The sequence below is a fragment of the Spermophilus citellus genome (genome assembly GCF_964194105.1).
Source record: "Spermophilus citellus genome assembly, chromosome: 1".
In the NCBI taxonomy this organism is placed as follows: domain Eukaryota; kingdom Metazoa; phylum Chordata; class Mammalia; order Rodentia; family Sciuridae; genus Spermophilus; species Spermophilus citellus.
In genome coordinates, this window is record NC_138182.1 from 222232453 (window position 1) to 222290521 (window position 58069).

At 35.8% G+C, this 58069-nt stretch overlaps 2 protein-coding genes across 3 annotated transcripts; one reads left to right on the forward strand and one right to left on the reverse strand.

Moving 5' to 3' along the window:
• Positions 1–6904: 6904 nt before the first annotated feature.
• Positions 6905–8449, forward strand: ANKRD34B (ankyrin repeat domain 34B; the record flags this gene model as incomplete). Its single annotated transcript, XM_081300914.1, has 1 exon — positions 6905–8449. The coding sequence occupies one exon, from the start codon at positions 6905–6907 to the stop codon at positions 8447–8449; it is 1545 nt and encodes a 514-aa protein (XP_081157040.1).
• A 6839-nt stretch (positions 8450–15288) lies between these two features.
• FAM151B (family with sequence similarity 151 member B) lies at positions 15289–48826 on the reverse strand. 2 transcript variants are annotated; one of them, XM_081304417.1, is made up of 7 exons: positions 48645–48826; positions 39242–39367; positions 37567–37732; positions 33123–33340; positions 30061–30196; positions 20400–20534; positions 17035–17147 (listed from the first exon to the last, which is right to left on the reverse strand). In XM_081304417.1, exons 1-6 carry the CDS (start codon positions 48667–48669, stop codon positions 20411–20413), a joined length of 795 nt encoding a protein of 264 aa, XP_081160543.1. In that variant the 5' UTR covers positions 48670–48826; the 3' UTR covers positions 17035–17147; positions 20400–20410. The 2 variants fall into 2 exon arrangements, with proteins under 2 accessions (XP_081160542.1, XP_081160543.1); XM_081304416.1 differs by lacking the exon at positions 20400–20534 and having other exon boundaries at positions 15289–17147; positions 48645–48823.
• Between the last annotated feature and the right edge of the window lie 9243 nt (positions 48827–58069).

The following is a 58069-nucleotide window of genomic DNA, read 5'->3' on the forward strand; positions in this document are numbered from 1 at the left end:
CTATTTTCGATGTTATGTTCCAAATCACTTCTCTAAATTTCTTTGCTGTATTAAATGCATTTATAAATGAAAAATACTAAAAGAAGTATCTTTTATGATGGCTCTCTCACTGTGGCTCTTTTCAAATGTTTTGCTTTAGAATAGATCTTTTGAGTTGGAACCCAAGCTACTAGTGGATTCTGAATTCCTATGTTCCTGAGTCGCAGGTATGTTCATCTCTGGAATAGTTCTTACAGAATGTGACAATGAGGACGTAAAATCAAAATGTTTACTTTTGTTGTGTTTACATATATATTTATTGAGTAGTTGTTCTTTGTTTGCATCACGAATGATACCAGAGTGGAGAGGAACAAGTTCATTCTTCAGAATGCTTCCTTTCAGGAGCTTAGTCATGGCAACTGCAATGCAAAGTTTGTGCAAAAATACTATTGATAACACCATGAATTATGTTGCAAAAAGAAGACCTCGTATGACTGTAAATTTTGCATGTATGCTATGCTTTTTTCTGTATGCATGTTTTATTTTACAATAAATAGATAAGAGTGGCATTATATGGAAGAGTATATGAAATAGGTACCGTTTAAATAATAATAATAAAATGACACCCCTATACATAGCACCAAGATTCAGAAATAGAACATGATCATTTTCTCTTAACTTTTATGTTTATCATTCCTTTTTGCTTTCATTTTTATTTCCTACTTATAAATGATCTATAAGTAAAATAATTGTATCTTTAAAAAAAACTGGGCAACAAGCACACAATTATACACATCAGGAAAGAGCAATACTTGCCAATATATGATGGCAGCTCTCAGAAGATAAATTGGACAGTCTCTGCATCTTGGTCTGGCTCAGCGACCATGTGTGCTTACAAGAGCTCCTGTAGGCAAGGTCAAGAGTGAGTGGGTCCTGGGAAGCGTGGGGCTCACCATTACAGAGCTGCTGGCAGTGCACAGTGAGACCAGTACTGGTATCTAAAGGGAATGAATGGGCTGTTCAGTCTTTCTCCTCTGAAGCCCACCAGAGATGAAATGAGCACCATGATTGCCACAGAAGACAAGTATAGAAGAGAGAGGAGCAACGTGGTTGGGACACAGCAAGCAAAGACAAGAACTGAGAGCAGGCTCCCCCTGGGATGTGGTCCTCTGCTAATAGATGGAGAAATGGCCAAGTGATCTTAGAGAGGGTATCTTTGGTACTCATTATCCCAACAGTTCCCTTCAGCATTTTCCTGGGGGGTGGGTGCCTTTCCTCCCTGAAGATGTCTAGCCCTTGGTGTCTCATGCTCTCCTTGTCTCATGCTCTCCTTTTTCCTTGTTTCACTATTTCATCTTTGTCAATTACATCCTCCAGTAAATTTTTGAGAGTTTGTCCTAGTTCTTGTCCAATGGCTTAGCTAAATATAGAATTTGAAACAGGTTCATTTTCCTTCAGAATTTTAAAGCTATTCCTCCAATGTTTTTCATCATTATTATTGGTAGATCTGAAACTATGGTAATTCTGGATCCTTAAGTATGAAACTTATCACCACATTCCCTGAACCCTACCTCTCAACCTGTGGAATCTTCTCTGTTTTAGAAATTTACAACCAGGTGTTATAAGTATGGTTGGCTTTCATTTATTGTGGGATGCTCTAATTGGGCCCTTTCAATTTGGTTATTCATGTTCCTTGGACCTAGAAATTCTTCTTGATCTCGTTGATTTCTCCCCTGTGCTCTTACCTCTGCCCTCCAGTATTTTTTCCTTTATGCAACTTCCATTATTTGAATGTTGAAGTTCCTGGTCTGGTCCTCTAATTGTCTTCCCCACTCTATTCATTTTGTTTGACTACTTTAAAGATTTTTTTTTCTTTGACTTTTTTTTATCTTAAATTTACACAGAGCTTTCATGCAATCAACTATCAATAATTTTAAAAACTTTCCAATTAAAAAAATTTTAATTAACATTAAAAATTTTTTTTCTAATCAGTTATATATGACAGCAGAATGCATTTCATTTCATTGTGCACAAATGGAGCACAACTTTTCATTTCTCTGGTTGTATATGATGTAGAGTTGCACCATTTGTGCAGTCATACATGTACCTAGGGTAATGATGTCCTTTTCATTCTACCATTTTTCCTACCCCCATGCCCCCTCCCTCCATTATGGATCAGAATCCACTTATCAGAGAGAAAATTTAGCCTTTGATTTTTGGTGATTGGCTTATTTAGCATGATGTTCTCCAGCTCCATCCATTTACCTGAAAATGCCATAATTTTATTCTCTTTTAATGCCAAGTAATATCCCATTGTGTATATATACCAGAGTTTCTTTATCCATTCATCTATTGAAGGGCATCTAAGTTGCTTCCACAGTTTAGCCATTGTGAATTGTGCTGCTATAAACACTGAAGTGGCCGTGTTACTATAGCACACTGTTTTTAAGTCTTTAGGGTGTAGACTGAGAGGGATAGCTGGGTCAAATGGTGGTTCCATTCCAAGTTTTCTAAGGAATCTCCGTACAGCTTTCCAGATTGGTTGCTACCAGCAATGAATGAATGTGCCTTTTCCCCCATATCCTCGTCAACACTTATTGTTGCTTATATTCTTGAAAACTGCCATTCTAACTGCCATGAAATTAAATCTTAGAGTAGTTTTGATTTGCATTTCTCTAATTGCTAGAGATGATGAACATTTTTTCATATATTTGTTGATTGATTGTATTTCTTCTTCGGAGAAGTGTCTGTTCAGCTTCTTAGTGCATTTATTGATTGGGTTGTCTGTATTTTTTGGTATTTTTTGAGTTCTTTATAAATCCTGGAGATCAGTGCTCTCTATCTGATGTATGTGTGGTAAAAATTTGCTCTCTCATTCTGTAAGCTCTCTCTTCACCTCATTGATTGTTTCTTTTGCTGAGAAGCTTTTTAGTTTGAATCCATCGCATTTATTGATTCTTGATTTAATTTCTTGCGCTTTAGGAATCTGACTAAGGAAGTCAGGACCTAATCTGACATGATAAAGATTTGAGCCTACTTTTTCCTCTGTTAGGTGCAGGATCTCTGGTCTAATTCCTAGGTCCTTGATCCACTTTGAGTTTTGTGCGTGGTGAGAGATAGGGGTTTAATTTCATTTTGCTGCGTTCGGACTTCCAGTTTTCCCAGCACCATTTATTGAATAAGCTATCTTTTCTCCAATGTATATTTTCGGTGCCTTTGTCTAGTAAGAGATACTTTAGAGATCTTATCAGCCTTCTCATCCAGCTTTTCTGTTGAATTTCCCAGATCTGTATCATGTTTTTGCCTTTTGAGAACTTTTTTTATGGAATCTCAATATTCTTTTTTTCATATGATTTTATTCTTATAATGCAGTTACAATATCTTGTTCATGTGAGGATAATGAGTTTTGAAATTTTCATTTTCCTAACATCTGTTTCCTCCAAGTTGCTTATTTCTTTTACTCTGATGTCTGTCTTCAATGTAGGAGGCACTTTTTGTTTTCGAGCACACAGGTGAGGCTTGTCACGTGTAAGCTTCACTGTGGGATTATCTGGTGGCATGTAGGGGAACCTGCCTAGATATTTTCTCTTAGCAGATCCAGCTCTTGAGAGGAGAGTATAGCAGGGGTAAGGGATGGCTTCCAGCCTTCTTGGAACTGAGCTGGGGAGTCTCCCAGGCAGTGGTCAAAAAGTGAAACACTTATTCCCGGTTTTCTGTTGTTGTTCTCAAATATGCCTAGTGTCTCCAACCCAGAAACCTGTTTCACCATTTCAGCACACCTCTGTGTAAGGAAAGAACCAAATGAAGGAAGAGAGGGGAGAGGTGTCCCAATAGTAACAGGTTTATTAGGGACAGGCCTGCGGAGGGGATCCAGTGGAGACTGAGACCTGTCTTCCAACTTCTGCTTATAGCCTGGGGTCATTATAGGGACTTGAGAGAGTGGGAGAAATTTTGCATTTAGGCTGTTGCTAGGGGGTTGTCAGGAAAGGATGCTTGTGGTCTCACCTCCATTGTTGAAGTGGTCTAGTAAGCTTTTTGCTGCTGGTCTCAGGTGAGATCACACTTCCAGCAGCAAGGACCCAAGACTTCTCTAACAGCTTTTCACCTGGCCCTCCTTACTTTCCATGAATTCTTCATCACTATTGTCACCCCAGTTCTAAAGCTTGTGGCTACTGCCTTCAGGATTCTGCGGTGTGTGTGGAGTTGGTTCTCAGCTTTATCTTTATCATTGCTGACTCAAGGCCCAGCTTTCTCAGGTTGATAGAGTCAGTTGCTACTGGCTTACCAGCTTACTAGCTTCCAAAATGTCACTGTCCCCTTCTTTCATTTTCCCTCTATCTTTTGGGGGTGGAGGGCTTAATTCTTTCATTTTGTGGTGCGGTGGGGGTTGGTCAGGAAGAAGCAAAATTGTGTGTGTTCTGCCATATTAACCCTAACTCTAACCATCTGCTAAAGTATTTCCCTCAATTTGGTTATATCTGTGTAAACAGAGTTTGTTTTGTAATTCATAACTACTGTGGTATGCCTCTGGGTCTTTGCATACAGTATTCTCTAATTCTCTCTTTCTCTTTTGTCTGCCTGCCAAATTCTTTGTTTTTTTAATTTTTATTTTCTTTGCAGTGTTGGGGATTGCTAGGCAAGCACTCTACTACCCGGCTGCACCCACAGCCCTATCTGACACAGTCTTCAAGACCAAGATCCAGGGCTGGCTTCTGTGAAGCCCCCTTTGTTTCAGAGTTGTTAAAGCTGTTGTGTTGTCATGATTCTTCCCGTAGCCAGCTGATTATACAATAATCCAGCTATGCAGTATTTTCCAAAGATTGTGAACTCCTCAGGGTAGGCTTGTGTCTTTGCATCTCAGTACCCAGTACATTTAAGAGCTTATGGATACCTAACAATTGAATTAACTTCTGTGCATGTCTATATTTTTCTTTTTTTAAATTTTCTGCTCTCTCTGTCTTTTCTTTCTATTAAGAGGTTATTATATCACATGTTCAAGGCCAACCTGGGCAACTGAGCAAGACTCCATCTCAAAACAAAATAAAAAGTTTGGGGATGTAGGTCAGTAATGAGGCACTTGCCAACATGTGCAAGGGTCTCAGTTCAATCCTTCAATCCCCAGTCCTGGGCGGGGAGAAAAGTCAATGATTAGTATAAATATAAGTTCTCAATTTCTAAAAACTACCCTATTAAATTAGATTTAAATATTACATAGACATCCATTTTACATCTAAATATCAATAAAAGACAAAATTTCCCTTAGCCTTAATGAAGGCATAATTATTACCCCTGACTAAAGTGATCTATTGAAGGAGTTTGAATTTAAAATATTTAAATAAATTAAATGTAAATCTTTTTCAGTTTCAGTGTTTTTTTTTTTTAAGTCTACCAAGCTTCCAGGGCTCCTTTCAAATTTCTTGCCTATAAGACCTTTTTAGAGCAAATGAACTACCGTTAAAATTTAACCCAAACTTTGGATTGTGCAGAGGGGAGTGAGGGGAGGGGCAGGGGAATGGGGATGGGAAAGATGGTGGAATGAGGTGGACATTATTACCCTATATACATGTAATGATTACACTTCTGGTCTGATTCTGCATCATGTTCAGCCACAGAAAGGAGAAGTTGTGCTCCATTTGTGTACAATGTGTCAAAATGCATTCTACTGTCATGAATAACTAACTAGAACAAAAAAAAATTAACCCAGAAATTGTTAATAACACCATAGTCTGTCTAGTCAGCATGTAAGTTAAATAATGGAATTAATAAAAATGTACAATCACGCTCACCATTGCTAGCTTAGTGTGAATTTCAGACATCATGTCAGCTCTCTTAAAGTTTTGTAGACCAAATAATTTTTCATCACCTAACAAAACATAAAAATGCCTTTCAAATTGAAAATCTAGTATCACTTGCATTATTTAAGAGCATGTTTAAGTAATTTAATATTAGAGCTTTTACATTAAGCTACTACAAACATGCTATATTTTAGTTGATTCAATTGCAATTATACAGAACGTTGGCATTTTTACTTAAATTTACTTTTTACTATTATTCATTTAAAAATATTTTTCACTGCCAGGCGCTGTGACACATGCTTGTAATTCTAGTCCCTCATGAGGCAAAGGCAGAAGGATTGCGAGTTCAAAGCCAGCCTTAGCAACAGTGAGGCGCTAAGCAACTCAGTGAGATCCTGTCTCTAAATAAAACACAGAATAAGGACTGGGGTTGTGGCTCAGTGGTAGAGTGCTTGCCTAGCATGCATGAGGCACTGGGTTCGATTCTCAGCACCACATAAATGTAAAATAAAGATATTGTGTCCACCTAAAACTTCAGAATAAATATTTTTAAAAATAAATAAAAAATAAAATAAAAATAGGGCTGGGATGTATGTGGCTCAGTGGTTGAGTGCCCCTGATATTAATCCTCAGTACAAAAAAAATTATATATATATTTTTTTTATTTCTTCCACAGGCCTGGGATGTAGCTTAGTGGTAGAGCGCTTGCCTAGCATGTGTGAGACTCTGGGTTCGATCCTCAGCACCACAGAAATAAAGCTATTGTGTCCATTTACAACTAAAAATAATTTTTAAAATATGTTTTAACAGGTAAAAAAATAAGTGGATTATTATTTAAAAATGAGCTTCAGGGAATAACATGTTGGCATTCCATCATAAATATTCAAGGATGATTTCAAAAATACATTTTAGTTTGTAATTCCCTAAAGGTCATTTCTTTTCTAAAATTTACTTTGCAATTCATGATTTTTCTCTGCATTTGTTAATAGCATAATCCAATGTATGTCCCCTTTCTACCTATTTCAGAAATTGTGAGTGACAAAATGAATGTAAATTGGGACGTTGATTCCCGCTAATCTTTTGGTCTTCATCTTCTTTGATAACCGGCTATTGATTTCTGACTTTTGAAGATGGATGAAGGTACAGAAATTTCAAGTGATGGAAATTCCTTGATCAAAGCAGTCCATCAGAGCCGACTTCGCCTCACAAGACTTTTGCTAGAAGGTGGTGCCTACATCAATGAGAGCAATGACCGCGGGGAAACGCCTTTAATGATTGCTTGTAAGACCAAACATGTGGATCACCAGAGTGTCAGTAAAGCCAAAATGGTGAAGTACCTGTTAGAAAACAGTGCTGATCCCAATATACAGGACAAATCTGGGAAAACTGCCTTGATGCACGCTTGCTTAGAAAAAGCTGGTCCAGAAGTTGTTTCTTTGCTCCTAAAGAGCGGAGCTGACCTCAGCTTGCAAGACCATTCTGGTTACTCAGCTCTTGTTTATGCAATAAATGCAGAAGACAGGGAGACCCTGAAAGTTCTCCTTAGTGCTTGCAAGGCAAAGGGGAAAGAGGTCATCATTATAACCACTGCAAAATCACCCTCTGGGAGGCACACTACCAAACAGTACCTAAACATGCCTCCTGCAGACATCGATGGGTGTCATTCCCCAGCCACCTGCACCACTCCTTCTGAGATAGACATCAAAACAGCCTCGTCACAACTTTCACATTTTTCTGAAACTGAACTGACGCTTTTTGGCTTTAAAGACCGGGAGGCCTGTGGAAGCAGTGATGATACCTGGGAACCAGGCTCCCCTGTGAGGAAGCCGGCAGTGTCCCCTAATGGGCCCAAGCTATCCCAGGGTCCAGCCTGGATCAAAAGTACCCCGTTATTAAAGCACCAGAACAGAGTGGCCTCCTTGCAAGAGGAGCTCCTGGATATTACACCAGAGGAAGAATTCTCCTCCAAAACCAATGGGCTGGCACTTTCTAAGCGATTCATCACAAGGCACCAAAGCATTGATGTAAAAGATACTGCGCATTTGCTCAGAACCTTTGATCAGGCTGGTTCGAGGAAGATGTCATATGATGAAATAAATTATCAATCTCTGTTTCCAGATGGAAATCAGCCATGCGCTGAAATTCCTGTTGACCAGGACCCAGACCCTAACCAGACGATATTTACCTCCACCTTGAGAAGCATAGTTCAAAAAAGAAACTCAGGGGCGAATCATTACAGCTCTGATTCCCAGCTCTCCGAAGGCCTTATTCCACCAACTTTAGAAGATGGCAAAGCATTTACAGGAAAAAAGAAGATCCTCTCGCCATCTCCTTCACTGTTGTCAGGCTCCAAAGAATTGTCAGAGACCATACCCCCAGGGCCCCTGAGCAGGAGAAATCATGCAGTTTTAGAAAGGCGGGGTTCTGGAGCTTTCCCTTTAGATCACAATATTATGCAGACCAGGCCTGGGTTTCTGCCACCCTTAAATGTAAATCCTCACCCTCCCATCTCAGATATCAATGTCAACAATAGGATTTGCAGCCTTCTTTCTTGTGGTCAAAAAGTGCTTATGCCAACAGTTCCTATTTTCCCTAAAGAATTAAAAAGTAAAAAAATGTTGTTAAGGAGACAGTCTTTGCAAACAGAACAAATTAAGCAATTGGTAAATTTTTAAGAGAAGGCTACAAAACACATTGTCTTCAGATGTCTGTGTCAGAGAAATACACACCTAGAAAAGAAAGCTTAAATGTCCATCCTTTTATGTCTTGTAATTGGTTAGCCCATTGTGGTTAGATAGACTAAAATATTATGTTTTGAATTAAGCACTGTGAACATATGCATATTGTACAGCTTCTGCTAAGGGAATTCTCTCAAACAAAATGAAAGCTATTTTTCTCAAAGCTTCCAATATTTATCAGCCTTCATGTGGTCCAGGTTTTCCATTTAAACAAAAATGAGCAAAGAAAGGTCACAATATTTTGAAGATTTAAAAAAAAATTCAGAAATGTTTTTATTAGGAAACAATGTTTTCAAGTCATAATTATTTACCATTTCATGTCAACAAATAAGGTGGTGATTTTCCACAATGCAAAAAGCATAAAAGAAAATGACAGCTCTAAAATGTTCTAACTTCAATCAACTCAAGCTACAAAGAAAGAAAGATCAAATTCTGAAAAAAAAAATGTTGACTATAGGTAGGTTAAGAGTTAATTTAAAAATTTAAAAGGTCAAAACACTATAGTTAAAATAGGCCACCCGTATTCCTGGTGTCAGCTAAATCAGTATCAATCTGGCAGGGTCAGGAATTTTACAAGCTACTAATAACCTATGCCAAGTTTTTTGTGTGCTTTTTATTTTGCTTTGGTTGTTTTTAAACAACCTTATATAAAATTGCTGTCTTATGGTATTATTCTTGTACCACATCTTTTAATTCCTGTTATTTTTGGAAGTAGCGTCTACAGGTTTCCAATAACAAGATAATACAGAATTCAAAAAGCATTCTTCCTAAATTACATCAAAATATACTTGTCTTCCAAAAAGAAAAAAAAAACAACCAACAAGAAAAAAAAAAAGGTTGACATTTATCGCAAACAGAAAATAATGCTTGCTTCATTTTAAAAAAGAAAGGCCAATTATTAGATTAGTTTAGGTAAACTTAAAATTAAGAAAGCCAGTAGAAACTTAATGACAAAATGTGTTAAATATTTGGTCAATATTAAGCAATATCTTTTAATTTCAATATGCAGTTATTAGACATGCATATAATAAAGATACATAAAGATAACCTCAGTGTGACATTCTAATCACGTAGTATTTTAGGACCTGTGCATAACTTCTAAAAAGATAAATGTTATTATTATAAAATATTTAAAAATGATTACATTATCTACATAACTTTAAAGTATGGTGTTTATACAAAGATTACTTACTTCTTTCTAGCAATTCTAAAACAGAATAAACCAAACTATACAAAACCTGAGTGTACTAACCAGAATATTGTCATATACAATATTATTTCTTTGCATTCTGTAATGGGGGAGATCTTAACAATAAGCATGATGCTCTTCTTGGTAATTTGACAAAAGCAAGTTGTAATGTATATAGTGATTATTTATGTCTCGTGGCTTTTATTTTAAAAAGTAATGGGAGGTTTTTCATTTGATGTTTTGAAAAAATTAATATTCATCACATTAGAAATATTTTTTTATTCAGAACTTAAAATTGCACCAGAGGTTCTTAAGTAGGTAAATGTTTTTTTGTGAGTTAATGTCAAGAAAAATGCTTGTGTTCAAGTTGTAAGGATACAGTTTAAATGAATATGTAAATAGATTAGTTCATAAACAAAATGGTATCAATAAAAATTTAAAATATCATTTTGATTATTGCTGATTTTTATTTATTTCTTAAATACTAATAATAAATATTTCTACAAATTTCAATGGAAACAGCCACATATGTTACTTTGAAGAAATACAAAATCAAGAAAAACCTAATATTCTCATTGCAACATGACAAATTTTTTATGGGATTAAAAATTTGGGGCCATATTTGGAAGAATTTTTCACCTGCTAGCCATCTTCAGAACATTGTAGGTGCTGAGATTTTTGGAGTCCAGTTGTAAAGTGATCCCATGGGACTTTTCACTCCATTAAGTGGAATATATACTGTGGGTACCAATGTGCAGATATTTGCAGTGTGTACGTGTGTGTGTGTGTGTGTATGTGTGTGTGTAAGATCTATTTTAAATTATATTTTTAACTTTATGTAAGTATGATTTCATGTGAAATTCTGATGGTACTTCATTAACTAGTTTTACAGGTACCATTTTCAGTCTCTTGGGACTGGTACTTCCAAGAATGTAGCTGACACTAATGGTAAGAATTGTTCAGTAGAGGATATCGGGCAGTCTCAGTTACTGAGACAAGTGTTGACAATGTGCATCCAATTTGATTCCTATATGGCTTACTTGAGAGAGAGAGAATGAACTAGTGAGGGTGATGAGAAGTATATTCCTCAGGTTTTTAAAATTTTTTAATTTCCTGATGCTTTGACATCCTAGGGTCTTGTTGATACTCTTACCTGAATAATAATAAAACTTATTTTTTTTAATGGGTCTTGCTGTGTGTTACCCAGGCTGACTTCAAACTCCTGGGCTCAAGCAATACTCCTACCTCAGCCTCCCAAATAGCTGGAACTATAGGCACATCACTGTGCCCAACTCAAAACCTACATTATTAAAACAAGAAGGGTCTAGCCCAATGAGAAGTCATAATTCTTAATAGATTAACATTTGAGTTTATATAGCCTTCTTTGGTGCCAGAACTCCTTATATTGTATACCTTCTTTGAATGTCTATAGTATCTTTCTTTCTTTTTTTTTTTTTTTTAGTTGTAGATGGATACAATACCTTTATTTATTTATTTCTATATGGTGCTAAGGATTGAACCCAGTGCCTCACATGTGCTGAGCAAGCACTCACTGGAGCTACAACCCCAGCCCATTTCTACAGTTTGTTTGTTTGTTTTGTTGTTTTTTGCAGTACTAGAAATAGAACCCAAAGGTGTTCTACAACTCAGCTATATTCTCAATCTTTTTTTTTTTTTCAAGTTTTGAGACAGGGTCTCACTAAATTGCCAAGGCTAGCTTATGATCTCCTGCCTCAGCCTCCCGAGTTGCTAGGATTACAAACATGTGCCTCGGATACAGAATGTCTTCAATTCTTAAAAGGTAGGAAACAAACAAACAAACAAACAAACTGGAAAGAATAGTTAATGTTGCAATTAACAACATTAACAAAAAAAAATTTTAAAGAACCTTAATTGGCTAGAACACTGGAACAAAACCAATAGCCTAAAAGCTTAACAGTCATGGATCTCATATGTTTAGATTTTGAAAATTAGTTGCATAAGATTAAGATGATCGACAATTAATGAGGGAAAAATATGACACTTATTTAACTCCTAGCTTAATATAATTCAAGTGTGTTGGGATTGCCAACAGGGATAAGACTATGTTATTAAAAGATTAATCAGTGCCTTCTACTGATTCTGCACTCATAGGTCATATCTGAAACAGTGGTTTTAATTCTAGATACCAAATCTTAAACCAAAGTATATACATAAGAAAATGAAAAAATGGTAAAGGCACTTTTTTGTTTTGTTTTGTTTTTGTTTTTTGTTTAGTACTAGAGATTTAATCCAGGGCACTTTACAACTGAGGTTACTACAGAGCCACCTCCCCAGCCATATATATATATATATATATATATATATATATATATATATATATATATATATATATAGAGAGAGAGAGAGAGAGAGAGAGAGAGAATGAATCACTAAGTTATTTAGGGACACCTTAAATTGCTGAGGCTGACCTTGAGCTTCTGATCCTCCTGTCTCAGCCTCTAACGTTGCTAGGATCATAGGTGTGCACCATCATCTACCCTGAAAATGTTTTAAATAGGTTGAATAATTAGTGTTGTTTAGCCTATAGATAAAAGGACTCAGTTGAAATGAGTGAGTTGGCCTACAATACTCTAAGGACTGATGATTGACTTAGTCCAGAATCCTCCAGATAAAAACAAACTAGGACCAGAAAATGAAGTTACAGAAACATTTCAGTTCCCTTATAGCTACTAAAAACTCTCCTTCTATGGAAAAGCCTGTTCTAGAAAGATGTGGACTGCCATTTCTGGAAATAAGCAGAGAGGATGTTGATCAGACATTTGACAAAAGAGATTCTATAAAGTCCTTTCAACCAGAAGGTTCTTTGAGATAGCCTTTTCTTATTAATAGCATTATGTAAAGTTGGGACAAGTTGAAAACTAATTGTCAAAATTAGATTTGGGGATTTCAATCACCACAAGACTTTTTAGCCATATTTTTGTGTTTATTAAGTGTTGATTATAGTGGCACAAATTTTGATTGCCAGGCAAAATATTTCCATTCAAAGGGGCTTCCTGTCAATTTGAAAAGAAATTTCCTTTGGTATCCAAGGGAAAAACACTTCCACCAAAGGACATAATGATACTTCTTCCACTACTCACTCTGGATTCCTTTCAAAAAGGGGTCATAGTGTGAGTTGGAGTGATTCTCAGAACTACAAAATCAGAGATAGAAGGAATGTGGATGGAGTCTGAGGCACACACAGGGGCACCCTTATGTTATCATGTCCTGTGGTAAACATGAACTATCACAACCCATTAAGACACCATCCTCAAGTCCTCAGAACCCGCAGGGTTGGGGCACACCACCACAAACTTTTTCAACTATCAGTCCCTGCACAAAACTGTCAACAGCAGAAGAAGTCCACCTCTGTCTGGGGAAGTCATGGAAGAATCCTTGAAGGAGCCCCAGCTTGGAAGCAGAGCTCAACAGGTTCTGTGAAGAGCACAAATCCTCTACTCTAACACAGAGGTTGGTTGGTTTGCTGTTTCTTTTTTATTTTTTACTGTATGGGGACTGTATGGGCGTCATGCATGCTAGGCAAGTCTACCACTGAGCTACACCTACACATTGAAAGCATTTGTTGTTGTTTTAATTGGCCCTTGAATTGACAAAAGTAGCAACAGACTTTCACAAACAAAATTTCAATTAAATTTCCAAAACTGTTATTCTTTCATTCCACAGAAGGGATTAAGAAGAAAGGGACAATGACTAGCCTTATTGAAGCTTTTGCAGCACCAGTCAGACGGATCCAGGACAGTTCAGTCACCAGGTGAGTCCGACTGGTACTTGTAGCAAGACAGGAACATAAGCAACCTCCTTAAGAGGACAGGAGGCTGGGAGCCCTTATAGCCTGCCTGCTTTCTTTCCCTCCAATCATGGGACCATGTGGGTAGATTTATTAAGATAACTGTGTCAATCAACTTTTCAGTGCTATGACCAAAAGACCTGACAAGAACAACTTAGAAGATGAAAAACTTATTTTGGTTCATGGTTTAGAGGTTCAGTCCATGGTCAGATGATTCCATTGCTCTGGGCCCAAGATGAGGCAGAACATTAAGATGAAAGGGCACGGTGCAGGAAAACTGCCCAGTTTATGACAGCCAGGAAGCAGAGACAGCTTTAAAGTACAAGAAGCCAGACATAATATAGTCCCCAAGTCCATGCCCCCATGACCTACTTCCTCAGCCATGCCCTATCAGCCTACAGTATCACCTATTAATCCATTCAAATAATTAATTCATCAAATGGATCAATCACTAAATTAATCTAATAATGTCACCTCTGAATGTCCCTGCATCTACTCATCCATGAGCTTTGGGGGATACCTCATGTCCAAACTGCAATAATTATGAAATAATTTAAATATGTAGTAAAGTAAAAATTACTTAGGTGGGGAGAAGTATATACACAGTGGGGAGAGCAGGGAAGATGGTATTTAAAAAACTGATGGGATTAATTTTTTTAGAAAAATCTTTCTTAAAATGGAAGATAAGTTCAGAATCAGGCAAATGGAGTTTTCATTCCCCCTCTCCCCAAAGTTGGTATGAAGTAGAAAAATCAGTGAGCTACTGAGAAATAAAGCCACACCCTGGCCTCTTTTCTATTTGGGTCAGTGGTATCACCTGATCTTCTGACATCCAACCTATAAACGCTAGACCCCTCCCTCTCCCCCATACTCATTTGACCAGTTTTAAACTTTTTAGAATTCTTCCTTTTTAGCCTTTCCTCTATCTGTTGAGCTTCTCCCTCCCCCTCTGCTTCCATCATAATTCTGTCCTTCATCTTCTCTCACTTTGAGAATCCTGAGTCTCTTAATTTGTCTCTCTCCTCCTCTGTCACTCTGATTACTTTTCTAACACTCAAAATTGATTATAACCTTTCTCTACTTAAAAGGTGCAGGGCCAGGCTTGGGGGGAACGGGGGGATGGGGTTGTGGCTCAGCAGAACGTTCACCTAGCATGTGTGAGGCCCTGGGTTCAATCCTCAGCACCACATAAAAATAAATAAAGGTATTGTGTCCAACTACAACTAAAAAATAAATATTTTAAAAAAGGTGCAATGCCTCCCACTGCCTAAGACAAAAGATACAAAGTTTAGTACAGAAAAGGAATGCAGGCCCTGCCTCAGAGTCTAGTATCCCACAGGTAATTTTTAAAAATGTCTATGTCAGATCAGTATCTTCCCCACTGGCTGGTGTGCCCCCTCCGACTGCAAGGCCCTTCCTATGAGTGAACCCAATTCATCTTTCAACACACAGCCCAAGTGTGCCCTCCCTGCTGTCTCCTTCAGGCTCTCACCACACCCAGATCTATCTGAGGAGTTTTAGCAAGTATGCAACTCATCATTCATATCTTTCTCTCTCTCTCTCTCTCTCTCTCTCTCTCTCTCTCTCTCCCTATTAGAACATAAGCTCCTTAGGGTAGGAACCTCAGCACATCAGACAGAGAGATTTGATGCCTGTTTCCTTCCTTCCTCGGAGTTCCTACTGAGCTGGGAGGATTCATGGGATTCTCATTAAAAAAATAAAACAGGTGACTGGTTCAATCTCTGGTACAAAAAAAAAAAATAGCCCTTCTTGTAGGTATATATTGGTATTCCATTGTGGTTTAAATTTGCCTTTACTGGATGAATAATGCAATTGTGAACCTTTTCATATTCTTTTGGCCATTTGACTATATTCTTTTGTGAAGCATCTTTTCAAGTCTTTTCTCATTTCTAATTAGTTTTTTTGGCTTTTTCTTATGAGTTTACAGGAATTTTTCATATATTTTAAATATAAGCCCTGTCAGGTATGTGTCAATGGTGGTTTTTTGATGAGAAGTTTTAAAATTTGATAAAGTTCATTTATCATTTTTTTCTTTTCTGGTTAGTGCTTTCTGGTTATTAAAAACAAAAGCAAAAAAAAATCTTTTGCCTACTCCAAAGTCACAAAAATATTCTTATTCTCTTTATAGTTTTAGCTTTCACATTTAGGCCTAAGATCTCAAATTACTCATGTATGGTGTGAAGTAGGGATTCAAGGTTATTTTTCCCATATGGATAGTCATTCAAAATTTACTTTAACAGAATACATTTTATAACTCCCTTGGGTGTTTTTGTTCCTAAGAACACCTTTACATCTTAATCTAAGTGCCATTCTGCTTATAGATTTCTCAATATAAAGGAATTATAATATTAATATTTAAAAATATTATCAAGGGTAAGATAATCAAGTAGCAATTCCTTCTGGACAAATAAATTTTATTTCAAATTTCATCAAAATGCAGTTTATTTATTAAGTCAAATCTTTGCACAAAAGTAATTAATGTATGTCATTGTAGAAAACAAAATTTTTACTGTAATTAAAAAATTTTATTACAATTGTAAAAATTTTAATATGAAATTGCACCTTTCACTTTTGGCAAACAACCACAGAAAATGAAATTTTAGGTATTATATGACAAATAGCACTGTGCTCAACTAGAGATGAATATTAAAGTAGAAATACTATAACTATTTAAGTATATGTCTACAGTGTTTTGTGTTGTATCTTTTAGAACCATCTATCTATAATGTACATAATCATAAGTTGTCTTTGTTTAAAGAAACTATCTGTAGGGCATTAACTGTGTGATAGGCATTGAGTTAGATGTCTGTGTAATGTGAGTCTCACTTAATCCTCACAACTTTCTGAGAGAATGCTCAATTTACTCCCCACTTTATGGATGAGGAAAATGAGAGTTGATGTCATTAAAATTGCCCAAAGTCTGTGGCTAGTAAAGGATAAAAATGGGGCTGTAAAGAATATCTGTCTGCATTCAAAACCAAAAGTCTTTTTTTCTCTATAGAAAACTAATTGATTTTCTGGGAGAAAAAAATAATTGATTAACAAAAGGCAAATTATACCTTAGGGCATTCTCTGGTAAATCAAATTGTACTAAATCAAAGAAGCAACATATTTTTCTGAATGCCTTGCTCAGGACCATGCCAGGCAGAGCAAAGGATACAGATGTATGTACCCTTACTGTGAAGGAATTTACAATCTAGCTTGGAAAACATTTGGTAAATTATTATTATACTAAGCCCACTGAAGTCTCTTCTTATCAAATCTTTTATATAAATGAAGCATTACAAGGACATATGTCTAACAGAGTAAGCATATAATAAGCACTTTTTGATTAGAAAAACTGAGCACAAGCCTATAATCATGATATGGCAATTAATTCAGACCAAAGCAGAGGATTACGAAACCAAAACAGAAAATAATTTAGAAGATGTTCTTCTTAGAGAGTAAATTTGATTCCAATGGCCTGTTTAAATTCATGGTTTTGTGGTTCCAAAATGTCATAGAAAACTTGACTTTTATTAAAATGGTCTCGAATATAAAGTAAATCTTCAATGGAATAGTTATCATTTTTTCCAGCCCAAATTGTCAGACTGTACCTGTATTAAAATAAAACAGAACTATATTGTTAAAATGAAAATAAGAAACATAAATGAGCAATTCCCATAAGCCTAAAAATATTCCCATTTGTCTCTGAATCAAAAGCACACAGATGAAAAAATTAATTAGCAATGGTGTAATTAATATTTTTCTATTTCATTCCTTCATCAACATCAAAGAGACTAAAGACAAAAAAATTCACACTGATGTTGTCTAAATTATATCACCTCTCTATGTGAATTAAATGGCTTTGGCAACTCACACTGATGGTAATGAAAATGGGTCTAATTTGGGGAAAAGGAACTGAAGAGACTGTGTTGCTAATCAAGGAATCCATCCCCCCACATACAAATTCCAGCTATAACCTGGTCAGAGTGCAAAGTACAACTGGAAAAGAGCATAAATGTTACTGACATTCCCAACACTCATAGTCACCATAGTCAACCCATTCACTATCCCTTTTGGGGGTTTGTATGAGATGTGAGAATGCCAAGAGATGTCATTAAGAATAACAGAACACTGGGCTGGGATTGTGGCTCAGCAGTAGAGCACTAGTCTAGCACAGGCAGGACCCAGGTTCGAACCTCAGCACCACATAAAAATAAAGGCATTGTGTTGTGTCCATCTACACCTAAAAAATAAATGTTTTTTTTTTTTTTTTTTTTTTTTTTTTTTTAGAATAACAGAACAGTGGCTGGGGTCCTGGCTCAGTGGTAAAGCACTCGCCTAGTACATAAGGGGCCTTGAGTTTGATCCTCAACACCACATATAAATAATAAAATAAAGGTTTTGTGTCCACCTACAAGTAAAAGCATATTTTAAAAAAACAATAACAGAATAAGTTTATATCACCTTCTGAGGAGTTAAAAAACAACATATGCAAATTTGTATGGATATATGAATATGCTCAGAATCTAAATGTTATTTACACTCCACATTTTCATTTCTTCCAGTGATAATACCACTATTGCATTAGAGTCTAGGGAAATGCAAAGCTGTTAAGCTCATATTTATTTTCTCATAAACATGTCAGAATTAAGGGAAAAATCTTTAAAGCATTTCTTCTACTAATGATAAGAAATAACCGCCTGAGGCATCTGGTCTTAAATTGACACATTCCAGCCCTTAAGAATAGTAACATCATTTTGGAAATATAATAACAAAAGAAAGTACTTTGGATTTTGTTGCATAGCAGCATCATATAACAAATCAAAAAGAATTTTAAACTACATCAAAGAACTCAAAATAGAAAAAATGAAAATTAGTTTTGAAACCTGTATTATGATTATTTATTTTTTTGGCTAAAATGGAATCTACTAATTTATGGGCACCATGGTGACAAACCTTATAAAAAGACACAGATATGATCATTTAGGTTAAAAGAATAGCTTTCCAGTGTTATTTTTCGTCATTTAATATTCCTCTATTGTATTTAAACTGAAATGGGAGAAATAAAATTGCTGAATATTAAATTGTACTCATTTGAATCAAGTCATAGACTTCATTTATTAAACCTTTTTTATTGTGAAAAAACATGCATGGTACATAAAACATAAATGTGGATTTTAACAAATCATTATAAAATGAATGCCACTGTAGCCAAAATAAAAAGCAAGAAATAGCACACGGCCATCACCTAAGAAGGCACCTGTGCATCCCTGCTCCATCTCAGCCTCCTCTCCCTGCATGGCTCCTCTTCTACCTTTCCTCCTTCTCCCACTTTGAGAAGCAAAGTGTATAAAGTAGGTCTCTTGTTTTAAAAGGAGAGGGAAATAAGAATAAATTCATATTTTACTCTGATGTGCATGAAGAGAATAATAACTGTGGTTAACAAGAAGCTAACAACGATGGTTAGCGAGATTGGGCAGGAGGATTAGGTAGATGGAGAGAGGATTTTCATAGTGTAACCATTTGTTTATTTGGTTTTTGAACCCATGCATTACATATTTAAATAATTATATTAAAAATAATTCTGAAAGACAACAAAAAGGCACAAAATAAACAGCATGTAATTGTGTGAAAGAAGCTAGTAGTTTTACTCAATATCAATTTTCCTTTTTAAATCCACAGTACTAGATGACTTAACTAGTGAATTCTACCAGATGTTTTTGGAAGAATTAACATCAATTCTTCTCAAATCCTTACCAGAAAATTAAAGAGGAAAGGATACTTCCAAATTCATTTTAGGAGGCCAACATTACCCTAATATCAAAGCTAGAAAATGATACTACAAGAAAAGAATATTACAGGCTGATAACCTAAAGAATATGAATGAAAAATTCTCAAAAAAATATAGGCAGACTGAATCCAACAGCACTTTCAAACCATCATATATCACAATCATCTTTATCCCTATGATGCAAGACAGTTTAAAACATGCCACTCAATAAATGTGGCATGGCACATTAATAGAATGAATGATAATAATCATATAATTGTTCCAATAGGTGTAGAAAAAATATCTAACAAAATTTAAAATACTTTCATGATTAAAACTCAACAAGTTAGGTGTACAGAAGGAAAATTCCTAAACATAATAAAGCCCATATATGATATGCACATAACTAACATCATACTCAATAGTGAAAAGCTAAAAGTATTTCCTCTAAGAATAAGAACAAGACAAGGATGCCCATTTTCACCAGTTCTCAACATACTACTGGAAGTCCTAATCAAATCTATTATGGAAAAAAGAAGAAGGAGAAGGAGAAGGAGAAGAAGAGGAGGAGGAGGAGGAGGGGAAGGGGAAGGGGGAGAGGAGGGAGGAGGGGGAGGAGGACAGGAGGGAGAGTGGTAGGGGGAGGGGGAGGGGAGGGGGAGGAAATTAAAAATTCACCAAATTGGAAAAGAAGAAATAAAATTGTCTGTGTTTTCAGATTAAATTATCTTATACATATAAAATGTTAAAAGATGCTGGGAACAGTGGCACAAGCCTGTAATCCCAGCAGCTCAGGAGGCTGAAGCAGGAAGACAGTGAGTTCAAACCCAGCCCCAGCAAAAGCAAGGCACTAAGCAACTCAGTGAGACCCTGTCTCTAAATAAAATACAAAATACAGCTGGGATGTGGCTCAGTGGTCGAGTGCCCCTGAGTTCAATCCCCAGTACCCACATCAAATCCCTAAAAGACTCCCCAAAAAAGCTGTTAGAAGTAATAAATTTAATAAAGTTATAGGATATAAAAATCAACATATAAAAATCAGTTGCATTTATTTACTTATTATTATTATTTTAGTTGTAGTTGGACACAATACCTTTATTTCATTTATTTATTTTTATGTGGTGCTGAGGATCGAACCCAGGGTCTCACACGCATGAGAGGAGCACTCGACAGCTCCGCTGAGCCACAACCCCAGTCCTCACTTGCATTTCTATATACCAACAACACACTGGCCAAAAAAGAAATTAAAAGAGACATTCTGATTACAAGAGTATCAACAAGAATAAATTACTTAAGAATAAATTTAACAAAGGAGGTGAAATATCTGTAGACCAAAACCTACAAAGCATTAATGAATGATATTAAAGATGGCACAAATGAATAGAAAGATAACTTGTGTTCAGGGATTGGAAGAATTAATATTGTTAAATTGTCTATACTACTCAAAGCAGCCAATAAAATCCCTATCAAAATACCAATCGCATTTTTCATAAGACCAGATCAATCCTAAAATTCATGTGGAACCATGGAAGATTCAAATAGCCAAAGCAATCTTGAGCAAAAAGAATAAAATTGGAGGCACCTGACTCCTAATTTAAAATGACACTAAAATTACTTGAATATGAATGAAAAATCCTCAAAAATACAGGCAGACTCCTAAAATTACATTATAAAAATTACAAAAAATTTTAAATTACATTACAAAAAAATCTACAGTAATCAAAATAGTACGGCATTAGCATAAAAACAGACACACACACATCAATGGAACAGAACCAAGCCCAGAAATAAATCCACAGATTTACAGTAAACTGATCTTCAACAAAGTCTATAAAGTATGAATATAGACATTATCTGGTTACAAGACAATGAAGCTGGAAATTAACAAAATGAAAAAATTCTACCACTGAGGTGCCTAAAAAATTTCCTTCTAAATACCTTTGAGACAAAAGAGAAAAAGTTACAACTACAGATTATTTATAAATGAATAAGATGAAAAGCTACGTAACAGTGATAGGATACAGCTAAAGAAATGGAGAGAGGGAAAAAAACAGTCTTAAATGCTTATGTTGATAAATATAAATAATGACTATAAATATATTATCAAATATAAAAATGAATATAAGTAAGCTAAGAATCCAAAGGAAGAAAAGAAACTACAGAAAGTAAAATCTCTATTAATAAAGATAAAAAGCAGAAAATAATAAGTCAGAAGCCATAAAAATAAATAAATCCAAAAGTTGATTCTTAAAAACAAAATAAAGTGGGGCTGGGGTTGTGGCTCAGAGGTAGAGCTTTTGCATACCATGCGTGAGGCACCAGGTTCGATCCTCAGCACCACATAAAAATAAAATAAATATATTGTGTCCACCTATAACTAAAAAATAAATATTAAAAAATTAAAATAAACTAAAAAAGAAAAAAAATTCACATAATCCAATCAAGACTCTAGTGGAAAAGCTCAAATAAACAAATTAAGGGAATTATCTTAAAGACTTAGAAGTGGAGAGTAATAAACTGTACTTCAGTCAACCATATCTAAACAAATTTAAAAACCTGGATGAAACGAACAATTTTCTAGGAAAATATAATTTGTGAAAATTGGTTTCCAAAGAGATAGAAAACAGAAAAAAATCATTTACCAAGAAGAAAATAGACTTGGGCCTGGTGGAACATGCCTGTAATCCCAGTTACTTAGAAGACTGAGGCAGGAGGATTACAAATTTAAGGCTAGACTAGGTATTTCAGTAAGAACCTGTTTCAAAAAGTTAGAAAGGGCTGGGGATACAGCTCAGTGTTTAGCATGCCCAAGGCCCTGGGTTCAATCCCCAGTACCACAAAGGGGGTTAAAATAGAAAAGTCATTTAGTTAAGCTTTCCCCAAACCATTTTACTATTGAATTTACCAAAACAAAGGTTCAGGCCATTTCATTATTATTTTAATACATCCAAAAGGAAAGATCCCTCATTTATTTATGAAATGTGCATGACACTCATGCCTAAAACTGAGAAAGGAAAAAAAAATTACAGACTAAGCTCACTTCCTAATGCAGAAATTCTAATTACAATATTAGCAATTAAATTGAGTAGCAAGTTAAAAGACTGATATATCATAATAAAGTGTTGAATGCAAGGATGGTTAAATACTATGAAATATCAAGATAATTTATCTTATTAATAGATACAGAGAAAACATTAGTATTTTTATACAAATTGGAAAGGTTATTTAGTAAAATTCAATTATCCATAAGAATACAGATATTTCTTTAGACTGTTATCACTAGAAACTACTAAAAACTTTTACATTAAAGGTAGAGAGATGTATATGTTTACTAGCAATACTATTATTTAATACTTTTCTAGAATTCTCAATCTTGCCTTCTGTGTGGGGCTGTCCTGTGTAATACAGGGTATTTAGAGAAGTGTCGCTGGCCTCTGTCACTAAAAGACAAAGGAATCCCTGCCCCTGCAACACACACACACAAGATCTGACAACTGAAAATGGTCCTCAGGCATTGTCTTCTGGAGAATTAAAATGCCCATAGTGACAATCTCTGTTATAGAGGTACTAAGCAACATACCTAGAAAAGAAAAAGAAATTTTTAGAGGTATAAAGGTTGAAAGGGAACAAATAAAATTAATATGATGGAAAAGAATATAATTTTTTTGTTTAGAAATTAAAAAAAAATAATCTGAAAGACTTTTAAAAATGAATAAGAGAATTTAGTGTATATATATATATATATATATATATATATATATATATATATATTAGGTCACAGTGTAAATTTACAGAAATCAATAACACACACACACACACACACACACACACACACCCATGCATACTATATATATAAAAAAAAACAACCAGTACAAGATAAAATGGTAGCAAAGAACCTATTTAAAATAGCAACTTAACATAAAATACTAAGTAGGAAAAAAAACTTCATAAACAATGTAAAATATTGAAGTAGAGAAAAGCTTAAGTGCTTTTGAGAAATACAAAAAAAGGAACTGTACAAATGTATGTTTAATATGTCTTTAGGAAGACTTAACATCATAAACCTTCAATTCTCTTGATGTTAATTCAAATTATTCTTCAAAAAAAAAAATAACAGGGTTTTTCACTTTTGAACCAATAGGCTAAATCTCTAGTAGAAGAGGAAAGCAAGCAAAAATAACCAGTATGTTTTTTGGTTTTGTTTTATTTTGTTTTGTTTAGTTTTTTTGGTACTGAGGATTGAACCCAGGGGTGCTTAACCACTGAGCCACATTCCCAGCCTTTTTTTAAAAAATGTAATTTCTTTAGAGACAGGGTCTCACTAAGTTGCTTAGAGCCTAGCCTCCCTAAGTTTCTGACACTGACTTTGAACTTACGATCTTCCTGCTTCAGCCTTCCAAGCCACTAGGACTATAGGCATACACCACTGCATCCGGCTGCCAGTGTGTTGTTTAGAGCACAGGTTAAGCTGTTTTAACACGGAAATTTCAAAATACAGTGACTCAGACATGACAGACTTTGTATTTCTCTCCCAAATTGTCCAACGGCAGGTATGAGGATTCAGGTGGCTGGGGGTGGGGGGGGGGGGGTCTCTGTTTCCATGGTCATCTAGAGCTCAGGTTCTACTCTATCTTCTTCCTCTACTAACTCCAAGAGTGTTCTCATGCACAAAAGTGAAGGCTGCCATTTACCATCTTATTCACATTCTAACCCACAAATGTTGAAAGAAAAAGGAAAAAAAATGTTGTGAACAGATATGATGTTTGCTGGCCAAAATGTGGTCCCATAAGCACACCTAGTAAGTTGAGATCAGAAAACAGACTCTGGCTAGATGGCCAAGATTCTAATAAAAGCTTATATGGGTCTCAATTGCTTCTGGAACATTTACAAGTAATCAGAAATTCAGAGAGGTTTTTATTCTTTCTGCCTTCTGGTTTGCTGATAATTCAGCATGTGAGATTTTGTTGATATTATTGTCATTCTCTTTGTGTTTTTGATATTTTTCAGGAAAAGGTGTAAGACTGGGAATTAAAACTCTGCCATGATCCTGCTTGAACTGTAAGTCCCCATTATACACATAAAATAATATGAATAGTCTAAGAGTCAAAAGAAGTTGAAGGGCTGAAGTTGTGGCTCAGTGGTAGAGCACTTGCCTAACGTATATAAAGCAATGGCCTCAATCCTGAGCAATACATTAAAAAAAAAAATACATAAAATAAAGATATTGTGTCCATCTACAACTAAAAAAAAATTTTTTAAAGATGGTTGTATATTTGTTTGCTTGTTTAAGATTTTAAAAAAAACTTTAACTTCAACTTCTCAGCAGAGCAACTGTTCTTGAACAGGTATGTTGTCAAGAATTGGAACTTCTCTATGCTTCGTGGCTTCTACAGCAGGATGAGTTCACCAGCTGCTTAAGCAAGAAGCAAAAACTGATTGGCAGTTCATTGTTATAGTTCCCTGACAAAGAATGAATGCTGTCCTACTTCAATGGCTTTCTCAACATCACAAGATTCATTCATGTACTATGCATTATTGACTGTTTCAAGATGAAGATCTTGTTTAAAGGTGAATGAAACATTGCTGCGCATCTTCTGGGAAATGTTCTTTTTCTAGAAGCCACTCCTCTTTTGTTTTAGTCAGCTTTTTTTGCAGCTGTGACTAAACAACCCAACTAGCACGACTGTAGAGGTTAAAGTTTTTTTCAGGGCTCACATTTCAGAGGTCTCATTCCATGGACAGCTGGCTCCATTCCTTGGGGCTCAGGGTGAGGCACAACATCATGGCAGAAGAGTATGGCAAAGGGAAGCAGCTCACATGATGATCAGGCAGCAGAAACAGAGGCTTCACTTGCCAGATACAAATATATTCCTCCAAACCACACCCCCAGTGCCTTACCTCCTCCAACCACACCCCACCTGCCTTCAGTTACCACTCAATTAACCAGCAGGTGGTTAATTCACTGAGCAGGTTTAGGCTTTTGTAACCCAATCATTTCCTCTCTGAATCTTCTTGCTTTTTCTCATGCATGAGCATTTGGGGTACACACACATCCAAGCCATAACATCTTTGTAGTATACTATTTGTATTGTATTGTACAAATAATGTACTGTATATATTTATATTGTATTTGTCATGTATCATGTAGTAATGACATTAGAGCATGCCACAAAATTATTTATGCAGCACCTGACACCAGAATAATCTAAATAACCTCTAAAACTCTTTGTTTAACATTGCTGCTTGTAACTATTTAAAAACCAGAACATTCTCTCCAGAAGGCACTGATTTCTAAGTCTCTATGATTAAAGAATGCCTATGAGCATTTGGTTTTTCCCTTTAACACGAATTTAGTAAATCCCTGTGAAGTGTGCTAGGCACTGTTCTAAATGCTGAGGATTCATGTTATCAAGATAAACAAGGCTGATGTTTTTATGTAAGCTCCAAAACATCAGATAATAAGAGATAATTATTAGGAACAAAATTAAAACACCTACATCCACCATGAAGATAATTCTAACCTTCAGTCTTCTGGCAGAATCTTATTCAAATTTTGTTGCTTGAATCACTAATGATTGAATAAATATCTCAGTGATTTTGCCCTAATTTAAAAAAAATTAATTTACTATTTCTTCCTATCTCAAACAGTATAAGCCCTTCCAGGACTCTAAGAATGACAAAATGTTTTATAGTTTTTTCTATAGGATAATTAGAAAAACAGTCAAACTACAAAATTAGAAACTTAGTAGAATGAAAATGATCCTATTAGACTCCATAGAAAGAGTAACTAGGTAAGTCTAAAAAACAATTGTACTAACCATAACAAAAGTCCAAAGGTATATTTGGATAATCAATTTCTAAGCGCCAGTAGTTATAAGCCATTTATCCCACTGGTGACAGAAAGTTCCCAAAAGGCTTTTTTTTTTTTTTTTGCAAGTATGACATCATGATCAGAATTGCATCTTGGAAAACATTCAATTTTAGAATGGGTTGGTGGCAGTGTGGAAAACAGATTAAAAAGGGACAAGACTGGAGACATGGGGACCAGTTAATGATAAGAGATGATGGTAGGAAGGGTGGCAAAGCAGAATCTGTGGAACTTGGCAACCAACTAGAGGAACAGCATGAGGAGAAAGTGGTATGGACAGTCTCTGCACACCCCAGACTATTAGGTCAGTCTGTTGCTTCTGACAATGGAGATCAGTGTGTGGGGAAAAGAACTCGGACTTTTTGCATTTATCTTTGTATTTCTTGTATTTTTTATTCAAAGGACATGTATTCCTACTGTATTTTTTGAGGGGGTATTTAATTTAAGGAAACCAGTAGCTGTATGACAATAACTAGATACAACCTCCAAATTTTCAAATGTTTTCTTTCTTAGTAGTCTAACTCTATAGGTCAGACATTATTTAAATAAATGCTCATAGAAGAACTGAAAAAAAATTAATTGTACTAATTTTGTGTTGGCCTTTTATGCTGGCTACTATGAAAAACATCCATACATATAACTAAATTTTTCAATAAAACATTTAGAGGCTGGATATGTAGTTTAGCAGTACAGTGCTTACCTAGCATGTGTGAAGCACTGTGTTTGATCTCCAACAATACACACACACACACATACGCATTATATTCCAATATACATATTAACTTCAAATATTTGCTACTATGAGGTTAAAGAAAATGTATTATAATGCTAACTTACATTAAGTATTAATATACAAACATATTTGTCTTTGTACATTAATAAGATGGTATTGAAATGAATTCTAAATTATTTTTTCATTAGTAGTGATTATTTAGTGTTCTTTTAGCTACACATTTTTATCTAATTCCTTTAGCATATATTTAGGCGATAAATTGAATGAAAAGGGAAAATTATCTGTATTATATCACTAAAAAGAGGCTTAAAGCTCCCCATAGAGACTGCCAAGTGCTAGGCAATTTTTTTTATATGAAAAAACTAGATGAAAGCACTTTCATACAGGGAAGTTTTATAACACACACACTCTTAGTGGTTGAGACAATATATGAAGAAAAATGCATACTTAAAACAATTAGCACTTCATAAACTAAAACAAATAATAAAATACAATTTATTATTTGGCATCCTATTCACTAGGATACTCTCAATAATTACTTGTTAAGTACAGTGCTACAATAATTAACTTTTCTAATGACAACCCTAAGATATAACAAAAATCCTAAAATGCTTTCTAAATCATTTTTAGAAGATTTTATTTATACATATTTATACATTGGCCTGTATTAATCGATATTCTGAATAGTGGTAATTCACTGTTTATATTAGAATTTGTTACTTAAAAACTTTCTCCAACCAGTCACACCTCACCCTTATTGTGAAAATATGGGTCAAGGATTAATTAATTTTAAATTAATTTTTAAAATGCATTATATAAATTCAGAATAAGGGGTGAAGATAATCACATTCACTGTTCCTAAATATATGTTTCAACAACACCTTTTTTTTTGCAATATCTTTTGAAAGATAAGATACTTTATTGTGGAAAAAAAGCCTGCTTTAAAAAATTACTTTTACCTTTGCTGTAATATTAATTTAAATAGCTTTTTGTTTTGACCTACTTACATGTGAAAAACTATAGAAAAAATAAATTATTTCTGCATAAACCAGTACTTTCCAGTTTGAAAGATCTAACACTAGACATTTAAGAAATACTTTCTGCTTAATGGGGAGAAACTCTTAGATTTCTTAGATCAACTGCCACATTGAACATCTCAGGAATATCTAGTTAGCAGCTAATAATTTTCATCATGTCCACAGAATACTCTGTGTTAATTCAGCTTTTACAGGCCCATGTGGATTATGTTTAAAAGATCTATTTTTGATTGAGGTCTGTTGGGTTATCAGATGTCTCTGTGAGTTGAAAGTTCCATAGGACTGAACATGACTATTTGAAAAGCACTGTGACACACTGTTAAAAGACAATATAAAATGTACAGAAATGGAATTCAGCCTGGGCTGAATTTTCTCACAAATGTGGCGTACTTTTATATATGTACTTTTATACATTCTGTTTTCCCATAGTCTTCTGGAGCTTGTGTGCTTGATTATTTGAAAACTATGTTTTCATGAAAATATAGTTCATCTGTATTATAAATGTTTCTCAGATGGAGGCATGAGAATATATTCTCAAGGGCTCTAGAGTTCTGAGAATTTACAATTTTTCATTTAACTGAATGCTTTAATTGCAATAATAATCTTTAAAAGTTAATACAGTATGCTACTTGATTTCCATGCAGTTCTCTAACATTAATGAAAACAAAACCAGAGGCAGAGTTAATAAATAAATGATGGGTTTGCAATAAGAGAATGTCTAATAGCATCACAGGATACTGCAAGAGTGGATGTCTCCCTGTAGTTCAATAAATCTCTTTCCTGCATAAGTTAGCCAGAATTTGTTTCAGTTGTTTGAAACAAAGAACCTAACTAGGACATTGTCTGGTACCATCTAATGTTTCTCTTTAAGCATAATGCTAGCAGCCATTGATTCAAATGATTCTAAATTCATCTAAAAATACTTTTATACATCCTGTTTTCCCATGCATATGGAATCAAACTACACCTATCTTTGGTACCGTATTCACTTAAAAATTATTTTAGAGAACATTCCATATTAAACATAGCATCTAATGCACTATCTGTAATGAGTATATAATACTCCATCATATGGGTGTACCATAATTTATTCAACCGGTTTCTGACTGATAGAGATTTAGAATGTACAAGTCTTTTTCACAACTAAAACACTTCAAGAATATCTTAGTACCTATGTGTGTGTGCTTATGTGCTTATAAGATAAGTCCTCACTGATGAAATTCATGGCTCTCTGCCAATTTCTCTTAAGGAAACTACTGGCCAGTTTACACTGTTTCTAGTAATCTATGTCAGTTTCTGCTACTCTTTCCAATCTAATGAATTTATTAATCTAGATCTTTCTCTGGATGATTTGTAAAAACTATGTGTTAGAATTCTTTACACTTCTCTGACATATATAAAAAGTACTATTTTACCAGAATCTTTCCATTTTTATGTATTCAAATGTATCGAAATTTCCTTTATAGTTTCTGTACTAAGGAGAAAAATATATTTACTATATTTAAATACCATCCCAGGCTTTTTTTATGCATTTACTATTTGATGTTCAAGTCTTTAGTTCAACTGGAATTTATTTTGGAGAAGGAAAAAGGAAGCTGTTGTCAATGATTTACCTGCACAGTTAAATGGCCATTCTAACATCAGTTATTAAACTTTTGTCCCAGTGATTTGCAATGCCAGCTTTTTCCTATACATGATAGATTTGGGTTTATTTTTAAACTTTCTATTGACCAGTCTATTAAAAACATAGTATCCAAACTGTTTTAAAATATCTAACTTTATAATACATTTTAGTAGTTAATATGTGGTCCAACTAATTTTATATGAAAAAGATTTCTGAAATTATGATGAAATTCAAAGAGAAACTATTTAATCTACTCATAAAATTTTGTGAATTTATAACATAATAAAAAGATGAAAACATTTACTAAACTTTTCTGTGGAATAGGATGTTAAATAAGTGAAGGCTCATCATGGAGTTTCAGCTAATGCAGGAGTCTGTGCACTTAAATACTATTTTCATTCTCTCGGTCTCTTTCTCTCACACTGTCTTTCAATTTTCATGCCCTTTCTGTCTTACATGCATACTCTATATTGTTAAACTAATAATACTTACCTGTTTGATTTCTTTAACAGCCAGAGTAACTGAGAACAAGATTGCCTAACTAATGCTGCTCTGACAGGGAATGTCACAGGCTGATTTAGTTCATTGCATATATATTCCATCTCCTTCACCATTGTCCAACTATACCCTGAAAGGAAAAGAAATTTAAGTTTTTGATTGGAATCTTGTGAGTTGATTAATAAAAAACTAAATTACCTATTAATAGGTAAATCCATAGATAATCTACAGGTAAACTCATAGATAATTCATAAAAATTTCCATTTGGAGTTGGAGTGAATTAAATAACATAAAACGCAAGAAAAAAAAATTTTCCCTTCAGTGCTGGGGATTGAACCTTGGTCCCAGTGCATGCCAGGCAAACACTTTACTACTTACTGAGCTACATCCCCAGCCCAAGGAAATGTTTTAAGTGGGAAATGTAGATAAAAATCATGCCATAAATACCCTAGAGCAAATTCAACAGAAAAAAATTAAAACATTAAGAAGATTTTACTGTGGCTGGGGGTACAGCTCAGTGATAGAGCATGAGCTTAGCATGTACAAGGCCCTGGGGTCAACCCCAGCACCAAAAAACAAAACAAAAACCCAAGAAGGTTTTACTAATCTCTCAAGTGTAAAAAAAAAAAAAAAAAAAAAAAAGCAAAATTTTAAAATTAATTAATTTATTTATTTGTTCTAATCAGTTATACATGACAGCAGAATACTCTTCAATTCAGTGTACACTAATGGAGCACAATTTTCACTTCTCTGGTTGTACACAGGATCACACCATTCATGTAATCATACATGTACCTAGGGTAATGATGTCTCTCATTCTACCATCTTTCCTATCCCCATGCCTGCTCTGCTCCCCTCCCTCCCCTTTGGCCAATCCAAAGTTCCTCCACTAACCCCATCTCCATTATGGATTAGCATCCACTTATCAGAGAAAACATTCGGCCTTTGGTTTTTTGGAATTGGCCTACTTCACTTAGCATGATATTCTCTAACTCTAACCATTTACCTGCAAATGCCATAATTTTATTTTCTAAAAAACACAAATTTGACACTATTTTTACTTACTTTAAAGGTTCTAAGGCTTTTCTCTTAGATATATCTATATCATTGATATTCATTAATTTTCTCTACAAACTGAAATTTTCTAGTTGTATTTTCTTTCTCAGAATAAGGTGGTAGGTATTTACTAGCTGTTAAAGTGATAATTCAAATCCATTTTATTTTTGGCTATTCCAAATTATTTGTACATTTTAACTAAAGTAGAAATAGTGCCAGGCACAGTGCCTGTAATCCCAGTAGCTCAGGAGGCTGAGGCAGGAGGATCATGCATTCAAAGCCAGTCTGCACAACTTAACAAGGCCCTAAGCAACTTAGCAAGACCCTGTATCTAAAATATTTTAAAAGAAGGGGCTGGGGATGTGGCTCAGTGGTTAAGCGCCCCTGGGTTCAATCTCTCGTACCAAAAAAAAAAAAAAAAGAAAGAAAAAGAAAAGAAATAGTGGAAAATTTGATCATGTTAGGACATGTTAACACACTTGCCTGTTTATAAACAACATCAGAAAAATATTTTTAAAAATTACCGTCAACTCAAAAGTAGGTTGTAAAAAGTATTGTAAGTTAAATTCAGTATAGAAATCCTAAGTCAATATGTTGGTTTGGCAGTTAAATTCCTGATAAATAGAAGAGAAATGTTTTTAGAAAATAATATTTTTATCATTAGAAGGGATTGCTAACAGAAGCTATGCCTTTGTGATTATAAACCTATGACCTCTCTTTTTTAAAAAACTATGCAACATAAGAAGTAAGGGAGGATAAAGCCCGAGTTGGCAATGATGAGAAGTTAGGAAGGGAAAAGTAGCCTGGAGGCATCCAAAGACCCACATGTGGCTGAATTCAGTTCAGCCTGAGGCTAAGACTAGAGTTAGACTAAACAGTGAAATGGAGTTTAGAACCAGTACAGCAGTATCAGATAGTTTCTAGTTTATCATCCTCAAACATTTTAAATTATAGGCTATATACTTTAATTAATCTAATAAAAAACTAAATTATTAGAAAATTAAAGTGGAATTAGGTTAAAGTATATGATTTTTTCTCTCGATTATACCAATTGTTGGTTATTAGCTAAATGTTACTACTCACTAGACAGTAGTTACTCTAAATTTGTTCTGTATGCAAAACTTTACATCTGGGGCTGGGGTTGTAACTCAGTGGTAGATCACTTGCCTAGTATGTGCAAAACCCTCGATTCCATTCTCAGCATAGTGGAAAAGGAAAAAGCACGTGAATAGAAACTGAACACCCTGAAATCCACAGGACAATCTTGATAGTCTCTAATGTCTTTTAGTTGATGATTTTATATTTACCATGTGGGTAAGATGGCCCAGAGAGTTGCTTACTGGCTGATTATCTAGAAATCACTACATAGGGATGTATGAAGAAATAGATAAACCCAATAGTGTAATAAGTTTCAACCAGGAACAAACTGAATGTGAGTTTCACCTGTAGAAAGACAAGAATAAAAAGAAGGGATCCAGCCTACAGAATGTCTTCTGGCTTTCCACTCTCCTGTCAGTCACAAAGAACATAATTAGGGCCCTGTCCAATGACTTGGGAGCAGAACTTGTGCTCTTTTGGTTTCATATTATTTGAAACATTTGAAATTTTTAACCACTTTTTGTTTCATATCATTTGAAAAGCTTTTGACATCTGACATATGGAGTTTGCTCTAAGGAAGATGGGGGTGTCTAAAACAGTTAACAAGTTGAAAGAGACCAATTCGGGACTTGTTCAAAGAATTTAAAGAGGCAACTTTGGTTATTCTAGACTTTGCAAATAAATATTTGCCACGGAAGCTCTGTGATAAGATACTACCATACACACAGTATCTATCTAAAATAACAGAAGGGTCATACACATACCTGTTGGGTCAGGTCTTTCTCTCCATTACTCTTACGTTTTATGGGATGATTTTTTTTACTTTATATTAAAGATGTTATTTTTATAATTGAAGGATATTTTAATTTGACCAACAAAAAATAAATTATTAGCATTATCACCTTCATTGACTTTCTCAGGATGCCATCCTGTTGTCCAACCCAAGGAAAATGTCACATCTGGAAAGAAGGATGTCACGGTGTCTATAAATGGTTTTGCATTTACTACTTTGTTACTTCCATTTGGACCAGGGAGAATATCAGCATTAATCCATACGGGACACTTTAGGTGCCTCTTCACATTTTCTAAGAGTATCATGGATGGTTTCACAGCTGCCAGACTAAAAACATAGTTTGGTATCAATGAGAAATATTTCTAGAGTAAAAAGAAATTCTTTTAGACTAATGGTTTTAAAGTTCTTGAATTTGTAATAAAAATGTAATACAATAATACCTGAATTAAAATAAAAAATCACACACACACAGAAGAGAAAGATAAGATACCTCAAAATGTTGATTTATACTTATTATTCATGAAAGGAACTTAAAGGTTCTATCAGTACTTAAATAATTCCACTACTTATGGACCAAATAGGGGTTTCAAAGCTCTCCATATTAGGATCACTAAGTGTGAAACAATATAAGACATAAATATTCACTCATCAGACAATGTATAAATAAGACAATAAATGTGAAATGTACTCATAACCTACACATACACAGTCATGAAATACCAAGTGTGTCCAGGCACTATATCTCCAGTACCAGCTCAAGACCTTAAAGGAAAAAAAGAAATATTTTTTTCCCTCATGTATTCTTTGGGTGAATTTGGAGACATAAGCACATTTCTAAAAATAACTAGAAAGCAAAAAAAAAAAAACTATATTTCCTTAAAGCGTTTATGAGTTCCACATTTATTTTTCTTTTACTGTAAGTACCTATTCTATAAACTAGAGACAAGGATATTTTAGTTAAATTGAAAGGCTGCTTCTTTTTTTTTTTCTTTTCTCCCTATATCTACTGAAGCTGACACCTATGTACTTTAAAACAATAAGGTTTTAATCAGCCTACATCACTTTTACTTTTTAAAATTATACACATAATCTACTAGAAAACCTTACTACTTCTAATTCTATCTTCTGACCTTTAAGATTAATCCTTCTGAACCTTTAGAAATGCTCATTTCCAAGAAAGTTAACTGCAGCGAAGGCTAAGCATTGTGAAGGTGGGTGCCGGAGAGAACACTCAGCAACACTCTCCACACTTCTACCTCATCTTAGGGGAGGACACTTCCATCTGTGCTTCTATCTTTCTTCTCTCCACTCCTTTTGTGCCTCCTACCTTAAGAGGAAAAATTAATATTCTCAGTAAGTTGGGAAATAAACCAGAGAAACCAGGCTCTAGCATTTAGCTTCTGGTCTCTCACTCCTCTTCTCCCACATATCAGCAGAGTGAAAGAGATTCAAGTCTTCTCACTCTTCTGCTCCTGAAATGAAGGCCCTAGATTTTAATGGCTCAAGAAGCCCTAATGTTTGGCTTTGTAGATTCTAATTTAAATACTCTCATTTCTCTGCTTTAAATTCTTCCTGTCTTGTACTGTATCAATGCCATGCTAAAACCACAAATCTAAAATTCATATGAAACAACAGAAGACCCAGAATAGTCAAAGTAATGCTGAGCAAAAAGAATAAAGCTAGAGGCACCAGAGGACCTTAAAAAAGCGCTCTATAGGGATACAGCTGCATCAATGATTATAGCGGCACAATTCACAATAGCTAGACTGTGGAACCAATCTAGATGCCCCTCAATAGATGAATGGATAAAAAAAATGTGGCATCTATACACAATGGAGTATTATGCAGCACTAAGAAATGACAAAATTATAGAATTTGCAGGGAAATGGATGGCATTAGAGCAAATTATGCTAAGCGAAGCTAGCCAAGCCCTAAAAAACAAATGCCAAATTCTGCTTTGATATAAAGAGAACAACTAAGAACAGAACAGGAAGGAAGAGCATGAGGAAAAGACTACAGTAAACAAAGACGAATGGGGGGAGAGAAACGGAGAGAGAAGGGAAAGCACATGGAAATAGTAGGAGACCTTCAATGATACATAAAATTATAAGAGGTTATGAGGGGCAAGGGGGAGGGAAAAAAAGGGAGAGAATTGAGCAACAGCAGGGGAGGTAGAGAGGGAAGATGGGAGGGGAGGGGAGGGGAGGGGGGATAGTAGGGGATAGGAAAGGTAGCAGAATACAACAGTCACTAATATGGCATTATGTAAAAATGTGAATATGTAACAGATGTGATTCTGCAATCTGTATTTGGGGTGAAAATGGGAGTTCAAAACACAATTTGAGTCAAATGTATGAAAGATGATATATCATGAGCTATGTAATGCTTTAAATAATCAATAAAAAAAAAAAAATACTACTAAGGTGGGCTGGGGATGTGACGCAGTGGTAGAGTGCTTGCCTGGTATGTGTGAGGCCCTGGGTTTGATCCCCAGCACTGCAAAAACAAAAACAGAAAACAACAACAACAAAACATACCACATCGCTATAGAAATCAAAATAGCATGGTACTGAATATCTTATCCTACTTTCCTACAAGTTTCATATAGACATTGGGGAATGACAAAACATAAACTATACTTGATATTATAATAAGTAACTTCAAATTACATTTTAAGGGAAAATAATTCTTTGCTTAAACTCTGGAGTTGGCTAAAACTCCAAATAAAATTTAAAAACTACCATATGTTACTTATTATTTTTATACTAAAACATGTAACCTAGAAGCATAAAATAAGAACTACTAAACATTGACTAAAATATCATTCAGCTCCTCTCACACAGGTAGTGCAGCAATCTGGTTAGGGGCATGAACTCTCCAATTGGGGTGACAGCTCTTTTTATCAACAATGTGACCTCTGGCAGGCTACTTATCCCTTCGGTCTCCATTGCCTCATCTGGAAAATGAGAATAGCAGCAACGATCTACCTCTTAGGATTGTTACGAGTATTAAATGAAAAATACATGTAATGCTCTTAGAACAGTGTCTGATGCATAATAAGTGTTCTTATAACCATTAATTTACATTCATTCCCCTTCAAATGTTATGGAAAAAAATCACTGTAAAATTTCAGTTTTCAGTAGCACAGTTCTTTTGGGGTAGCTGCTAGCATTTAAGAATAAATAGTGGGGGGCTGGGATGTAGCCCAGTTGGTAGAGTGCTTGCCTTGCATGCACAAGGCCCTGGGTTCAATCCCCAGCACCCCACCCCCACATACACACACAAAGGAATAAACAGGGGCTGGGGTTGTAGCTTAGTGGTAGACTGCTTGTCTAGTGTGTGGGAGGCACTGGGTTTGCGTCTCAGCACCACATAAAAATAAAGAAATAAATATAATAAAGGTATTGTGTCCATCTAAAACTTAAAAAAAATTAAAGAATAAACAGGCTAATATATAGGGAGCCAAAGAATAGATCACAGTCGATAATCCAAGGGGCAATAGTAAATACACAAAAAGAATGAGCACATGAAAAGGCAAGGCATTCTAAAACTTTAAACTGCCAAGTATCAACGATCAGATGCTTTATCATAGTGCATAGAATGCCTAGGATCTGGTGCTACTTCAGCTGGCAAAGCTTAGCTGTCATCCTTAGGTAAATCACCTAATCTCTCTGGGACTAAGTCTCTTTGTCCATAAAACAGAGCTGAACCAGTCATCAGTCGAAAAGCCTGATGATTTTAAGATAGCTCTTTAACTCTTTAACCTAGTCAATTAAAACCCCTGTATGTCAAGATTCTGTATATTTATTTGTTCACCAACAGAATAATGAGGCTTATTGATATAGTCAGCCCTATAAGAAATGGTTAGTCACTTTAAAAATCCCATAAAATCTCCAAATAATTATTTTTAGGGGCAGAGAGAATAATTCAATTTTAAAATATGACTCAGAGATGAGGCAGGTTTACTGCCAACCCTGGATTTCAATAGCAGCAGCCTTCATAGGGCTTATGGTACGCTTTTCTGGTGTCACAGTTTATTCCTGGTTTTACCTATAATTTTTACACACCAAAATACTTAAAAGCAAAATTTCCTATGATGGGCACATAGAAGTAATGACATTTAGCCTCATTCTTCATTATCAATGTCTCCAAAATAGTATTTTTAAGCAATTCTTTGGTTACTGAAAAGTTCCAAATTATTCCCTTTACACATATAACAACATAAAATCAAACTGAATACACATAAAAAAAAAAAACCTCTCCGAACCTTTCCTTCCAAGACTACTTATTAACAAAAGAACTTTAGATTTAGCAATCTGTTATCAGAATGATCATGCATGATAAATCCCTTTATAAAAATTAGCTTTAGCCTCAAAGAAACAATTATAGCAAACAGCTCAGTAGGTCTTAGGTCCACTCTGAAACATACTAGAGTCCATAAATCCATTTTCATTTTGGAAAAGATACAAAAGTAGATAGTCAGACATATGTGTGGCTATTAATTTTGCCCCCAAGTTACTCTATAACAGCCAGTAGCATGTTTGTACAAATACCTCTTGAAATCCAGCTTGATGCCTTTATTGCTCTTCACAACCTCAGTGAGCCACTCCTGTAGAGTATTATCACTGTTTGTTTCAGGGGGATGGGCCATGACTGGTTGTGCAGGCTCTGATCCATTACTTGGAAGAATGACATCGGCCTCTATCATATGAGCATTACCTGTCCAAATAAAAGAATTTAAATTAATTCTGTAAAACTGCAGAACTGCAGGAGATGCCATGTCCCTCTTAAAGAAGATAAAAGGAAGGAAAGAAAACTAACACTGAGTAACGACTACATGTCAGGTACTGTACTTAATCCTTATTTGTTACAGATGAGCAAACATGCCAAGAAGCTAAATGAATTTTACCTTAAACTATTGTTCTACTTTTGAATTTTTCCAATAAAAGTATTGTGTCCATCTACAACTAAAAATATTTTTTAAAGAAACCACACAAGATAGCTATCTTTAAAAAAACTTTTTTAGTTATAGATGGACACAATACCTTTATTTTTATTTGTATGCAGTGCTGAGGATTGAACCCAGTGCCTCACATACGCTAGGCAAGTGCTCTATGACTGAGCTACAATCCCAGTCCAAGATGGCTGTTTTTAAAAACGCACAGTAACAAACGTTGGCAAAGATGTGGAAAGATTAGAATCCTTATCTACACAGCAGTAGGAATATAAAAGATAGAGCCATTTTAAAAATGTATGGCAGTTTAAAAAAATTAAACATACTATGACTCAGCAATTCTACTCTATAGACACATAATACAAGAAAACTGCAAATATATGTCCACAAAAAAATTGTACATGAATGTTCATAGCAGTAGTAAAAGTATCAAAAAATCAGAAACTGAAATATTTATCAACTGATGAATGGATAAACACACTGCAATATACATACAATGAAATGATACAATCATAAATAGACATGAAATAATGATAGACCTTAGAATATAAATGAACTTTAAAAATATGCTAAATAAAAGAAATTGGACACAGAAGTTCACATGTGAAGGAAGAATACAGGGAGCTACCCTGAATTGTGATTCTGAGTTCAAGAAAAGTCTTCATAAAGCAACAGGTAATTTAATTGATACCAAAGGATGTTTAAGAGGTTAGCCAGGCAAAGTGTGAGAAGAGAGCATTCCAGAAAGAATGTATATGGCAGTCAGAGGAGGAGAAGAGCTGGGCCATGAGAGGACTCTAAGGCTGGTACAGACGCAAACTAAGCACACTGGGACATGAGAACTTGAAAAAACAGGCCAGTTTGCACAGGGCCTTCAGGCTATCGAGGCAGTTTGAAGGCTCAACAAACAGCATTTCATTTTCTGAAAGAATTCTGAGAAGTAAGGTAGCCAAATTAGTATATGGGGTTCAAAATATTACTTATATTACCTATAAAGCTAGGTCAGTGGGTACAGCTTAATTGAGAGATAATTTCTAACTTCCACCATCATCCCCAAATCCAAATTCTGGAACAGTCCTTTTGAAGAAAGTTCTAGCAAACACAAATGTCCAGACAGTTGTTTCTCACTGTTCAGGTGGAAGCAGAGAGAAGAATGCCCTCCTTTGTCCAATGAATTTGCTAGATTAGGACTAAAAAAATTTGGTTAGATATCAAAAAAAGGTATTGAATTAATCTACTCTTTAAAGCAAAAATCAGAAACTGGACTGACTTACTTTTCAATGCCTCATTCATCTGTGCCTTGTGGTTAGCTGCATGATACCAGATGATCTCAGCGCCATCTTCTGTTGTAATCCGGTTATTTCTCAGAAAATATTCCAATATATTTTCACTCCAAGATCCTAAAATGACAGTATTTACATGAAAAAGAATGTTTCTTTAGTGGGTAAAATTTTAAAATGTTTTATTATGTATAATAATATAGATTATATAGATACATATTGATAGTAAAAATCTTGCTAAAATGAGGCAAATTAACATTATCAGTCATCTGATACAGTTACCTATTTTTAAAGTTTTTGTGGCAAGACAGCTACAATCTCTATTCACTGAGCATAAATCACATATACACTATAATATCACATATACCCTCATGTTGAACATGAAATCTCTATATTTGTTCATCCAATGTATTTGCCACTTTGTATCCTCTGACCTACATCTCATCATTCCTCCTTTGAGTAACCACACTTTTATTCTCCATCTTTGTATATTTCAAATTTTAAATTTTAGATTCCTCATTGCTGAGGGCCATTGCCAAGTAGGAATGACGCATCAAAATTTCCTTGCTAGCGTACCCCATGTTAAATGGATTTCGCTGTTGACATTGCATGTAAGGTGACCTTGCTCAAGGACCAAGGCGGATCCGGGTTTAGAGCTGATCAGGTTTGAGGAAGTATCCCGGTCCTTGGGTTTAGGGCGTTCCCGGTTTAAGACAATAGGGGTTTTAGGGAAGTTGGAGGTTGAAGATTATTGCTGCTGGGATTAGGGTGTTCCTGCTGCTTGTTCCCCGTTGAGTTCTCGTGAGATTCAAATGGGATATTGGAAAAGAAAGCCTCGTGGAGTAGGTGAAGGGGGCAGCGGCAGAACTGGGATTCCCCCAGAATGTGTGTGTAGAGGCCAGTGTGAGTTCGGGAATAAAGATTGCTGTTTGAATCTACAAGGTGTGTGGTGGCTCATGATCTTGTGCCCAGCCAAGACATTGGCACCTCATATGAATGAAGTCATGAGTTTTTTTCTTTCTGTGTCTGGATTATTTCACTTAGCATAATAATGTCCTTCAAGTTCATCCATGTTGTGGTGAATAGCAAATCTCATTCTTTTTAGAGCTGAATAATATTACATTGAATGTGTGTGTGTGTGTGTGTGTGTGTATGTGTGCACGCACGTGCACGTAGGCACATATACCCAATGCATGCTCATGCATGTGCAATGTGTGGACATAGCATATCTTCTTGATACATTTCTCTGCCTTTAGACATCCAAGTTCTTTCCATAACTTGGGTATTGTGAATAATGTTCATAGAGATATCTTTAAGAGGTAGTGATTTTATTTTATTTGAGTATATGCCCAGAAAAGGGATGGCTGGGTGATAGGATAAAAAAATTAATAAAAATGAACAGAAGACTTATCCAGGGAGGATAACAAAGTAATTAGCCTGAGGAAAATACAAGATTAAAAAAACAAAGAATACTTATGATGTGACAGGTATATAATACATATGAGTAATATAACTAGTAGATATATAAGATGGTCTGAACACCAGAAGCATAAAAAATGTAGAAAGAAAATAAAACCAGTAAAAAGCAGAAATTTAAGAGCAGAATATTTTACAATGTCTTCTAATGATTGTGACCCTAATTTATGTAAAGCGAAAGCTATAATTAAAACTTTTTAAGTTTTGTGAAATTTAATTGTTTTCTCTACCTGAAGTCTTACTGTCTATTGAAAATTTATAATTCAAATGACAGGCCAGGCATGGTAGTGCAGGTCTGTAATACCAGAGACTGGGTCCAGGAAAGAGGACCACAAGTTCAAGGTCAGCTTGAGCAACTTAATGAGACCGTGTCTCAAAATAAAAAATAAAAAGGGCTGGGGATATGACTCAGTGGTTAAGCACCCCTGGGTTCAAAACACCAAACAAACAAACAAGTAAATAAATAAAATAAAACTCAAATCTCATATTTTACTACATATTCATCTTCAAATTATGATTCTCAGACCCTCATATTAAGTAAACTTGAATTAACAGTCATAAGTTTATCTAGTATGTACAAATATAAATAATTCTCATGTCTATCAACTACTTTTGGCATACCAGATTTTTCATAATTATATATTTTAAAATGAAAGTTAACTGAGACTAAGGCAGGTGGTGGCAAAAAATACTTGTATCCAGGCCAACTCCATACTATGCCATTTTCTAATATAGAACTTTTTTGAAAGCTTTAAAAAGCAAAAAAAAAAAGAGGAAAAAAAAAAACCATGTGAGGCCCTGAGTTTGATCTCCCACACCATAAAAAAGTTTCTCATAATATTAACATCCCTAATTATTGTTTTTTTCACTTAAACATTGCTTACAAATTCCCTATGTGTAAGTCATTTGAACTCCATCTAACAACAGTTACAAACCTTAAAAAGGCTATCAGAAACTATAAATAAAAGTAATATTTTATCAGTGAACAGAGGAGCAAATAATTAAACTTCTTACTAATATGCATAGGGACCCAGCAACCACCCTAGATGATGGGCAACAGAATAAAGAAGGAAGGGTTAGCTGGAGAATCCACTATCCCCAGTCTCCAACACACCATGCATGGCCCTACTAAGCATACAGGATAGAGTCAGAGACTTTTCGGACTTAGATGGCAGTGCATAGCTATCATTTTTAAAATATTTAAGCCAGGCATTATAGAAGGCCTATTATTGGTCCTAACAAATGTCCAACTATAGGATGATAATTAAATCATAGTATATTCTCATGATAGAATATGTGACTAATGTGGCTGTTACAAATAAAGTTTTTGAGACAGACCAAAGGACTTAAATAAATGGTTACTTAATGGAACCTAGTTGTTAGATAATGATTCATAATAAGATATTTCCATAGCACCTTTCAACTAAACACTGCATTTGAAGTTTTATAAAGGCAATTTATAAATTAATAATAATGGGCAACAAAATAGCCAAATTGTATTCTTCTATTGTGTGCATGTACAAATATGTAACAACAAATCCCACTACTATGTATAATTACAATGACCGATGAAACATTTACAAATACTGTGACTGAAGAATCTAAAAACATTAGAATTAAAAAGTTCTTGGACATATCAAAAAAATTATACACCATGATCAAGTAGGATTCATCCCTGGGATGCAAGGTTGGTTCAATATATGGAAATCAATAAATGTTATTCACCACATCAATAGACTTAAAAATAAGAACCATATGATCATCTTGATAGAAGCAGAAAAAGCATTCGACAAAGTACAGCATCCCTTTATGTTCAAAACTCTAGAAAAATTAGGGATAACAGGATCATACCTCAACATTGTAAAAGCAATCTATGATAAGCCACAGGCCAGCATCATTCTGAATGGAGAAAAATTGAAGGCATTCCCTCTAAGATCTGGAACAAGACAGGGATGCCCTCTCTCACCACTTCTGTTCAACATAGTCCTTGAAACACTGGCAAGAGCAATTAGACAGACGAAAGAAATTAAAGGCATAAAAATAGGAAAAGAAGAACTTAAATTATCACTATTTGCAGATGACATGATTCTATACCTAGCAGACCCAAAAGGGTCTACAAAGAAACTATTAGAGCTAATAAATGAATTCAGCAAAGTGGCAGGATATAAAATCAACACGCATAAATCAAAGGCATTCCTGTATATCAGCGACAAATCCTCTGAAACGGAAATGAGGACAACTACTCCATTCACAATATCCCCCCAAAAAATAAAATACTTGGGAATCAACCTAACAAAAGAGGTGAAAGACTTATACAATGAAAACTACAGAACCCTAAAGAGAGATATAGAAGAAGACCTCAGAAGATGGAAAAATATACCCTGTTCATGGATAGGCAGAACTAACATCATCAAAATGGCGATATTACCAAAAGTTCTCTATAAGTTCAATGCAATGCCAATCAAAATCCCAACAGCATTTCTTGTAGAAATAGATAAAACAATCATGAAATTCATATGGAAAAATAAAAGACCCAGAATAGCAAAAACAATGCTAAGCAGGAAGTGTGAATCAGGCGGTATAGCGATACCAGACTTCAAACTATACTACAGAGCAATAGTAACAAAAACAGCATGGTACTGGTACCAAAACAGGCGGGTGGACAAATGGTACAGAATAGAGGACACAGTAACCAATACACAAAACTACAACTATCTTATATTTGATAAAGGGGCTAAAAGCATGCAATGGAGGAAGGATAGCATCTTCAACAAATGGTGTTGGGAAAACTGGAAATCCATATGCAACAAAATGAAACTGAATCCCTTTCTCTCGCCATGCACAAAAGTTAACTCAAAATGGATCAAGGAGCTTGATATTAAATCAGAGACACGGCGTCTGATAGAAGAAAAAGTTGGCTATGATCTACATACTGTGGGGTCGGGCTCCAAATTCCTCAATAGGACACCCATAGCACAAGAGTTAATAACTAGAATCAACAAATGGGACTTACTCAAACTAAAAAGTTTTTTCTCAGCAAAAGAAACAATAAGAGAGATAAACAGGGAGCCTACATCCTGGGAACAAATCTTTACTCCACACACTTCAGATAGAGCCCTAATATCCAGAGTATACAAAGAACTCAAAAAATTAGATAATAAGATAACAAATAACCCAATCAACAAATGGGCCAAGGACCTGAACAGACACTTCTCAGAGGAGGACATACAATCAATTAATAAGTACATGAAAAAATGCTCACCCTGGCTAGCAGTCAGAGAAATGCAAATCAAAACCACCCTAAGATACCATCTCACTCCAGTAAGATTGGCAGCCATTAGGAAGTCCAACAACAACAAGTGCTGGAGAGGATGCGGGGAAAAGGGTACACTTGTACATTGCTGGTGGGACTGCAAATTGGTGCGGCCAATTTGGAAAGCAGTTTGGAGATTCCTGGGAAAGCTGGGAATGGAACCACCATTTGACCCAGCTATTCCCCTTCTCCGTCTATTCCCTAAAGACCTAATAAGAGCATGCTACAGGGACACTGCTACATCGATGTTCATAGCAGCACAATTCACGATAGCAAGATTGTGGAACCAACCTAGATGCCCTTCAATAGATGAATGGATAAAAAAAAAGTGGCATTTATACACAATGGAGTATTACTCTGCATTAAAAAATGACAAAATCATAGAATTTGGAGGGAAATGGATGGCATTAGAGCAGATTATGCTAAGTGAAGCTAGCCAATCCTTAAAAAACAAATGCCAAATGACTTCTTTGATATAAGGGGAGTAACCAAGGACAGGGTAGGGACGAAGAGCTTGAGAAAAAGATTAACATTAAACAGGGATGAGAGGTGGGAGGGAAAGGGAGTGAGAAGGGAAATCGCATGGAAATGGAAGGTGTTCCTCAGGGTTATACAAAATTACATATAAGAGGAAAGGAGGGGTAAGAGAAGAATAATACAAGTGGAAGAAATGATTTACAGTAGAGGGGGTAGAGAGAGAAAAGGGGAGGGGAGGGGAGAGGAGGGGAAGGGGGAGAGTAGAGAATAGGATAGACAGCAGAATACATCAGACACTAGAATGGCAATATGTAAATCAATGGAAGTGTAACTGATGTGATACAGCAATCTGTATACGGGGTAAAAATGGGAGTTCATAACCCACTTGAATCAAACTATGAAATATGATATATTAAGAACTATGTAATGTTTTGAACAACCAACAATAAAAAAAATAAAAATAAATTGCAAAAAAGCAACACATATACATTAAAGGGTAAAATCACATAAAAAGCAAAAGCATTACAGAGATAGTTGTAATACTATCCTGAAATAGTTCTATATGTTCCTTTAAAAGAAAATAAATAATGCAATTTTTTCAAAAAAAAAAAGTTCTTGGAGTAGGAAAGACAATGGAATACAATGGTCATCATTACCCTAAGTACACATATGAAGACATGAAGGATGTGACTCTACTTTGTGTACAACCAGAAATATGAAAAATTGTGCTCTATATGTGTAATGTGAATTGTAATGCATTCTGTTGTCATATATAACAAATTAAAAAATTTTTAAAAGTTCTTGCCCTTTTAATGAGTGAAATTGCTATATTGTACTTAACCACAACTATATACAGATGCTCCTTAACTTATGATAGGGTTATGTCCTAATAAATTCACTGTAAGTTGGAAATATCATAAATAAAAAAATGCACTGAATACACCTAACCTACTGAACATCTGAGCTTAGCTTACTCTACTAAGCATGCTTAGAAGACCTACACTTGGGAAAAATCACCAAACACAAAGCCCATTTTACTATAAAGTGTTGAATCTCATGTAATTTATCAAATACTATATGAACATGGAAAATGGAATGTTTTTGCACCAGTATATTTTTGCACCATATAAAGTCAAAAATATCATAAGTCAAATCATCCTAAGTCAGGGACTGTATGAATATTTTTAGAATTTAAGAAGCCTCTGATTACCTATGATCCAGGGTATTAGTATTACTATCTTAAGCAGTCTATAACTCTGAAAATGGGGCCAAGAGAAAGGCAAAATCAGTTGCAGTTTTCTTAAGATTAAGACATTTTGGGGGGCAGTTAGGATTTATAGAAAAAAAAATACAGAGTTCTCATTTGCCCCTATACTCATCCCAAATTCCCCTATTTTTAACGCTCTCTGGGAGAAGAGTTAAATGTTTTATCATAAATGATTAGTATGTGAGGTAATAAATTATTTTTTTTAAAGCTTGCTGACCTCTGGACTAGACAATCATTAAAGTTACTTCTATTTACTTCTAGTGTGTCTACCAGATTCACCATTAAAAATAATCTGCCATATAGTCACACAAAGACTTGCACACAGATGTTCACCACAGCATTATTCATATTATGGTTTGAATGTATCTTCCAAGGTTAATGTATTAGAAACTTCATCCCCAAGGTAGTGGGGTTGAGAGGTAAGACCTAATGGGATGTGTTTGGCTCATGGGGGCACCACCCTCATGAACGGATTAATGTCCTTATAACAGGAATAGGCTTACTCTGTCTTGTACTCCCTCACTGTCTCTTTCTGTCTCCTGCTGCTCTTCAGCTATGCTCCTTCTGCCACGTTATGACATAGCAAGAAAGCCCTTTAGCTCCTCCATCTTGGCTTTCTCAGCATCCAAAACTGTAAGCTAATACATTTCTGCTCATTACAAATTACCCAGTCTATGGTCTCTGTTATATAGCAGCACAAAACCAACTACAACAATTTATAATAGTCAAAAATATAACCAATCTAAATGTCCATCAACAAATAAATGGATAAAATAATGTCATATGCACATACAACAAAATACTATTTGACCCTGGAAAGGAATGAAATACTGATACATGCCACAATATGAACACAATTTGAAAAATCCTATGCAAAATGAAAGAAGTCATACAGACAAGATCACATCACTGTACATTTCCATTTATATGAAATGTCCAGAATAGATATTTATTTATTTTTATGTAGTGCTGAGGCTCTAACCCAGCGCCTCGCACGTGCTAGGCTAGCGCTCTACCACTGAACCACAACCCCAGCCTCCAGAAAAGATAAATAGGTAGGGATAGAAAGTAGATGTGCAGCTATGGTTTGAGGTATAAAGAGGATTTTAATTCTTTTTTTGGTGATGACAATAGTTTAAAATTGACTGTATAGTTGCACAAGTCTGTGAATACACTGCCAACCACTGAATTATACTGTTTTGAAGACTTTTAGAACTATATAATAAACTTACTTACTCTAAGCTGATAAGAACTAGTGCTATAAAATTAATTTGTATATAAAGAAAGTGGGAGAAAGACTATGCATATTACATATATTAACATATTATATATTTTACATGTGGCTTGTACACAGAACCTCTCAAAGGATATACAAGAAATGGTAACACATGCCTGTGTGGAGAGGAACTGACTGAGGGACTGCAGGGAACCTTGCACTAAAAATCCTATTGTGCCTTTTGATTTCTTTTACACTGAAAATATATTGTTTTTAAAAAAGTTAAGGGAAGAAAATGATTCACCTAGTGAAACAAACTGGTTAAGAATTAGCTAAGCCCTGGTCATGAGATTAGAATTCATTATTATTATTTAATGGCGTGTGTCACAATCTGGAAATTTTCACCCGAGCACACATTTATTCCAACATTTTGCAAACCTTGCACTAATTCAGGAAAATCTGTATTTTTACAGCTTAATAATGAGAGTGGTTAATTTTTTGAGTGTGAGCCTAGTCCGAGATTTGGACTTTCAGAATTAAATATTCTATGAGGCTTAACGTATGCCCTAAAAAATGTTCACATTCTTTGATTCAGTAATTCTTGTTACAAAAATCTTGCGTAAGATTTTTTAAATCAGAATTGAGGAAGAATAATAAAAAGATGTTCATTACTGCATGAGTTCTAATTTTTTTAAAAAAAGGAAACATGAGGAAATTGGTTAAATAAATTACAGTATAATTTTTGATAAAACAATTCAGTCACTTAAAGTTATTTGTTTATAGAAAGCTTTGTGACATGGTGATATTAGGAAAAATGCAGGATAAAAAGTTTATATTTACTATGATCTTACTCTACTTTCTTAAAAGTCAGGATTGTGAGAAAATACCAAAAAGTTACTACAAGTAACGAGTCCAAATCCTGGTACTGGAAAGCTCTGACCTACTTCAATATACTTTAAATGCCCCATAAAGATCACCTATTATATTTACATTCTGTAAAATATCTAAGCTGATGAAGGAATGCGCCACCGAGGCTGTCTAATGCCACCACTCATGCTTATGTAAGAGAGACTGTAACCTTCTGGGGAATTCGACGTCCGCGGTTTAAAACACCTTGGGTTCCAGGGGTCAAACAACAGCATACACTAGTTAGTAGCTTGCAAAAGTCGTGCACGGAGAAGGTGGCAGGCCGTGCTCCATGCCTTCCCTGCATTGTCAACCCTCAACCAATTCCCAAAGCAGCAGCGCACTTGACCATGGGCTATTCCCTATTCTGTCTATTGAAATTATGGGCTGGGCAAGTGTCACGATCCCTTCAAACCAACCAAGATCTCCAAATAATAAACCAGCCGTTCTCGGGCGCCCTAAACGCTCTTTCTTTAACGCCCTCCCGGGAACCGTGGTTCTCTACCACAGGATGGTGGGCGCGCGCCCATCCCCGGCCGCCAGGAGCCGCTCAGTTCAAGGAAAACTAGGTGAGGAGAGCTAAGAGGACCTGAAACACTCCCCTGCCGCCAGACGAGCCTCTCAGAGAGGCCCAACTCCGGGCTCTGGCTCGGGAAGGCGGGCGGCGAGCTCAGGGCTCAGGGCCGCGCTGCGCACTCTAACCGAGCCCGCCCGGCCGGAAGCCGTGGGGACCCCTGCTTACCCGGGCCCCGGGCAGGCGCTGTCATGGTGACGGACGCCCGCCGTTTGCGCAGGCGCCGAGCGGTTGGCAACCAGCTGACAATCGCCCGCGTTGTGGCAGGCGGACTCGGAGAACTACGAGCTCCTAGCCCCTGGGCGCACCAGCAAGGCCGAGGCGGAAGGCGCGGGTAGCGCCGCGCCTGCGCAGTTTCGCCTGCCCGTGGCTGTGGCTGTGGCTGTGGCCGTGGCCGTGGCGGATAGTGCTATCCTAGGGAAGACCACAGCGATGGGAAGCATTTGCTGGTGTGGGGCACGAATTTCCAAATAAGTTGGATATATTTTCTTTTTAATCTTAGAAAGGGTATCGTTATTACTCCATAAAAAGGAGTGTTGTTGCACAAGGATATTTAGATGAAGCTTCAAGTTTTCTCTCCTCTTCTCCTTCAAACTCGAAAGACTCCCCAACTGGGCTCTCTCTCCCACTGCCTTCCTAACCCGCCTGAAACTCCTTGTTTTCTGAAGCCAGGCTAATGCAGGAAGAGCACCTTGGGACTCTGACTAACCTGGATGAGCAACCTGGCTTTATGGTTTTCGGCTTCTGCAACTCTAATACAACTGAAGCTGCCAGCGGTAAAATTGAACTTACAGCGCTGACCTGGAACCCGAATGGAGGCTGTCTTCACCCAACCCTGCAGACTTTAATATTTTTAAATCCTTCTAGACTTGAGTTACAATTATTTTTATTTATCCTCAATCAGGCCTTCATATTCTCTAGATTTTCCCCAGGTCCATCAGAAAAGATTTCTACACTTAAGAAAACACTACGTTTTAATGACATCAATTTTGAAGTCATTACGTTAAAGTTTTTAAAATTTTATAGAACAGATCAATAGATTAGAGGAAAGGGATTGGGAGGAGGAGGGGTATTAGAAAGTACTAGGGAAGAAATCTTCCAAATTATGCCAGGTCCATGCATAAATCAACAAAATGAATCTCGCTTTTATATGTAAATATAATACACGAATTAAAAGAATAATAGAAGAGAGATGGGTAGATTAGATAGAGTAAGCAGATCAGGGGAAGGGAGGAGGAAAGGGAAGGGGAAGGTAAAGGAATGAGATTGATTAAAATATGTTCATGCGCAAATATCATAATGAATTCTACTTTTAATTATGCACCAATAAAAATAAGTAAAATAATAAAAATTTAAAGTTTCACTTAAATTTTTAACTTAAAAATAGATTTATTGAGATATACAGATGATTTGCATCTGATTACATTTCTGTAATGACTAAATTGTATATTTAAAGTGCATGATTCAGCAAATTCATAGTATTCATAGAGTTGTACAACCATCATGACAAGGAACTTGAGAACATTTCATCACCCCAAAGCAACAACTCTGACCCCCCACCCCCACCCTACACACATACTCCCTAAGCAACCACTTACCTACTTTCTATCCCTATGGATTTGCCTATTCTGGACATTTTATGTAAATGGTATCACATAATAAATGACATTTTGTTTCTGGCATCTTTCATTAAGGATAATGTTTTTCAAGGTTCATCCATGTTTCAGCATGTGTCGATACTTTCTTCCTTTTTATGGTGGAATAAATTCCATTGCATAAAACAAAACTGAGGTAGAACAGAAGAAATAAAGAATAGCTAGAAAGGCTACATAAAGGAAAAACAAGGAATTTTTTTTTTTTTTTTTTTTTTTTTTTTAGAGAGAGAGAGAGAGAGAGAGCTCCCCTGGGGCCTCTGGGCCTATGCATTGGAGAAAGCAGTAAATGCTGACAGACTGGGCACCAGAGTAGGGGTCCTGGCCAAGGTTCACCCTCAGAAGGGCAGGCTACTTCAACCCCTAGAACCTCAGTGGGAATCAGAAGTCTCATTGTGCATGGGTCATAAATGGTATGAAATGGAAGACCTGTCAAAGGCTCTTCTGAAAATGTTTAATGAGGGGACAGTTAGAGACCATAGGCTGGCTTCATGGGATTGAAGCAGGGTTTTCACAGCTGGCACATAAAAATCATAAAAATAAGGGATGCCAAGTTACCTATGTATTTCCTATGAACAATGAATAATTTTTAGCATAACTATTTACAGGTATACTTAAAGCCATGATATTTGGAATATACTTAAACTAGAAAATCATTCATTATTTATCTGGAATACAAATTTAACTGGGCATCCTCTACCTTTCTCTCTTGGCAACATTAGATTCAGGATATCCCAGGACCATCTAGGCCTGGAGAGGCAATGGCAGAGAACTGGGTGCAGGAACCTGGTGAGGCCAGGCTTCCCAGAGAATGCAAACTCAGCCACACAGGAGGGGAAGAGGCAAGGGGAAGAGCGAATGTCCCATCTCACTCTTTCCCTGCCCTCTGATCTCCTGCTGCACCTCCGCTTAGCAAGGAGCTCCCTTGATGCAGTCCTAAGTGGTTTTGGCACAGTGCAGAGCCGAGGATGCAGGGCAGAGAGGCTAACAGAAAATATTCAACATGACTGGTGAACAGGTTTCTATCCCCTCTTCATTCTGTCCTCAACAATTTGGATTCATCACATTACTCCTCCCTTTCTCCAGGATATACTATGGCTCCCACTGCCTCGAGCAGCAAGTTCAATCTCTTCAACGTTTCCAGTTTTAGCCTTTGTTCTCTCATCCTCTGGCACGCATTCGCTGCTCTAAGCAGACAAGACTACTGAACAAAGGAACTCACTGAGACTCCCTCCAGCCCCAGGGCCTTTGCTTAAGCAAAGGTATTCTTTAGGACCATCATGGAACTTAGAGCTGGAAGGACCTTTACGGGGATCTGTTATCACCCCCTATGCCTCAACTGGAAACCTCAGATTTAGCAGGAGAAAAAAGAACTCATAAAGTTACTTCTCCAGCTGATCAACCCTCCCTGGCCTCTCACCAACTCTGCCAGGAAGCTGGTCTGCACTTGGAAATGAAGCTGCGGTTCTTTGCTTTCATCACTGGTCACCTTGTTTCTAGTTGCTGCCTGATTGGGAATCCTCATCCCTGACCAGAATACAAGGCTCTTTTTCTTAGCTCTCCCTTTAGCACAGTGGTGGGAATGTGAACACAATAATTTTGTTTTTAAATTGCATCCGTTGATTATAGTTCAACAGTTTAATCACAGTTATTAAATAACTAAAGATCTGCCTGGCTTGGTATTGGTGGTATAAGGGGGTGGGGAAATACACAGGGTTTGGAACAAGATAGCCTGGGATTTTTTTTTTTTTAATAAATCCTTGCTGAGTTTTAAAAACAATAAATAAAAAAATAAGAGAGAGAGAGAGAGAGAGAGAATTTTAATATTTATTTTCAGTTCTCGGCAGACACAACATCTTTGTTGGTATGTGGTGCTGAGGATCGAACCCAGGCCGCACGCATGCCAGGTAAGCGCGCTACCGCTTCAGCCACATCCCCAGCCCAAGGAAATATAATTTTAATTTAAAGCTTCACATACTTTTCCAGGCCTATCACTCTCCAAGCCACTCTCTCTCCCAGGCCTGTCACTCCATAATTTCTGGGAAATATGTAAATTTGAGTTACCGTAAAATCATTCACTTATGATAATTAACTTGTATACTGTTCATTAGCCTAATAAATGTATTAAGCAAAGAGAGATGAGATTTTTTTAAAAACTCAACATTATTTCTTGATCAGATAATGGAAACCATGTCAGCTGAAGGATCCTGAGAATAAGCAGGCCACCAGAAACCATTTTGAGATCACCAAACTGATGATATTTTTACATACCTCACCATACCCATCCCTCAGCAAGTTTCTTTTAAAGAAGAGCCAGAAACCACAAAAACACATCTCTCCAGATGGCCTGCATTCTCCCTTGAATCTGTGTCCCTTACTTTCTTAGGTAAGTCTCTGTGCTTATACTGACATGTGCTGATATGCTTTTCCATCACAGATGTCAAAAACACTGTTGTTCTCAGTAGAGTTCTCCCCTTCTCTGAGAATTCCACTGGACTATCTTCTGGTGAGCTTGACTCCAGTGACAAAACATTTTTACCTGTCCACTTGTCAGTTGGTGGACATTTGAGTTGTTTCTGCTTTATGATTGCTATCAATAATGCTGCTATGAACATTTATGTACAAGTTTCATGTGGATGTATTTCTTGTGTGTACATACCTAGGAGTGGAATTGCTTCTTCTATGAAACACTATTTTCAACTTGTAAGGAACTGCCAGTTTTGTAAAGCATCTGTACCATTTTACATTCCTTTAAACACTTTACTAAGGTCTCAATTTCTACACATTCTCACCAATGCTTATATAACTTTTTAAAAATTATGGGCATCCTAGTTCATATGAAGAAGCATCTCATTGTTTGATTCTTTTGTCTTGATTTCCCTACTGACTAATAACATTGAGCATATTATCAGGGGTTTATTGGCCGTTTGCATATTTGATTTGAGGAAATATTCATTTGCTCAATTTTTAAATTAGATTTTTTTGTGTTTTTATTGTTGAACTGTGGAATTCCTTATATAAGTCTGAATACAAGTTCTTTTAACAGATGATTTTCAGATATTTTCTCACACTTTGCAGGTTGTCTTCTCCATTTCTTGATGGTACAGATTATAGTAGAAAGTTTTTGTGACCTATTGGTCACCATATTAGCTCAGTACTTTGATAGATTTTACAATAACTGACTCAGAATTTCTCTTGACCACGTATTTTTTAGAAATTTCTGTGATCTGCTTCAAAATACTCCAGAGCAAGGAAGGGGATAGATGAAGAAAAAGTGGCAAATCTTGATAATTATTGAATTGGATTTTGTAGGATGGTTATATGGTTTTGATATACCATTCTTTACTTTTGACTGCTTGAAAATTTTACAGCAAATTTGTGTCTAATTACTTTTTTATAGGGGGGACCCAGAGGAAGGGTTTCATAAGTGAAGGGTTTATGGAGCACTGGCGAAAAATAACAGACAACAGAGCCTTACAAGTCTAGAACATGAAAGAGAAGTATCAACCTGAGAGCCTGCAAGTTTTTGTTGAGTTATATAAAGGAGTATTTAAATAATTCATGATTTCTGATTGGTCCGAACTGGGTAAAGGTATGTGTGTTAGAGGAGTGGAATAAGAAGAGGTCATCTGTGTAAAGCATATAAAAATAACTCAAAACACTTAACACACACACACACACACACACACACACACACAAACCCAAAGAACAAAAAACAAACAAACAACAACAACAACAACAACAACTGATCCAATCAATATATGGGCAAAGGAACTGAATAAACACTTCACAGAAGAAACACAATTGATCAACAAATATATGAAAAAATGTTCGACATCTCTAGCAAGTAGAGAAATGCAAATTAAAACTGAGATTTCATCTCAGTGGGGTGTGGTGGCGCATGCCTGTAATCCCAGCTGCTCTAGAGGCTGAGAGAGGAGGATCCCAAGCTAAAGCCAGCCTCAGCAAAATCGAGGTGCGAGGTGCTAAGCAACTCAGCGAGACCCTGTCTCTAAATAAAATACAAAATAGGGCTGGGGATGTGCTCAGTGGTTGAGTGCCCCTGAGTTCAATCCCCAGTACCAAAAAGAAAAAAAAAAAAAAGATTTCATCTCACCCCAGTCAGAATTGCAATTATTAAGAATACAAACAACAATAAATATTGGAGAGGATATGGAAGAAAAGGTACACTCAGATTGCTGGTGGGACTGCAAATTGGTGCAACCACTCTGAAAATTGGTATGGAGAATCCTCAGAAAACTTTGAATGGAACCACCATTTGACCCAGCTATCCCACTCCTCGGTTTATACCTAAAGGACTTAAAGCCAACATACTACAATGATGCAAACACATTTATAGCAGCTCAATTCACAATAGTTAAACTATAGAACCAACTTAGGTGCCCTTCAACGGATGAATGGATAAAGAAAATGTGGTATATATGCACAATGGAATATTACTCAGTCTTAAAGAATGAAACTATGACATTTGCCAGTAAATGAATGGAGCTGGAGAATATCATGCTAAGTGAAATAAGCCAAACCCCCAAACGCCAAAGTCGAATGTTTTCTCTGCTATATGGATGTTAATTCACAATGGGAGGGAGCTAAGAAAAATTAGTTACTTTAGATTAGGTAGAGGGGAGTGAAGGGAGGGGAGAGTGTATAGGGGGAGGAATGATAGTAGAGCGAATCAGACATTATTACTCTATGTACATATATAACTATATGATCCATGGAATTCTACATTATGTATAACCAGAATAATGAAAAATTATACTCGATTACATATGATGTATCAAAGTGCATTCTGTCATGTATATTTAATTAAAACAAATATAAAAATGTAAAAAAAATGTTCAACATCTTAGCAACTAGAGAAATGCAAATCAAAACTACTCTAGCCAAATGCAAATCAAAACTAATCCCAGCCACTTGGGAGGCTGAGACAGGAGGATCATGAGTTCAAAGTCAGCCTCAGCAAAGGTGAGGCGCTAAGCAACTCTGTGAGAACTTCTCTCTAAATAAAATCAAAATAGAGCTGGGGATGTAGCTTAGTGGTCAAGTGCCTTGGTATCCCCCACCCCACCTCCCAAAAAACACAACTACTTTTTAAGATTTCATCTCAATACAGTCAGAATGGCAATCATCAAGAACATGAGAAACAATAAATGTTGGAGAGGATATGGAGGAAAAGGTACACTCATACTTTGCTGGTGGGACTGCAAATGGTGCAACTCTGGAAATTGGTATGGAGATTCCTCCAAAAACTTGGAATGGAACAGTCTTTCTATTCTAGTGCCTAAGTCTTTGACCCACTTTGAGTTTCATGCAGAGTGAGAGATAGGGGTTAATTCATTTTGTTACACATGTATTTCCAGTTTTCCCAGCACCATTTGTTGAATAGGCTCTTTTCTTCAACGAATGTTTTTGGCACCTTTATCTTATGAGCTAATTGTATTTATATGGGTTTGTCTCTTGTCTTCTATTCTGTACCATTGGTTTGTGTGTCTTTTTGGTGCCAATACCATGCTGTTTTTGTTATTATGATGTTGGCCTTGAGTTTAGCGTAGATAGCTTTTACAATATTGAGGTATGTTCCTACTCTCCCTTCATTCTCTAGAGTTTTGAACATGAAGGGGTGCTGATTTGTCAATTTTTTTTCTGCATCTATTGCAATGATCATGATTGTCTTTAAGCCTATTGACGTGAATTACACTTATTGGTTTAAGACAACTTTGTCTAGTATAACTGTAGGAATGTGGGTTTGTTTCTGTGTCTTCTGTTCTGTACCACTGGTCTACATACTTGTTTTGGTGCCAATACCACACCATTTTTATTACTATATCTCTGTAGTATAATTTAAGGTCTGGTATTGTGATGAGGATGGACATTTCTTATTGTCTTAAAATCTCTTTGGGGTTTTAAAATTATTTTGTATTTTAATCAGCTATGGTTGTTTTCAGCAGAGGCATTAATCTAAATATACTAGCATTCAATTTTCAAAAATAGAAAATTTCTCACAGTTGCACTTTTGTTCCTGTATGGTTAAAACTTACTCTCCTGGTGTTTTCTGCACTTACCACATACTACTTGTGGCATGCATTCCATAAATGTTAAAAAGAAATATGTCTAATTCTGTAATAACAACTAATAATTTTTCGCTATTTAGAGCTAAATTGTTAAATTTAGAGCTGCTCAAAAATATGGGTATCTTTTATTTAATGTTAGTTGCTGCATATAACATACTATTATAAAACTTAAGCCTAAAACAAACATTATCATACACAATTTCTGAAGATCAGGAATGTGAGTTTGGCTTAGTTGGGTGGATTTTATGAGGTTGTATTCAAGCCACTGGCTGGGGCTACAATTTGAAGGCTTAACTAGAGATGGAGAATCTACTTTCCATTCATGTGGCCATCAGCAGGAAGAGGCTTCAGTTCTCATCAAATAGGCTATACAATTGCCCATACCTGGCAAGTTGAATTCATGCCCTTCCCCATTTATCCAATAAAAAGAGAGGGGAAAAAAAAGACAGAATCTTTCACAATGCATTATTCTGCCATATTCTATTGATCCCAAAGACCAATACAAGTACAATGTAGGAGAGGACAACACAAGAGCATGAATACCAGGCAGTGGGGATCACTGGAGGCAATTCTGAAGGCTAACATATTGTTTAATTTTTTTTTTTACAAAGGCTTTTACTATAGTACTTGAATTAAACCTGTTCATCTGTAAAAACAATGAAAACATGGCTGAATTTTATTAATGTAAGGCAGAAAATGTTTCCAAAAGGTATTAGTATTACATATCATTCCAAGGTAAATTAAAAACTGGGATATTAAGAATAAGATTTGAAGCCAGGTGTGGTGGTACATGCCTGTAATCCCAGTGACTCAGGAGGCTGAAGTAAGAGGATTGCGAGTTCAAAACCAGAGGCACCAAGCAACTCAGCAAAACCCTGTCTTAAAATAAAATGCAAAAAAGGACTGGGGATGTGGCTCAGTGATTAAGTGCCCCTGGGTTGAATTCCTGATACCAAATAATATTACTATTATTATTATAGTAATAATAATAAGATTTGAAACACTTAAAATCTGATTTGAAAAAATCATGAGTGTAATTAAATGATAAAAGATAAATTTAAATGTCAAGTTTAGTGCCTGATAGGAAAAAATAAAAATTTAAAATATAGCTTCAATAAAAAATAACCATTCAGGTATTTCAGTAATAAAAGTTTTGTTATTAAAAAGTCTTCCTATTAAGACACATGTCATAACTCTTTTAATAATGGAGTCTTTCTTCCTTTCTATAATTTAGATGTTTTTACCAGTTACTGAGTAGTTTGACAAAAGCAATAAGATCTTTAGGATCCTAAACATATGCTATGTAACCCAAAGTAACTGATACACAAGAAATGAGAGAGGATTGTACAATAATTTTGGAAAATAGTGTGAGAGTCCTCAAAAAATTTAAAATAGAAATATATGAATATATGATCCAGCAAACCAACTACTGGGTATCTAAAGGAAATGAAACCACTCTGTTAAAGATATATATATATATATCCCCATGATTCACTGCAGGATTATTCACCATACCAAGATATGGAATCAACCTGAGTATCTACCAATAGATGAACAGATAAAGAAAATGTGGTGTGAATATACAATGGAATTTAGCTTCAAAAAAGAAGGAAATTCTATCATTTGTGACAAGCATGAACTTGGAGGGTATTATGTTAAGCAAAATACAATAGGCACAGGAAGACAAATACACATGATCATTTTTATGTGGAATCTAAAAAAGCTGAATTTAGAAGCAGAGAGTAAATAGATGGTGGTTGCTAGGGTGCAGAAGGGATGGAAGATGGCAGGGGCATTGTGGGAGATGTTGGCCAAAGAATATAAAATTTCAGTTAGGAGAAGTAAGTTC

Coding starts and splice junctions, on each gene's coding strand:
- FAM151B (XM_081304416.1), bottom strand. CDS start 48,669: ATGACAGCGCCTGCCCGGGGCCCGG. Junction 30,197..33,122: donor TCCTGAGAAAGTCAATGAAG/GTGATAATGCTA, acceptor TTTTCCTTTCAG/GGTATAGTTGGACAATGGTG. Junction 17,148..30,060: donor CTGTTAAAGAAATCAAACAG/GTAAGTATTATT, acceptor ATTTTAATACAG/GTACAGTCTGACAATTTGGG.